The 71,556-nt window shown below is 45.7% G+C and overlaps 1 protein-coding gene across 10 annotated transcripts; it reads left to right on the forward strand.

Annotated features, from left to right (window-relative positions):
* The first annotated feature begins 14,970 nt into the window (after positions 1-14,970).
* Positions 14,971-54,241, forward strand: LONRF3 (LON peptidase N-terminal domain and ring finger 3). Of its 10 annotated transcripts, none has more exons than XM_025986734.2 (12): positions 14,971-16,051; positions 18,928-19,046; positions 22,415-22,537; positions 26,417-26,572; positions 28,669-28,927; positions 29,689-29,782; positions 39,775-39,889; positions 42,088-42,209; positions 44,083-44,241; positions 44,899-45,064; positions 46,286-46,435; positions 49,394-54,241. In XM_025986734.2, exons 1-12 carry the CDS (start codon positions 15,169-15,171, stop codon positions 49,547-49,549), a joined length of 2,502 nt encoding a protein of 833 aa, XP_025842519.1. In that variant the 5' UTR covers positions 14,971-15,168; the 3' UTR covers positions 49,550-54,241. The 10 variants fall into 10 exon arrangements, with proteins under 10 accessions (XP_025842519.1, XP_025842520.1, XP_025842521.1 ...); XM_025986735.2 differs by having other exon boundaries at positions 44,902-45,064; XM_025986736.2 differs by lacking the exon at positions 49,394-54,241 and adding an exon at positions 46,876-47,965.
* Positions 54,242-71,556: the final 17,315 nt, after the last annotated feature.

Raw genomic sequence — 71,556 nt, forward strand, 5'->3', positions numbered from 1 at the left:
AATTGACAAACTTTTAATTTTTAAAAATTTATTTATTTATTAGAGAGAGAGAGAGAAAGAGAAAGAGAGAGAAAGAGAGAAAGAGAAAGAGAGAGAGAGGCAGAGACACAGGAGGAGGGAGAAGCAGAATCCATGCTGGGAGCCCGACATGGGACTCGATCCCGGGACTCCAGGATCATGCCCTGGGCCAAAGGCAGGCGCCAAGCCACTAAGCCACCCAGGGATCCCCCTAATTGACAAACTTTTAGTTAGATTGACCAAGACAAAAAAAGAGAGAAGATTCAAATTTCTAGAATTAGAAATGATCTTACATAAATATAAAGGAATTCTGTGGACAATTATATGCCAACAAATTAGACAGATGAAATAGGCACATTCCTAGAGAAACACAAATTACTGAAACTGATTCCAGAAGAAAAAATAATATGAATAGATCTACTATAAGAGACTGAATTAGAAATTTTTTTTTTTAAAAATCTGCCCACAAAGGAAAAAAGCCAGGTTCAGATGGCTTGTCATTGAATTACAACATTCAAAGGATTAATACTAACTTCACAAACTCAGAACCATTCTCAATTCATTCTGAGGCCTGATATCACCCTGATTACCCTAATACCAAAACCAAAGACATCACAAGAAAACTAGAGATCATTATCTGTTACAAATATGAGTACAAAAACGTACATCAAAATAGTAGCAAACTGAACCTAAAAACATATAAAAAGAATTATGCACCATGAAAAGTGGTATTTATCCTAAGAATAAAAGACTGGTTTGATATCTAAAAATCAATTAATGTAATACATCATAGCAATCAAATACAAAACAGAATCACATGACCATCTCAATAGATGCAAAAAAAGAATTTGACAAAATCCAACACCCTTTCATGACAAAAGCACTCAACAAACTAGGAATAGGAGGGAACTTCCTCAACAAAGAACATATACAAAAGACCCACAGCTAACATCATACTTAATGGTGAAAGAGAAGATGATTTACCCTTAAAATTAGGAACAGAATAAAAATGTCTATGGCTCAACATTTTACTGGAGTTCTAGCCAGGGAACTTAGGCAAGAAAAAGGAAATAGGAGACATCCAGAATGGAGAGGAAAGAAGTAAAATTATCTCTATTTTTGGATAACATGATATTGTATGTAGAAAATTTTAAGGAATACACACACACATAAATCCAACTATTACAGCTAATAAAAAAGTTCAGCAAGGTTGTAGGATACAAGATCAATATACAATAATCAACTGTATGTCTATATATTTACAATGAACAATCCCAAAATGAGATTAAGAAAACGATTCCAGGGGCACCTGGGTGGCTCAACCAATTAAGCATCTGACGTCAGCTCAGGTCATGATCTCAGGGTCCTGGGATGGAGCCCCACATCCATCGGGGCTCCATGCTCAGTGGGGAATCTGTTTATCCCTCTCCCTCTGTCCTCCCCTGCTCGTGCTCTCTCTGTTCCTCTGTCTCATTAAATAAAATCTTTGAAAAAAGAAAACAATTCCATTTACAGTAGCATCAGAAAGAATAAAATACTTAGCAATAAAGTTAAGAAAAGGAGCACAAAGCTTATATACTGTGAAAACTTTAACACACTGTTGAAAGAAATTAATGATCTCAGTAAGTGGAAACACATCTCATGCTCATGGACTGAAAGATTTAATATTGTTAAAGTGGCAATACTTCTCAGATTGATCTATGGATATAATACAGTCCCTATAATAATCTCAGCTGGCTTCTCTTTAGAAATTGGCAAGCAGATTCTAAAATTCATATGGAATTGCATGTGACCTAGAATAGCCAAAACAATCTTGAAAAAGAAGAACAAAGTAGGAGGATTCACACTTCCCAGTTTCAAAATTTACTACAAAGCAATGACAATCAAGACAGTGTGGTACTGGCATGAAGATAGACTTATAAATCAATGGAATAAAATGGAGAATCCAGAAATAAAACCATGTGTCTATAGTCAACTGATTTTTGACAAGAGTGCCAAGATCATTCAATGGTGAAAGAATAGTCTTTTCAAAAATAGTGCTGAGACAGCTGGATAACCACATGTAAAAGAATGAAGTTGGACCATTGCCCCACACCATATGCAAACATCAATTCAAAATGGATTTAAAAACCTAAATATAAGAGCTAAAACTATAAAACTCTTACAAGAAAACATAGGGGTAAATCTTCATGACCTCAGATTTGGCAAAGGATTTATTTAATTTTTAAAAATTTTTTAGAGGAGAGAGAGATAGAAGATGGGGGAGAGAATCCTAAGCAGTCTCCACTCGCAGAGCTGAGCCAGACATGGGCTTGATCTTGTGACCCTGCAACCATAATCTGAGCCAAAACCAAGAGTCAGATGCCCAACTGACTGAGCCACCCAGATGCCTTGGCAAAGGGTTTTTATTTATTACACCAAAAGGGTAAGCAACAAAAGGCAAAAGTAAATTGGACCTCATCAAAATTCAATACTTTTGTGCTTCAAAAAATACTCATGAAAGTAAAAAGATTACCTACAGAATGGAAAAAATATTTGCAAGTCATTAATCTTATAAGGGAGTTGTATCTAAACTATATATAGAATTCTTATAACTCAATAAAAATATAAATCACTCAATTTAAAAATGAACAAAGGATATGAAGAGATATTTCCCCAGGGAAGATATACAAATGATCAATAAGCACATGAATAGTCGCTCCCTAAAAAAAAAAAAAAAAAAAAAAAAAGAGGAAGAAGAAGAAACAAAAGTCGCTCTCTGTCATCAGAGAAATGCAAATCATGCCACTTAATGCCCATTAGAATGGCTGTAATAAAAAAGTCAGCTAATAACAAGTATTGGCAAGAATGGGGAAAAATCGGAACACTTGTACATTGTTGGTGGATATTTAAAACGATGCAGCCACTTTGAAAAACAGTCTGGTAGTTCCTGAAAAGTTTAAACAGAGTTACCATATGAACCAGTGATTCTCTTCCAAGGTATGTACATCAGAGAAAGGAAAATATATGTACACAAAATAGTTTGTACCTAGCAACATTATTCATAATAACCAAAAGGTGAAAACAGCCCTGATGTCCATCAGCTGAAGAACGTATAGATAAAATGTGCTATATCCATGCAATGGAACATGATTTGGTTGTATAAAGGAATGAAATATACACTGATGCATACTACAACATGGAAGAATCTTGAAAACATCATATCAAGTGAAAGAAGCCAGTTACAAAAGACCACATAGTATATGATACCACTTACTTGAAATGTCCAGAATAGGGAAATCTATAGACAGAAGGTAGATAAGGGGTTGCGTAGGGCTGGAGCAGAAGGGAATAGACAGCTAAAGAGTATGGGATTGCTTTCTGAGGTGATGAACTTGTTCTAAAATTGGTGAAGTTTGCCCATATCTGCAAATATGCTAAAAAACCATTGAATTGTCCACTTTGAACAGGTGAATTGCATGGCATATGGATTGCATCTCAACAAAACCATTAAAAAAAATAAACTGAAGCATTCATAGGGCTCATCTTTGTTTTCTCTCTGGGATCACTATCCTTTGTTGCCTAATATCTAGTGTCTTGAAAACTGTTGCTTCATGTTGTCTTTTTTAAAAAAAATTTTTGGCTGTTTCATGCAGGGGGGTAAATACAAATCCTTAGCCAGAAGTAGCAGTCTCCCTATTTTTTAATTGGGGAAACTGAGGCCAAGAGCAGCTGGCTGGCTTACCAAAGTTCATGTTAGTTAGTGACAGAGTCAGGTCCATAATCAAGATTTCCTGATATCTAATCCAAAGTTGAGACAGCATTGCTTCTTGTCTGTCCAGCTCCCAGGGCAACTCGACAGCAGAAGGTTAATTATCCAGTCATAGACAAAGCAAATGTCTGGGACTCGAAGATCCCCCCAAAAGGCCAGATCAATTCTCTGCTTTCCCCCTCGATCAGCAAGCATTTATTGCACACCTATGTGCAACGCATGTTTGGGAGACATTCCTGGGGACAGAGAAGCAGGTGCTATTATCTCTGGCAACAAGGGGCTCACCATCTATTTGGAGAAAAGGCAGTACACAAAACATCTCTGTGACTCAAGTGTGATAACCTGTAATATAATGAATGCCTCACTCAACTGAGCAGCCAAGACAATCAGGACGGGTCATGGTGTGTGGACTCTTCTCAAGAAAGGTCTCCAGAGGGAGGAAGAATTTGGGTTTCAAAGATAGGCAGCATGCCCTGACTGGGTTGGGTGCACTGAAGCTGTTGACAAGGACATTGTCTCCACAAGGTGTTGTGTTAAAATGCACACAAGGCCTCAGAGGTTCCTTGGCTGTAAGAAAAGCCTGAGTCTTGGGGTAGGAAAGCACAAGGATATTGTGCTGGTCTGAGGACAGACCTGGGGGATTTGATGGAAGTCCTGTGATGAGTGGGATGACTAATAAGGCAGCTCCTTTGCCTAACTGCAAAATTAAATGCTCCCAGGGAGATAGTTTTTTTTTACAGGAAAACCAGTGTCTTCCTAGGTCATGAAAAGCTGGGCTGTCCACTTGAAGTTACAGGACAAACATTCCAGATGTTAGTCATTCAATCCTTCACTGGGCATGTGTTGAACACCTACTATATACAGGGAATTGTGCTAGTGGCTGGGGATTCACGGGTGCCTATGACTAGTGTTTGCCCTAGTTCATGGTCTAGGGAGGAAGACACTTGCATGATGACAGAGTTCCTTAGGGAAAGGCGCTCTCTTTCCTCACCTCTCTCCCCTTGTTAGTCAATAGATGTGGTTGAGTCCTTGCCCTTTGCAGTACTGTCACCAGGGTCAGAGTGGGACAGGGGGAAGGACCCAAGGCCACACCAACTTGCAGAGGGCTCCCTTGAATGTCAGGCATGGCCAGGGCCGCTCCCCAAAAACCAATCTAGAGGTCTCTTTCACAGCCCAGCCCGGTCCAAAACTCACCACTCCAGGCAGCCTTCTTTTCTGTGTCTGCTCCCCCCGCCACCTCCACAGCCTGTCCTGAATTACAGTGGCGTGTGTGGACATTGTCTAGCTCCCTGTGAGCACCGGCCACTGGGGGGAAACATCCGGACCTTCAAGGTTGTAACACCCATGGTGTCTTTGCTCGGGTAGGCGTTTGGCAAATGTTTGTTGATGGACTCCCAAGAGCTTTGCAGTCACTGTCACGATCGGCGGCATCTCTCTTCTATCCACCTAGGGCTTGACCGTCTGCAAAGGGCCTTATCCTCCTTCCTCTCTCTCTCTAGATCCTCTCCACAGCCTCCCAGTGAAGGACCGCAGCCCCCAGGTGAGACCCTGCCTTGGCCCCGCACAAAGAGTGACTTGGCCCATCCCTGGTCTCCTAGTCCCAGTGTGTCACAGCCAGACTGCACTGTGGGTGCTCAGCTGAGAGAAGCACCCATACAGGGGTGCCATCCCCTGCAAGAGCCCCAAGCCCTCAGGGGAAAGGTCCTCAAGCCCAGCACCTCCTGCTGTTCGTGGAAGCCATGGGAGGGGCGGGGGACCTACAGGAGTGCTGGTCTCTTGGGCCTAGACCTTGTCCCAGGAGGGTCACAGCACAGGCCCAGGACCTGGAGCCCAGCCCCTGGCAGTGGGATGGATGGTCAGGTCTTTGCAGCCCGGCTGGGCCCTGGTCCTGGGTGAGTTGGCACTGCCAAAGGCTCTTCTTCCCTCACAGGCTCACCGAGCTCATGGGGTTTAAAGCAAGGATAATGCCATAGCACCCTCCACTTGTGCGGGGCCTTGCCACTCACAGAGATACTTCTCCACCATCTCACTGATGCCTTGCTATAGGCATATTAGGTAGTAGGTTTTCCATAAGGTGTAAATTCACCTTCTTCATTCATTTTTTTCTCTCCCTTCTGGTTTTATAATTTAGAGAATTGTTCTCCTCCAACCCTACCAAAAAAAAAATAGCTTTAGCAGTACAAATGCCTGAGAGAAATACAAACAAATCCATGCATCTTGGTTGACAGTTAAGTCTGATAACACTCCACTTGGCAATTACAGAGCAGAGATATATTCCCTGGTGAGCAAACAGTAGAGTTTCAGGGAAAATCCGTAATACCATGAGCATATTATGGAGTCAGAAACCCAACTTACCAAACAGATTCATAAGAGAGTGGTTATTCAGTTTGAAGGTATACTTTTTTTTTTTGAAGGTATACTTTTTTAGAAGAGACTCATACAGTTATTGAATTTGAGCGAGTATGCATTCGTAGGTTCTAGCCCCCAGGGTTTTCAGATGGGAGTTTATAGAAAGTGACTTGCTCTATCCCACAGCTAATTAGTGGCCAAGCCTAGGACTTAGGCTCATTCTTTCTGAGCCCCAGACTCTTCATTTGAGCCTCCCTGGGATAGAAGAGTTTGCTTCCAGACTACTCATTAAACACTAAGTAGAAAGAAAGGAAGAAGAATGTCTTGAAGCTCAGGGGTGTGAAGCCATTGTACGTTGACAACCAATTAAAAACTCAGATAAAGTACCTCTGAAATGATTATATGCTGTAAAGCAGTCGATGGGGAAACAAGACTTGAATTCCTTAAAAGGGATTTACAGGAAAGATCTGGAAACTCATGCAACAGCAAATTCTGGAGGAGTGAACAGGAGGTGTCAGGGTGGAAAGCCAGGGTCCTGATCAGATTCCTTCTGGCTCTGGGACCCCGTACAAATCAGTGATCCTTCCTCAGTCTGTTACTCGTCTGAAGTGAAAAAATAATGCTAATATCTAAATTGTCCCCAAAGAGTCAACTAAGGTCATCTAGTCAGTCCCCATATCTGCTCCATTTTATCCTAAATATCTCTTGAGCCCTCATTTCTCCCTAGCCTTGCTGTCCTTCCTTTAGTTCACCTTTCTACCTGGTCTCCCCCAGGCCTTGTCTTTGTCATTCCACTCTCCACACTGCAGCCAAGGATCTTATAAAGCAGCAAAGCCAGTCACATCATGAATCTGCTTTAAACCCTTCAACAGCATCTTCTCCCTCTTGGGATAAAATCACAAGTCCTCACCCTGGTCCACACAGCCCTTCATGGCCTGGCACCTGCCTAACTCTCTAGACTTGTCTCACCCTGCTCCTCTCTCTTAAATTCTTGGCTCCAGCCATGATACACTAAGTGGCGGTTCCCTAGCAAGCCAGCGTCTCTCACTTCCAGGCTTTGTAGTGGCATTTCCCTCTAGCTTGAATGCTCAGCCCCTTCCAGCATGCTTCGCCTCTCCCTAGCCCCCAAATCCTGCAAAAGTCTGGGTTCACATTGCCCGCTGGAGAAACCCTCCCTTGAACTGATCTCCTCTATGCTTCTTCTTTTTAGCCCTCCTCTCCTGATTAATACTGCCTTTTTCTCTGTCAATCTGTCCCACTCGGTTCTACATGGCTGTCTTACTCATGAGTATGTTTCCAGTGGGGCCTGTTGAATGAATGATGAATGTTTAAATGCTTTGTAAATCGCAACTTGCTGCACAAGTGTTCAGTATTATGTAATATTGTCATGTTTGGGTTGGTTATTCAATATTGTTGGCCTCCTCACCCATTTGATAATAACGAATATCACATTTCAATTACATCATTCTGGTTCCTTCTTAAAGCCAATACTAATAAAGGCTACCACTTACGGAGTATTTAACCTGGGCTAGGTTCTGCGGTAAGATTGGAGACATGTGATCTCATTTATGCATCATCATAGGAATTTTATGAGCTAGGTTCTATGATAAGCATCATCCCCATTTTTTGGGTGGAAGAACTAAGGCAGGCTCAAAGAGCTTAAGTAACTTACACAACCTCAAATAGCTCAATTTTGAATCCAGATACTTCAAGATCCAAACCTGAATTCTGGCATCTCCCAGTTCTCCCAGCGTTTTCAGATAAGGACACTCTTAGCAGTGAAAAGCAACCCATTAAAGAAAAAAAGCAATCCGTAGAACGGGAGACAGGGGAGAAAAAATGGCAAGTCACATGTCTGATAAAGGATTAATACCCAACAACAAAACAACAAACAACCGATCTAAAAAATCAACAAAGTACTTGAATAGGCATTTCTCCAAAGAAGACATACAAATGACCAGTAGGCAAATGAAAAAAAAAAGCTCAAATCACTCATCATCAAGAAAATGCAAATCAAAACCACAATGAGATGCCACCTCACACCCATTATGGTGGCTCTCATTAAAAGAAAGCAAGAGAAAATAACAAGTGTTGACAAGGCTATGGAAAAATTGGAGCCGTATGGATTGCTGGTAGGAATGGAAAATGGGGCAGCTGCTGTGAAGAACAATATGGTGGTTCCTCAGAAAAGCAAAAATTGGAATTGCCAGCCAGTCACCATATAATCCCACAGATCTCCCTTTGGGTATAGATCCCAAAGAAGTGAAAGCAGAATCTGGAAGAGAGATTTGCATACTCATGCTTATAGCAGTATTCTTTACAATAGTCAAAAGGTGGAAGCAACCCAAAAGTCCATTGGCTGACGAATGAATAAGCAAGAAAGTGAGATGTATATACGTACAGTGGAATATTACTCAGCCTTTCAAAGGAAAGAAATTCTGACATATGCCACAACACGAATGAACATTGAAGACATTATACTGCGTGAAGTAAGCCAGCCACAAAAAGACAAATACTATATGATTCCACTTATTCGAAGTACCTAGAGTTGTTAGATTCATGGAGACAGATAGTAGAATAATGGTTGCCAGGAGCTGGAGTGGGGGGGGGATGGAGAGTTGCTCTTCAATGGGTACAGAGGTTTGGTTTTGCAAGATGAAAAAAGTTCTGGAGGTGGATGGCGGTAATGGTTGCATCATGATGCAAAAGTACTTGCTACCACCAAACTGTACAGTTGAAATGGTTAAAATGGTGAGTTTTATGTTTTGTATATTTTGCCACAATATATAAAAGATTTTAACCATTCCCAGGCCTGCCAATTTTCAGGTAATTTCCTTCTGATGAATGTTTGCTGTTTAACCTGCAGATAATCTGCCTTTGATTTGTTTTTCTGGACCAGACTGCCCTCTGCCAGGACCTTCCGGACCTCCACATTGGCCAGTACCCCTGCGGAGGTCAGGGCCTCTCCTCAGGCCTTTAGCTCACTCTCCTGGGAAGAAAAGGCTTCTACTCTGAAGGCAGTCAGTACAGTCTACTTACACTGTTGGCAGATGGCTGTGGATCCCTTCTGTTCCTAGGAATCATACCGGGACTAACTGCCCTGTGCACTTTCCATCACTGGTAGCTAATCCCAACGGTGACATTGGGCATCATTATTAATAGGTGAAGGACACCCAAAGAGAGAGAGGAAGTGGCTTGGGCTGAGTCCCATAGCAAAGTTAGAACTCGGAGCTCCCGGCCTGTAACCTCGCCTGGGCTTTGTCCCACACACCTGGCAGCCCCAGAGACTTGCTCCTTTTTGTACCCTGGGCAACCAACTCGGGCCAACCAAATGGGTCTGATTTGTCTTGCAGAGAAATGAAGCAAAACCTTCCTTGAGATGATATCTTGCAATCTTTCTATTTCTACAGGTTGGCAGGAAACCAGAGACCACACTACTTGTTGAATGACCTTGAACATCTCATTGAAAGTCTGGAGCAAAACAAAGCAAAGCAAAGCAAAGCAAAGCAAAACAAAACAACACCAAACCATCAACAGAGTCTCTGGATCCTCAGTTTTCCCTTCAGTAAAATGTAGACAAGCTTTATTGACACCAGGACGCCTGGGTGGCTCAGTGGTTGAGCATCTGCTGGGGGCATGATCCCAGGGTCCTGGGATCGAGTCCTGTGTTGGGTTCCCCACAGGGACTTCTCCCTCTGCCTATGTCTCTGCCTCTCTGTGTCTGTCATGAATAAATAAATAAAATCTTTTAAAAAAAGAATCATTGATACCTACCCCTCAGAGAAACTGGAGATAGGCTAGGGAGAGAAGGATTGGGATGTACTTATCCAATCCATTCTGCATTATCCTTTACAACCAAACTTGGCTGAGCATCATAATCACACGGGTGGCCTTTATAAATAGAAATTCCTGGGCCTTAACCAACCCTGCTTACTTTAATTTCTCCTCCTTCTTTTGCAGCCAGGTGGCCCCTAATGTGAAGGGAATCCCCCTCGAGTTGAGAAGTGAGGCAGTCTTTAACTTCTCTAGTTAAATCCTCTCTAGCTCAGCTTAAAGGCAATTTCTCTATGAGATGAAGAGTGATGTCGACTATCTCCTTTGAGCTGTCGCTTGGACTCACTGTTCCCCCAATTTTGGCACTTCTCACATACTGCCTGTTATTTTTATTTAACTATTTCAAAGCTTTGCCTCTTGTTTCCTCAGTTAGCCACTGGAGGATAAGAACTATGCCATCTCTTTCTATTATTGCCCACAAATGCCAGCTCCATCAGCACATAGTATATGTTCAATAAATATTTGTTGAATTGCAAACCTCGTAAGAAACCCGAAATAACTTCCAACTTATTTGGGGAGATGTTCTGTGTCCTTTGGAAGCTCTTTGCTCACATGGAAAGAACGTTAATCAAAGAGACAGGAGATCTAGCTTCCCATCCTGGCTGTGTCATGAATTCCCACTATGACCCACAGCAGGTCATCAGCTTTCACTAGCCCTCAATTCCCTCATTTGTGAAGCCAGGGCTAAGCTGTAAAGTTTTTACACTTTTAGTTTTTAGCTCTGTGTTTGGGTTACTCTAGATAGCAAGGGGCAGCCTTTTTCATGGCAGTGTCTTTAACACCCATGGTGCCTTTTTTTCTTCCCCTATAAGGGCTGCACAATTGATGGGTCACCCCCCATTTATAAACTGAGAAACTCAAGTGAAGAGTAAGTGCTTTGGCCAAGCTTCCATGCACAGCATGTGTGCAGGGTTATATGGGACTGTCAGCTCTTTCCAATTTTAGTATATGTGCTGCCCAAGTGAGCACAGAACTGTCAACTCTTTATTATCTGCGTGCCTGCTATCTCCTCTGTGAATGACCCAGGGCAAAGGTATGACCTTCTAGCTGGATGTCCGTTTGTCCCTCTGCACTCTCCCAACCAGAGCCAAAATGTCCACTGCCATTTTCAGTAAGATCTGTTCCAATTCTGTCCTTTGAGGTGCAACTGGGGGGCTCAGTGGATTAAGTGTCCAACTCTTGATTTTGGCTCAGGTCATGATCTCAGGGTGGTGGGATCGAACCTTAGGGCTCTACACTCACTGCTTGAAGACTCTCTACCTTCGTCTCTCTCCCTTCCCTCTCTAAAACAAAACAAAACAAAACAAAACAAAAAACAAATACTGTCCTTTGAGGAGGAGATGCAAGGCACTAGTCTTGCCCTCATAGAACTTCTAGTCTGTCTAGCAAGTTGGGATAAGAATGTGTGGGAAATATGTGCAACCATCTGTAAAGGGAGCATCTGGGAGCCAAGAGCTGCTTTGATATATCTCCAGTACCTACAACAGTGCCTGGTATATAGAAGATGCCCTACAAATAAATGAAAATAGGTGAAAATTACTATGGCTTTCAAACTTCTTATTTTATTTATATTTATTTAAATTCTATTAACATAGCGTATTATTAGTTTCAGAGGTAGAGTTCAGTGATTCATCAGTTGTACCTCACACCCAGTGCTCATTACATCATGTCCCCTCCTTAATGCCCATCACCCAGTTACCTCATCCGCCCCCCCCCACTTTCCTCCCTCCAGCCACCCTCAGTTTGCTTCCTATGATTAAGAGTCTCTTATGGTTTGTCTCCCACTCTGATTCCCTCTTGTCAAACTTTTTGTTTTAAAGAAGGGATGTTGGCTAATTGAATTTAAATTTTAAAAAAAGAAAAAGAAAAAGCCTTTCTTCAATGGCTTCCCAAAGCTCACTACAAAACAGACAGACAGTTGCAGTGCTGCCCTGGGAGAGGGAGCTAGGGTAGAGCCTTGCCAGCTGATTCCTGTGGGCCCAGAAAGGTTCCTCGGTGCCCAGTTGGAAAATTTGCTGTAGTCACTGGGAAATGGGGTGCAGATCAACCCTTGCTTTTTCCCTTCTCGTTAACCTTAGCCACACGGTGGCATCCTTAGCATCCCAGCCACACCTTAGCATCCTAACAAAATAAATGGAGCTTTGAAGAACCAGGCACTCCAAATGGAATATTTGCATCTGAAAAACTGTTGTCAATCTCTCCTCTCCCCTCCTTGTAGGGAGCTCCAATGAGTGAAGAGCAGAGTTGAGGAAGTTTTGAGTAGGACACTTTCGAGTTGGTCCACAAATGTATTTCGAGGTAATGTTTGTTTACTTTAAATAAAGAAGGAAAGAAAGTCATTGCGGTAATGTTTTCCAAAATTCAATAGAAGCCCATTCGGTGTTATCCTACAGGCAGTCCTGATATGCAAATACAATGGAAAGCTCCTGAAGTCTGTCTGCTCTGTCTGCTTTGTCTGCTCTGGACTGAATGTTTGTGTCGCCCACCCCATTCATATGTTGAAACCTAATCCCCAATGTGATGGTATTTGGAATTGGAGCCCTTGGGAGGTGATTAAGTTAAAAGGGCTCTCACTCTCGTGAATGGAATTAGTGCCCTTATAAAAGAGACCCCGGAGAGATCCCCTCACCTTCCACCATTTGGGGACATAGCCAGAAGATGGCTGTCTATGAACCAGGAAGTGGGCGCTCACCAGACACCGAATCTGCTAGAGTCTTGATCTTGATCTTGTTCAGCCTCCAGAAGTGTGATAAATAAATTTCTGTTTCTTATAAGCCACCCAGTTTATGGTATTTTGTTATGGCAACCTGAATGGACTAAGACAGAGCCTATTCAACAGCAGGGGAATTTGAAGGGTGAAAGGAGCTTCCCTTACTTAGTACGTTACTGGGAGCCCCAGCTTCTCCTCCACTGCCTGGCATGGCCATCTCCTCCCCTCTTGGCCAGTCCCCTGACTTCTCTATCTTCAAAAGCTAGCTCAGGCCTGACCCCGATGAAGAGGACAGCAGTCTAGCCACCCTGCCTTCCTACTAATGCTGCTGCTGCTGACTTCACCCCCTTGTCCAAGCCATCCCCTGCCCCCCCCCACCGCACACCTAGCACATAGCATTTGGACTAGTCTTGTACTTAAGTAGTTGAGTTGGTGTCATGAAATTTCAGTCTTAGGATAGAAGCCACTGAAGGTGGGGGCTGGAGGGAACCTTGGAGATCAGGAGAAACTAAGGCCTGAGTGGAGAACTTGCCTGAAGTCTCATAGCGAGCGAGTCATGGCAAAGCCAAGGCTGCAATCTAAGTTTTCCTGGGAGCGCCTTATGCCTTCCTGGCTACATCCTGCATTCCTTGGTTTCTTTTCTTGGTCACTTTCCCCTCTGACCCTTTCCCCAGTCCTGTCTCACCAGAGGGAGGCTCTAGATATCACTGCATGACAGTGTACTTGTTTGGGACCTAATGTTGACTCCACGGGACATTAATGGCCTAAAAGAGCCCTGACGGAGCCGGTGGTCCCCAGCTCTGAAACATGACTTTATCCCGACTAAGATCATCCCTGGCATGTGTTCAGAACCCAAAACGTCCGCTCCTAGAGCTTAGGTCATTGCCCAAGGTCACCCAACTAAGAAATGGCCACAGCAGGAGCCAGCTGCAGGTCCTCAGGCACTGGGATGGCGCGTGGCCCCAGCGCGAGGCTCCCAGCGAGGCTCCGCTCGGAGCCCACAAGCCGAGGAGCCCGCAAGCCGAGGAGGCTAACGGAGCCAGGCAAGCCCAGCCCCCGCCTCTCTGCTCGCGGCAGCGTGGCCTTGGGGGATGTGCAGTATTCCTCTAGGTCTCTAAGCCTTATTTGTTCGTGCTGGTGGCTCCCGTCAGAAGTGTGAGGACCGCGGGGGGGGGGGGGGGTGAAGGGGGAGAGTGCGGGGAGAGATCCCGCGAGCGTTCACACTGGCCCTCTGGAAGTAAGGGGGGCACCCTCGAGGCCGCCTGGCTCCTTGCGCGCCCCAGCACCACGGCCCGGGGCGCACACACAGCAGCCCCCCGCTGTGACACGCCGACGTTCGGGAGCTGCGACCCTGGAGGCGACTGGGCCCCGCTGTTCGGGACTCATGGACTTTCCCCCCGAGGAGCGCCCTCGGGTTCAGTCCCACCTGCGCTTCTCCCACCTCCCCAGGGCACCCACTGAGCCCAGCGGGCCAAGTTCTCAGGGCCGCGCCCCTTGGCCAGGGGCCGGGAGCCCCCAGGACCGCGTGCCCAACCTCCCCCCGCCCTCAGCGCAGGTTCCGGCTCTGGCTGGCGCGAGAGGTGAGGAGCCGGCACGCGAGGCGCCTTCCCAGGGCTCCGGCGGCAAGCGCATCTTCCTGACGCGTCCCTCACCGCTTGGCGAGCGCCACCCAACTTCTGCGCCCGCCGGGCCCGCCCTGCTCCGGGTGGCTCCCAGTACAGAAGAGCAAGCACCCCCGGACGACTACACTCACTACCTTTGGGGGGGGGGCAGCCCTCGGGGAAGGCGATTAGGGACCCCTAATGTGAGCAGCCGGGACGGGGCTCCCAGGGCCGGAACTAGAGTGGGGGGGGCGTTGTGGGCTTCCTGGGGGACCGTCCCAACACGCTTCCCTTCGCAGACGTCAGCCGTAGCCCCTAGGAGGGCAAGCCTTCTGCCTCTCAGAGACCAGGTGGGCTGCGCGCGAGATCGGCGTCTCTGAGGGTGGGTTGGGGGAAGGGCCGCTAGCGAGCGGCTGGCTGAGGGGACCTGTTTGCTGGCGGGTCTGGGGGTGGGATCCGGTACGGTCGGGTGACGGAGAAGCCTGAGAGAAAACTTTGGGTTTTCTTCCCCTGCCTCTCCTCAGAAAAGGAACCACATTGTGAGGGGGGGATAAGGGGGAGAGTAAACACACAAACAACCTCAAAAAGAAGCCAAGAAAAGCGAAGCCAAGAGAAGCAATCGCAACACTGTTACAAAACTGTCTGGTTTTGTAACAATTTCCCTGCCGCCGGCCAATGAGCGGCGTGGCGGCGCGTCACGTGGTACTGTCTTATATAACACTTTGCTGAGACAAGACAGTTATTAGCGGCGGCGCGGGGCGGCCGGCATGGAGCTCCCGGAGGCGCGGCAAGGACCGGCACGCGGCAACGCTGTGGCCGTGGCAGCCTGGATTCCCTTCAGCCGTCGCTCTCTGTTCTAGGTCTCTAGCCCTAGACGCCTCTTCCCTGTGCGCCTGCCTCTCGCCATGGATTCACTTCAGACTGGACAGATGTTGAGCTTGCCCGCCGAGCTCGGCGGCAACAACTTAGAACTGGCGGAGCCGGAGCCGGCGGAGCCCGCGACCTCAGCGGCCCGCGTAGATACCGACCCCCAGCCGGAGGCGGCTACCAAAGGCCCCGCTCCTCTAGCCACTCAGGAGCCGGGGCCGGAGGAGCAGCCTCCCGAGACCTCGACGCCCGAGAGCAAAGTCCTGCTCCAGCAGGCTGACGCCCTGGCGTCTGGGGGGCGCCTCCAGGAAGCCCTTGAGGTGTACAGACAGCTCTCCGAGCGGCAGCAGTTGGTGGCCGAGCAGCTGGAACAGCTGGTGCGCTGCCTGGCCCAGAAAGTCTCAGAAAGCGAGGCGCTGCCGCCGGCGCCCCCGGACGGGAGCGGCGCGGCGAGCTGTGAGGCGGTGGCGGAGGAGGCAGGGGTGACAGCGGCCGCCGCCGAGGCCACCGAAGTGTGGGACGGTTTCAAGTGCCGGAAGTGCAATGGATTTCTGTCAGACCCCGTGTCCTTGTCGTGCGGCCACACCTTCTGTAAACTGTGCCTGGAACGCGGGAGGGCAGCCGACCGGCGCTGCGCTCTGTGCGGGGTTAAGCTCTCGGCATTGATGGTGGCCGCCAGCAGGGCCCGCGGGGTCCGGAGAGCCGGGCAGCAGGCGGAAGCGGCCGAAACGCCGCAGCCGCTGCCGCCGCCGCCGCCGCCACCACCGCCGCTGCGGGTCAACGTGGTGCTCAGCGGCCTCCTGGGCAAGTTGTTCCCCGGCCCCGCACGGGCGTCGCAACTCCGGCACGAGGGCAACCGGCTGTACCGAGAGCGCCAGGTGGAGGCGGCGTTGCTGAAGTACAACGAGGCGGTTCGCCTAGGTGAGCCCACCGGTCGCGGCCGGGAAAGAACGCGACGGGGAGTCGGAGTCGGGACGTGGTGGGCTGGGGCCCACGGGGACACGGGCGACCGTGGACGGAGAGGGGGGACGTTACCGGAGTGGGGGAGGGGTGTCTGGAGTTCCGTCTCTGACTTGGTCTCTGTCGCTACCAATTTATGGCCCTTTCTGTCTCTGTCGCTCTTTGTCTTTTCCTGTGTCTCCTCATAGCCCATAATCCCGAGTCTCCCAGCCGGTTTCTGTCTCGGTCACTGTCTGTCTCTTTTCGCGGGCCTTTGGCATCTTTGTCTCCCCGTTTCGTGCGCGGGGCCGCGGTCCCTGTGTCGGTCGCCTCGGCCTCTTCCTGCCCGCACCCGGCTCCTTGCACCTGCCTGCACCTTCCCCGCCCGCGGAGGAACTTCGCACCCTTCTCACGCTCGCGCCGGGGCCGCGACGTTCGGTCGGCGCGGGCGTCCCCCGCTCCCGCCCGGCCCCGGGGCCGCGGCGGCGGCGAGAGTTGGCCCTTCCGGGGCCGCGGCTCCCGGTGGGGTGGGTCCGGCGTGGAATTAGGTCAGGAGAGCACTGGTTGCATAAGGGCCGCGAGCGGCCCGGGCAGGGCGGCCCCTCCTCCGCGCGGGCGGGATTGTGTAACGGCTGAGGTAACCGAAGTGGGCCACGCTCGCCTCAGAAACCATCCCGCGAGCGTGTGCGGGGGGAGGGGAGCGTTCGCGCCCCGCTGCCCTGTGACTCATTGTCACCGCTTCCTATCACACGGTCCTCGGCTGAAATAGATGCCCCCCGCCCCGCCCCGCCCCGCCCCGCCCCGCCCGCACCCTGCGCCCTCTCCTCGAACCCTTACCCCGCCAGCCCGGCCGGCGCCCGCGGGGCGCAACTGCTCAGGGATCCCCGGGGGCCGTGGGCTGGCAGTGGGGGGAAGGGCCGCCTCGGTCCCCCGCTGCCGCGCTGCGGCCCGGAGGGCGGGTGGGCTTGGCAGCTTCAAGGGCAACGTGGGCAGCCCCGCGGCTCTGGCCGCAGCGGGGCGCCCAAGCTCCCTCGAGGAGAGGCTCCCACCGATCCTCCGTCCCGACCCAGGAAGTGGCTGCCGAGGCGCGGAGCCGGTAATGCCCAGCTCGGTCCAGCTGCCGAGAGCTCTGCCGGCGGGGCGCGGCGTCTGGCGCTGGAAGCGGGCGGGGCCTCCTAGGTGGCGGGGCTGGCAGCTGGGACTCTGGAATCCGTGGGCACCCTGAGCCCGACCGACTCCCGACGGGTGGAGGAGGGAGTGGGCTCGGGGCTCCACGTGTGGAGTCGCTCCCCGAATTTGCAACAAGTAGCGGGGGGGGGGGGGGGAGGGGAGGAGCGTAGGCTGGCTGTGCAAGGCTGGCACTCGAGGAATAGGGAGACCCCTCCCTCCACGCATGTCCTGTGCCCAGGCAAGGCACATAGCCAGGTGCAACTGGGCGGGCGAGTGCTGTAGAACCAAAGGGACCAGGAAAGCCCCTTCCCGCTCTCTTCCTCCTCCTTTGTCGCCGTCACCACTTTTCCCCTGGGGGTTCTCCCTTCACCTTTGTTAATATGAGCGGTCAGGGTGACAAAATCATGACGGCCTTACCGTTTTTTTTTTTTTATTTATGATAGTCACAGAGAGAGAGAGAGAGAGAGAGAGAGAGAGGCAGAGACATAGAGGGAGAAGCAGGCTCCATGCACTGGGAGCCCGACGTGGGATTCGATCCCGTGTCTCCAGGATCGCGCCCTGGGCCAAAGGCAGGCGCCAAACCGCTGCGCCACCCAGGGATCCCGGCCTTACCGTTTTAAGAAGTAAGGGGCCTCTCCAGGAGGCCAGTATCTATGTGCTGGAAGGTGGCCAGTGTCTCATTATTTTAAGTACTGCACACCTTAAAAAAAATGAACATGTCCCCCACCCCAGCTTCAAAAGCTTCAAAGTCTGACCAGCTAGCTGTATGACTTGGAGTGGATGCTTTCTGCCCCCTGGGCTTGATTTTCCTCATCTGAAGAATGGTTTGGTTGAGCCAGGTGATCTCTAAATGCCTGTCCAGCCCTGGCATCTAGTGATTCATAGTGTTAGTGAGAGCCAAGCTCACTTTTTTCCCAGCAGCCTTGTTTAGGTTCACTCACATTTGGCCATCTAATGTGATGACCTTCCAAGTGCATTCAGAGAAACTTCATATGCACTGGGCTCTGTGGACAGAGAGTTGCCAATGTCACTAGCAGGCTAACCTGGACTTGTCTTCCTGGTGGACATGATGGGGGTCACATCTGGCCATCTCCCTTTCTCTTGTCCCTGGCCTGTTTCTTCGTGGGTGATACCTCACTCAGAAGCCAGGCTGCCAGTTAGCCATGCATAGTCACAAAGTAGGGGGCCAGGGTTTCTTCTATGTCAGAGCTGTTAATGCACCCCTGACCCCACAGGGCCTGTAAGGATCTGCTTGAGAAAGGAGCAAAAATTATTTCTTTATGAGGCACCTGGGTGGCTCAGTTGGTTAAGCATCCCAACTCCTGATTTCAGCTCAGGTCATGATCTCAGGGTTGTAAGATGGAGCCCTGGGCATTGAGCCTGCTTGGGATTCTCTCTCTCTCCCTCTGCTCTCTCTCTCTCTCTCTAATAAAATAAATACATAAATAAAAATAAACTTTAAAAAAATTAGTTCTTTATAGTTGGGGAAGCTCAGACCCAGAGTGGCTGGGGGGTGTGGCAGGCAGGGAAATATCAGGGCTGGAAATCGAGGCTAACCCTTTGGATCCCCAGTAGAAAAATCCTAGATAACGTGCCATTTGCTCAAGATCTATCCTCATACAGGACTTATTATGTGTTTGTGCTGGGACCACTAATGAGAGCTGTTTTTTTCCTCCTCATTCTGGCAGCTCCAAATGACCACCTGCTTTATAGCAACCGGTCTCAAATATATTTCACCTTGGAGTCTCATGAGGATGCACTGCATGATGCAGAAATAGCATGTAAGCTCCGCCCAATGGGTTTTAAGGTGAGTGGGATGAGAGGGATGGCAATGGGTTGTACTATAGACGGGAATTGGCAGGAAGCCCTACCTCCCTGGGGGCTTGGGGCACTAGGGCTCCAGCAAAGCAGGGAAAAGGCTTTGCAAAGGAGCTGGGGGTGGCAAAGGGTGACTCAGGGGTCTGCAAAGAACTGGATTCTTCCCCAATTTACTTCTTTACCTGATGACCTGCAGAACAGCTTAGGCTTTATGACTTTTCAGAACATGGACTTAGCAGTCAGACCACCCCAGCTCTGCTACTTCTACCAGCTGTGTGGTCACAGGCAAGTTACTTAACCTCTCTGTGCCTCATGTCTTCATCTATAAAATGGGGGGATATTCAAAGCACGTACTTAACAGGGTTCATTGTGAGGATTACACGAACTAATATATGTAAGATGCCTAGAACAATGCCTGGCTCATAGCATTATATGTTCTATCATTCTCATGGACAGTAGAAAGAAGAATGTGAAAAAAATATTGCTGGCTGGTTGTGTTATTTTGAGTCCTTAATACACTCAGCCTGCTGGTATCCCTAAACATCTAGGTCACATGAAGGGATGGTCAGAGAAAGGCTAAGCACCTCTTGGGATGCTAGGATGCAAAGTGTCACTTGCTGCATCTCTGGCCTCAGGACTGGACCTTAGCCACATGTCAATATTTTGTTTAGGAGATGAAGTTTGAGCCTGGGCTCTACTACTTGCAAGCTAAGTGACCACGGGGAAGTTACTTCACTCTCTGGACCCCAAGTGTCCTCATTTGCAAAGCACAGCTATTGCTCTCCACCCCAGTTGCTTCCTAGGGGTGTGATGTGAGGGTCACATGTGAGCATGACCAAGAGGTCATTCTGGGAGCTCTACCATTTGCTGGGCCTTAGTGCAGTGCTCTCTCTACATAATCCCCAGGATGCCACCTCGGAAATCCACCTTACCCATGTCCAGATCTGTGATCCCTTATCTGCATCTCATGGGGCCAGAAGTGTTCAGAGTCCAGAATGCTTCTGATTTCAGAAAGACCATATACTAGATGATACCCTCAGTGAGCTCTGGACAGCATCCGATAGGCATACGCACTAATATTTCTGCAGTACGTTAAGTGAAGGTTCATACTAAGTGAGATAAAGATTATAACGTACTCCATATCATTGTAGGTTAGGTTTTGCCACCTAATGACTTTTTATGCCAAGCTTATGAAACTTCAGATTATCAGACTGTTTCTGGAACTGGGAACCTCAGATAAAGCATTTGTGTACCTGCATACTGGGCCATTAGTGTCAGACTGAATCCCTTATGTTCTTTGATGAGAAGGTTTTCACAGGCGATGGCAGAGTTGTATGTTCTCCTTCCCAAGGAACAGATTTATAGTTTACTAAAGTCGAAGTCTTGACCCAAAGGAGCTTCAGTGAGAACATTTCATGCTTTATAGCAGTGCAGGTGAGGAAGCTGCCTAGGGGTAGGAGGACTTCTCTTGCACCTTCTTCTGCTCCCACCATAAACTTTGGGCCTAAGGGTAGGAGCCTTCATAGTACAGTGGGAAGAGGGCTGAGAAGTAGTGGACCATTTCAGATGAAATGGGAAAAGTGACTTCCCAGTGAAATCAGAGTTGGTGGAAGTAGTAAACAGGAGTTTCATTTGGCCAAAGTGCTGGGGTAAGTGGGAGAGCAGTGTAGAAAATGAATGGTACTGTCTTGAGGGTTGAGACAGGATGCCCCTTAGGGGAGGAGTGCACCTCCTGCAGCCCTATTCCAGCCACTCCAGCCAGGTGCAGTGGTACTCAACATATCCTGCAGGTGGTACAACTCTTGGTGGGTGGGCTGGCTGCCCTGAGCAGGTGGAGTACATGGGTTGCTATTTGGTATGATTGAGGGGTCCTAGAGTCCTCTCCAGTCTTCCAACACTTATTCCTTCTAGCCCCCTGAAATGTCATGCAAGCTTTTCTCCGGGGGCCCTGGTAAATGCTGCAGAGAGGAACAATGAGGGAAGCCGTCAGCACCCAAGTATCAGCTGAGATTAGGTTCCAGGAGGAGCTTGAGGGGCACAGGGGAGGACCTCAAGAGGTTTGGAGTGGGGGCCACTGCTTGAGAAGGCAGATCCCTGTCAGCGCCTGTAGCTAGGCTGGAGCCAGAGGGCACCACCCCAGGGCCTGTAGAAGCATGTTAGGAGGGGAAGCTGGGAGTGCCCAGCAGCTGCAATCTGGATCATTTCCTTCTCTAAGTTAGACTCAGGGTCAGCCATGGAGGCAAGGGTGTAGGGAGCAGGCCCCCAGGGGCACCCTAGATGACTTCAGGAGCAATACCCTCCCAGCCAAGTTGCAACGACCACCTGTCCTGAAGCACAGAGTGTAGCCCTCTTCCTACCTCTTTTCTTGTTCCCCCCTCTTTCCCAGGATGCTCCTCTGCTACCTCTAGAGTTTCTCTGCCAGGACAGTTGAGCAGGGACCCCAGGGAGGCCTAAAACCTTATACTTTTTAAAAGAAGAGTCATCTATTTATTTGAGGGAGAGGGAGTGGGAGTGGGGGAAGGAGCAGAGGGAGAGAATATCCAAGCAGACTCCCAATGACCGGGGAGCCGGATGCGGGGCTAGATCTCATGAGCCAGGATATCAGGACCTGAACTGAATCCAAAAGTTGGATGCTTAACCAACTGAGTCACTCAGGTGCTCCTAAAACTTCTTTATACTTTTTAGAGATGTGGGAAGGGAACAGAAGTGAGCTGAGCCCACAGGAGGGAAACCATTAACCAGTCCTCAGTCCCTGGCTAACCCTCTAAAGTGAAGTCTGTTTAGTGGGGAAGAGCATTCTGGGGGTCCTAGACTACAGTTCTAGTTCCAGTTTTGCCACTAACTACCTTGAAGTCTTGGAGAGATCATGTCCCTTCCTTTGGGCCTCTTCTGAAAAATGATCAGCTAGTATAGGTGAGCACTCAGCCAGTAATGTGGACTAGGTCTCCACTTGACAGACTAGTTAGTAGGAAGGCCTATCTGGGTGGGTCCTGGAAGCTGGCTAATATGTGCTTAAATGAGGATTCCTGCTACATTTGGCAATGCCTCCAATACGACAGTGGGTTAGTGGGGAGGTCGTATGGCACAGAGGTTAGGAAATTGGACTTTGGTATTGATCAGTCCCAGACTTAAACCCCTGATTCCACAATTTACCAGCTGTGTTACTTTGGGCAAGTCACTTTTCTGGATCTCAGCTTTATCTTCTGTAAAATGGGCTTTGGAACATTTTGCCTACATGATAGGGCTGTAGATAAGGTAGTCCTAAAACCCTTCACACGGTAGTGAACACTCGCTAAGTGTTTGGCTTAAGTCAATAAGTGAATAAGGACAGGATTGAATGCTAATGTTTTCTTCCAGGCACACTTCAGAAAAGCACAAGCCTTAGCCACCTTAGGCAAGGTGGAGGAAGCACTAAGGGAGTTTCTATATTGTGTGTCCCTCGATGGAAAGAACAAAAGAGCAAGATCTGAAGCCCAGAGGGTGAGTTGAGATGACGTCAGGTCCAGCTGCACAGTGGACTCCCACTTCTCTGTCTTCTCCAGGGAGGGGAGTGAGGGAACTGCCCTCCCTGACATTTAAGCCCTGAGTGTGTGGCCCCCTTGGTTAAGGGGCAGGAAGGAGACACAAGGGCCAATTGCCTCTTGGCATACACAATCGGATTGAGCAGTTCCTGCATTGTTGGAGGAGCTTCTGAGGAATATTCTTGCTTCTTAGATTCAGAGTCTGGGTTGTGAGTAGGAAAACCAAACCAAAGCAAACCAAACAAGTTAACATGGGGATGGAGTCTCACTGAAGAGAATCTGGCTGTTGATGAGAGGTCAGGGGTGTGGGACTGCCTGCAGTTGTAGAACTTTGCTTTGGCTGAGTCACAGCTTCACCAGCCACACAGGGCAGGCGGCTTCTCATCAGGAATGTTGGTCACCATCTCCCCCTGCTATATGCAGAACTCCAGCCTTCAGCCTTTGCTAGAAATAGAATACACACTATCTCACAAATGTAAGTCAGGGATCATTATGATATAATCCAAGTAGTCATTGTAACTCTTGAATCCCAGGAGAATGTGATTATTTTGTTTTGCTTTTTAATTCATGAAATGTTAGCATTGGTAAAGGGCTCAAGCGTCCTCAGTTCCTGGTCTGCATTGTTTACTGGTCTGCAGTGTGCTTCCATGGTATGTAGCCAAATGGCGTGGAAGTTGGATGCTGACAATCAGTGGTAGCCTCTGGCCTCCTTGTGCCCCTCCCCCTACTCACCACCTGTCTCAAGTGCCTCTCTCCCAGTGAGGTTTGGCAGAGCCATGGATGAAGAAAGGGAGCTTGGTTTCTGAAAGCCCCAGAAAGGAATCTTTAGCAGAACCAATGAACTAGGGGAAGCTGAGCTCTGGAGGTTGTGCCTCACACATATTTCTTCTCTAGAGAGTTGTTTTGACCTGGTTTGGGAAAGTGGGCAAGGTGTTCTTGAGAGGAGTACTGGTGACAGAGAATCATTCCAGGCTGTGGACCCTTCCCCGAATCTTAAATGTAGTCTATGGTGTGAATAATAATAATAACAGCTAACATTTATCGAGCATTTCCAGTGCACCAGGCACTGTGCTAGGGCTTTCTGTGGAGGATATAATTTAATCCCCACAACATCCCTATGAGGATAGGTGATGTTATTTATCCCCATGTTACAGATGAGACAAATGAGGAAGCCAAGACTTGGTGACTTTCCCAAGGTCATGCAGCTGGTGATTGATGAAAGGGCATACAAACCCAACTCCATCTGCTTCCAGAGTCTGTCTTCTTAGCCATTCCTCCATTCTTCTATCCCAGGAGGACATGCCAGGGAGTTTGGTGTCACTGCTAGGGTGTGGTGTAGAATAGCCATGGGACCATCCAGTTCTGGGGGTGGGAGATGGACAAAGGTTAGTTAGAAGAATCTTGACTTCGGGGAAAGGGTGTGCAAAAGCCAACAGAGGCAAGTGTCAGATCCAGGGGTGAGGGGTTTCTTTACTCCATTCGTCCATTTCCTACTTGGCCTGAGAGGCTGTAGTGTCATCAGCTGGGTTGACCTCTCTCTGGGGCAACATTACAGGGCAAGGTGCTGTGCTAAGCTCTGGAGACGAAAAGAGGCATAAGCCACAGTCTCGGTCCTCAAGGACCTTCCAATGCTGCCTGTGTTATACAAGGCACTATAAATGCCAGACAATACAAAAGGGAGCATTTGCCCATAATGAGTGTCCCAGAGTTCAGAAGCGGAGCCAAGAATTTAGAGGTGAATTTCCACTGACTGTGATGAGGGCCCTCAGCAGTTCTTATTTACTGTACCTTTCCAGTTTCAGGGCAGAAGATTTTACAAAGATGTTCCAGGTTCACTTGGCAGTAATTAGCTACCTTAGACACTCCCAGGCCTGGGTTTCTTTTTAGCATTTGTATTGACCCCAAATTTTGTTTTCCAAAGTCATTGGGAAGGTCTAGAATGAGGTCTTAGGTAGTAAAGGTAAGAAGTGAAGTGCTGTTGCCATTTCTGCCTTGTTTCCTTTGATTTCTCCCCTCTGCCTCCCTTCCCACCCTGTCCTTGCTCTGCCCTTTTAACCCTGTACCTTGGGATGCTGTGTGGCTGCCACTGAAGAGCACCATGCTCTCTTTTCCAAAGTTTTTATTTCGATCCAGTTAGTTAACATACACTGTCATATTAGTTTCAGGTGTACACCATAGTGATTCAACAGTTGCGTACATCACCCGGTGTCCATCCTGACAAGCAAGCACCATGCCCTTTGGGGGAGAGTTCCAGGGAGACTGCTTCAGAAGTGGGTTGGTACTGTTGGGCCACTCAGGAGGGCTTTCCTGAAGGCCAACTTTGGTTCCTGGGGAGGAGGGGCCTCTGAAAGCTGGCATTTATGGCCCTGGGTGGTGCGAGTACCTCCACATCGTGCTCCTTTACCACCTTAGACCTGGAAAGTGGGTTTCCCAGAGCTGGAAGGAGACAGTGATCTGTCTCAGGGCTTTGGGCTTGAATGCTCAGCCTCTGCCTGGGCCCCAGGATGGAGAAGTGTCCTCATTCACTTCCACCCGGGGTGAAAGTATGTATTGGACATCTGTGCATCCAAAAGCTGGCCCTCTGGTTAGAGAGAAAGACTTCCATGTGTGGCACAATTTGAGACCAAGGCAAGACCATGTAATATGAGGCACTCCATTATGGTGCGGGAGAGAGCACGAACAGACAAGTGAGATCAGGGAGGCTGGAGGTATAGCTCTGGAGCTAGCCTTGGAGACTGAGTGGGCTTTGGCTACATGGAAAGTGCTGACATCTGAAGGAATCTTGCAAAGGCACTTCTAGGGGCCAGCAAGGGAACAAATCAAACTGGACAGAGTATGGTCAGGGTTTGTCAGACCCCCTTGATCAGTTAATAATGAGCAAGGGTGTGGAGCATCCTTTAGTGGGTCTCCAGGTACTGCAGTAGCTGCCCAGTGGTAAACACTTCAACATGTGTGAGAAGCGAAGCTAGCTGCTTGTGTGTCATGTTACATGCAGTATGTACACATGTCTGTCTGTAACCCATGCTGGCACAGGGGAGAATTGAAGCAAGCTCGTGGGGAAGCCTGCACTCATCCTTGACTCCCAGGCCTTTCTGGGGCCTCTGGGTCTTTAGCTGTCCCCTCACCCACTCCCCACCTTCTCTGGCCACAAGGGAAACTGGTCCCAGACTGGAACCTGCCTGCCTCCAGTCCTTGAAGTTACCCAACAGTCTTGGCACAGTGAAGGCCAGAATGAGGAAGGAGAGGCTGGGTTCTGCTATTCCCACCACTTCACTGTGGAAGGGATTAAAGGTCCAAGGAGGATAATCCAGGGAGGAATGAGCAAACTGGGCTGGCAGGGGAAAGACATGGAAGAACCTAGAAGACGTGTGAACTTCTACCTGTGGGAGTGTATAGACGTGATTGCAGGTCCCCCGATGGGGTTCGTCTCCTACCTTTATCTCCCTGTCTCTTTTCTCCTAGATAGGTCTTGAATTCCCACTGCAGATATTTCTATGGAATGGTAGTGTGGGAGTGATGGTTCTTAACTTTGGCTAGGGTGACGAAGGCATCTGTGGTGCCTTTTTGAAATCCAGATTCTGGGGCCACGCTTCAGACCTGGGGGAGCCAGGCGTGGGAACTTGGAATCTGGAGTGTTCATAAGCTCCCCAGGTACCTCTGACGTATGCTGAATGGAGCCCCCCCTGCCCTGGTATGTTGGGATCTCTGGTTCCAGGCTGCCTCCCTGGAGTTTCACCCTGCAATTCATGTCCCCTGCCCCTTCCCTCCCCTCCCCCCCCCCCATCACCCAAGCACCTGTAGAAACTTAAGTAGTGAAGTCTTCTGTTTTATGTCACAGCTTCTCCTTAGTTTCTTTTCACCATCAGTCCCGGGGGATTCTCAGGAACATTTTCCCGATATCCTGAAGTTGTTGGCACCTCACCCTAGATTAAAGGAACACGTAGAATCAATGGCTACTGAAGGCACCAGTCATAATCTACCAAAGTTGTCACAGGTAAAACTCAACTCGCCCAGCTCGCTCGCGATGCTTCATTTGGCTGTTGTGTGGGCAAACGTGGGAGTGAGCCCTACCTCTCCTTCGGCTCCTGAGAAGGAAGAAATGGAGCCACTAGTGGTTGTGTTCTTTGCTAGAAGGTTCTTTCTTACAGATAAAACTGGATTTCAGACATGGTCCCGGGGGTTTTTGGATTCATTACCTTCATTTTTCAGTTCTTGGTCAGATCCAGCTGAGAGAGATTTGATAGAAGTAAAAAGGAGTTGGCCTGCTTCCCCTGGAACCATTCAGTCTGGGTGGCTTTATCAGCTTAGGGGCGGAGCCTGGGAAGAGGCCTAACAACCCCTCCTTTCCTGCTTTTTTTGTTTGTTCAAGCTGCTGGTCTTTGAGCACCAGCTGAGTTCTTTGTGCAGAGACAACTCCATTTGATCCCCAAGTGGAAGTAATTTTATATTCCCTCACTGTGTCTTACACATCAGTAGACTTCCAGTACATATTTGTAGTCAGGAAGAGGGAAGCAATTGGGGAAGCGTTAAGTCCTTGGAAGGAAGGACGGGCATTTATGCCCATTTTTGAAGACAGGGGAATAGGGAACCATGGAGAGATTGGCTCCAGGCTCTGGCTTTCCCAGAACAGGGCAAGTGGGCAGAAGCTGGGGCTCAGAAGTCCAGACGTGAAGGCAGGATTTAGCACTGAAAACCGAGGCACCTTGAGGCAACAGTCTACCTTCCATTTGTGCCATGTGTTCTTCCCCTGTATGGAAGCCCTGTGATCTCCATGGCTTCTTGGGTTCTCTAATAGGCAGGAAACTTACATTTTCCCTGCTTCTCTCCCTGCTCCTGAGAAGTGATAAAATGCAGGTGTGCCTGATTTAAAGGAGGGCGTGGGGGTGGGAGTGGAGGCAGATCTTCTGAAGTCAGAGACCCTTAGTGCATTTCAGTAATGTTTGAAATAATTAGTACATGATTGAGAGCATTAATAGTGAACTGAAGAAGTGCCTGGAGTGACTTCTCATTGCAGCTCAATCAGAAATGAGGTAAAATAGCACCCTTGGCTTTCCAGGGTGAGCCAGCTGGGGAGTGAGGGATTGGGCTGCTACACCAACTTTGCTTTGTGAAGCAGTGTACTCTCGTGTGGACAATGCCTGGGGCTCATGGAAAGTTGAAGGTGCAGCCCTGCTGGGGTGCTGCAAAACCCCTGAACTCCCCAGGTTAGATACTGTGAAAAACTACATCCTTCTTCTCCTTACCTCACTGTACTCTCCTGACTATACACTATTTTCTATCTATCTACCATTTGGGGGGGGGGTGGCTAGGGGTTGGAGGGCAAGAAAACAACATGAGCATGTGGATCCGTGGACTATGGATTTAGAGTACAGTTCAGGGTTCTCCAGGTAAATCTGCACACTCTGTCATTGGATTTATTTCCAGATCCATTGTCAAATATCCTCTCCTGGACAAAAAGTCTTGAAAAGGCTAGAGATAATGATTGTTTTCCCAAACGACTTGTATCTTTTTCAGATTTTTCACCCAAAATCTAGTCAAAAGAGTAGCTTGTCCCTAGTGCTTTGACTAGTATAACACGGAGCTCTAGAACCTGAGGTAACTCCACAGGCCTGTGAACAAACCTGTGCCAAAGCCTTAGCAAAAGTCCTTTTGGAGCTGGGGGTGGGGCAGATGGCCTGGAATGGCAGTGAAACCTGCCGGAAGGATTGAGTGATAGGATCTACTCTCACTGCATGCCTTGGTATCCCTCAGGTGGTAACTGGGGCAAGATTTGGCTAGGAGAGGGGTGGGTGCCACACTCTACATCTGTCCCCTTCACCACAGCCCAGGGTGTCTGTCCCCTACATGCCTTTCTTTCCTTGCCTAGGGAAGTTCCTCTGTTTCACCCAAGCCTAGCATGTCTTCGTTGCAGATGCCCTGTGGCCAGAAGTAGGAGATAGTCTTATCACCACACACACACCCCAGTTAAGCTGTGTGTCCACTCAGTGATCAGGGCTGTGGCGGTTTTCTCTCTGTCCCCGGTGGGTAGCAGTGTCAGAGAACAATGCTGGTCCTGAGGTGATACTAATATTTGGCTCTTTCTTCGTCCAGGAAAATCCGGAGCTCCCACACTGTTCTAGTCAGGAAGAAGCAGCGGCAGGGGGAGACTGCAGCAGCCTGGCAAACCCAGTTAAAGTAGAGGGGGAGGGGCAGCAAGGCGACCAGAAAGGCCAGGCAGGAGAGGAGAAGGGGGACGCTGCCTCTGCAGAAGCTATCTCTGCCAAGGCTGGCAAATGCCAAGAAAAGAAAAGGAAGCATTGTCAAACTGGAACCCAAGATCCAGAGGTGCCCACTAAAGCCTCAAAGCCAGGTACTGACTCTACCCAGGGAGAAAGGGGCTTGGATGAGGTGCCGGGGCTCACCAGCGTATGCGGGTTACTGAGCCTCCATTGGAGGGCTCTGGGTGTGCCACCTAGCTCTGGCACTCAGCTATGCCACCTCAGGGCACTATGAAGCCTTTGTGAGAGCATGCACAGTTCCTAGCATACTGCCAGGGCTCACTGATAATTAGGAAAAGTCAAGTCATGAGGTCAGGCCCCGTATCAAGTAATGGCATCTCATGCCCTTAATGGTATTACTTCCTTTCAGGCCCACCTGTCCCTATCCTCATCTCCATCTCAGGAATGGGGGAGCAAGGAGATATGATCAGGCCTCGCCCTCCTCCTTCCCAGCATGGTGCCCAGAGGTAGACATCAGAAGTGGCAGCCATAGCCTCACATCTTTACAGGACAGGTTGGCAGTGCCAGGATTCGGTACCAGCCTTGCAGGGCTGGCTTGGTCCATGGAATGGCAGCTACTCCTGCTGCTGTTGAGTGAGATGCCTGTTGCATTGGAGTCAAGTCCCCAGGGCTCTTAGACATTCCCTGCTCGCATTTCTCTTCCTGTGGGGCTGCTAGAAACCTCCTGAAGCCTTCTTCAGGGGATCCCATTCCCAGTGGCCACTGAATCTACTCTCTGGGAGGCAGGGTGAGAACGGCAAGCTAAAAAACGAATGCGGTTCTTTTGCCTCAGAAGTGTTGTCTGTGAAAGTAAGGTTGGTCCATCTCTGACTTACCACTTTCTCAATCACAGATCCTCCTGCTGACCAGGAGGCCAGAGCTGCTGTCAGTGTTCCACTGCCATTGTTTGTTGACGCGTCTGACCTTGAATGCGCCCTATGCATGAGGTATGTGATGGGTACTATCACTTATGCCTGAGGCGTCTTCTTCTGGGGAGTCTGGGCCTTTCAGCCAGTAACCTCTTGTTCAGTTGGTTAGCACAGAAATGCACAGTTCTAACAGAATGAAAATCACTCTGTTGTTTGTCACACGGGCTAGCTTGTTTCCCTTGTTTACAGATTATATTACCTGCACTCCTGACTTGGAAATACCTAAAAAGTGGGAAGAAAATGGTCTGCTTAGAAGTCATAGACTGATGGCCACATCCTGAATGTCTTTAATTTGGCATTCCTGAGATTTTTTTTTTTTTTTTGGTTGTTGTTAGATGTGAATGTTCGGAGATAAGACATATATTCTCCAGTTGGCCATGGTTCCCCTCTCTCCAGACTGCCTTACACCAGCCTGTATCTCATATTTGCATTACTTTCCTAGTACCTTGTAGGTATTTGAGTTCATGACCCTGGAACTAATCTCAACTACTGGATCAAGATCTCAAACCTCAAGGGCTCTTGTGAATGCCAAAGGCCTATTCTTTGAAAGCCAAGTAGAAGACTGATTTTTCATTTTGAACAATATTAGTAGTAGCCGTGTACTACTTGACCAGGCATCCCTTCTCTACCCAGTGGGGAGGCAAATTATCCACACACCTGCCCATGCCCTCAGAAAAAGAAGCTGGTGGGCTTTTGGGGGGCTGTGTGAAAAAAATTACTTTCATTTGTTTCATCTCACAGCTGTGACTTTGTGGCTAAGAAGAGGAGCTCCAAAGCCAGATGGCCTGGGCTTGAACCCTGGCTCTGCCACTTACTGGCTGTTTGACCTAGAGCAAGTGATTTTCTCTGCCACTGTTTTCTTGTCAGTAAAATGGAGAAGAATAGTACCTATCCTATGAGGTTGTTATGATTAATTGAGAGAATCTATTTAAAACACTTAGAATAGTGCCCGACATATAGTAAATACTCCATAAATATTAACTTTTTCTAGGCCAGAGATTCTTTAACTTTAGGCCCACGGATGCTGAAGGAAGTTCTGTGTATGGATTCTAATAGATCTGTGAATTCCCTAAAGTTTTATGTAAAAATGTGTGTGTGTGTGTGTGTGTGTGTGTGTTTCCAGAACAAGGTCCACAGATTGCAGTAGATTCTCAAAAGTGTCTTTTTTTTTCCAAGATAGCATTAAAAGAAGACTGAGGTATTTGCATAAAAGTTGTTAAGATGGTTGGCCCAAGAGATGTCAAGAAAAATCTTGTGATCTACCACACACTGGGATCCAGCTTCCCAAGAATCCTGAGATGTTTTCTTGCCCTTTGCAAGCATGTATGCCTTCCATATCAATCACATGCATTTGTATTTGGAAGGACTTTTCTTGTCCACATAAAAATGAGTAAGGTAGCCATTACCTGGACATGTACTTTTTCTTTCTCTTAAAAAGAAATTGAGTTGTCAGATTGGCTCCTGAGCCCAGGCAGACCTGAAAATGAACAGTTCGGCAGATGGAATGCAGTAGCACCCAAAGAAAGCCTTCCAGATACAATCGGGAGTTTTAGGTGGAGTGAGTGAGAGTGGGGTGGACTATATAACCAGGTCCCTTGACCCCTCACAACAAAGCAGCAGGTGGGTCATGGTGGAGCCAAGGTAAGAGGCAGAGAAACTCTGCTTCCCAGCAGAGAAATGGGCCTCCACCATCATGCCTCTAAGCCTGCAATGTGAGCCACAGTCTTTCAGGTGTCAGACTTTGCCACACTTGGTTTAGCTTGTTCAGAAAGCCCAAGTCTTTGCTGGATGTATCCTCCTTAACACTACTCCCAACATCCAGCCAACACAAAATCAAACACACAGACTCATCCTGTTTGTGTTTTCACTGAGGGCTCAGAATCCTGGGTTGAAGTTCTTTTGTTCTGTTTCCTCTGATTTCTCCCTTTCATCTTGTTTGTCCCTGATCTCAACAGGGGGCTTCAGAGAAGGGTTAGAAATTTGCTCCAAGAAATAAACACCAAGAGGATAAGACCCCCTTCTGGTTTATTCACCCTGAGTTTAAAAGCCATTATTTCCCTTATCCTGCCCCTCTGTTCTAAGTGAGACTTCAAAACAAAAGCCCATCTTTGGGGTAACTGTTGTATAGGCTGGTAGGTTATAGGGGGACTCTAGCTGCTTTAGGGAGCAAAGGAACCCGCCAAGTCCAGAGAACATTTCTGACCTCAAGGCTTTTAAAACTGTAGACCTTGATCAGAGGAATGTAATTCCCCTTCCAACAGGGTTTGTCTGTAAGGCAGAAATCAGCTGTTGAAAGAGACTATTTCATATACATGCTTCAGTTTGAACACAGTCTTGACAAAGTTCCTGTATCCACCTCTCTAGTACTTCCCCCCCCCCTTTTTATTGTCATTAGGATTATTGTCAGGTTCTATTATGACCCTCATGTGTCTTTTGGGGAGAGGGTGTTTAAGGGTTGAGATATTTTCAAACCATCTGCTGGGTCATGAAACTAGACATTTGTATCTCCTGTACAAATTTCTAGAATGAAATCTGATCCTGTGGTGCTGCATTGGTAGAAGACAAGTTGGAGTATGAAATTCATCTGACTCTAGAGAGAAACTCAGGAGCAACTTGTATGTTTTTCAGGGAAAAGGGTAGGAAAAGTGAATGGGACAAGAACTGGAGCATGCATTAATGAGACACTCCAATCTCCAAGTCCCCCTGGCTGGATTGGGAGAGCTCTGTTGAGGGAAGTTGCTCCATAATTCTAATCCTTTGGAACTCTGCCCCTCAATCTTTTGTGACTGGAAACCTTCCCTTGAGATTTACCAGCTGGATACTCTTGACACTGGGGACCACCTCTGGAGCTGTTGTGGAACACCGCCTTTGGGGTGACAAGGATATTTTGAGATGTGGAACAAGAATGTTTGATATTTGAACCACTTACCTAATGGCCCAGTGACCTCCTTGTCAATTGAAATGAAACTTTGTATTTAACCTAGTTTTAGCTACTCAGATAGCTGGGTATTAAGGAGGATCCCCCCCACACTGTCTCTCTCCTTCCTTCCCTCCCTCTCTCTGTCTTTTTCTTTCTCTTTCTCCACCCCCTCCTTCTTATTCCCTCTTCTCTCATTTGATAGCAGCAAAAGAACACAATACAAGGATGTAACTGGTGGGAAAAGATAGCTATTTCCAGACAAGCCAAGCATTTAATCCGGGCTGACATCTAACTGAAAGCATTTATTATTACTATTGTTTACTCCACCATTTTGACAATGTAAAATGCTTTCTTGTGAGAAAATCTGTGTCTACTCTGATTTATAAATGCCTCCCTGAAGTGTTTCCTGCAATCATTGCCTAAAGTGGTAAATAAAAGGGAGAGAACTTCAAGTATATACCTATTTCTAGCTCTATCTATATATACAGAGTTCTCTCTCTCTCTCTCTCTCTGTCTTTCTGGGGTGGGGAGAAATGGAAGGGAGAGAGAGAACTGTGTTGTCTGTATGTGTGTCTACACATGGATGGATGCTGTCTATTCTAAGAGATGTGCACACTGTTGCAGCTGTGTCATATAGTGGAGAAGGAAGATGAGCTTGGGAATCAGGTGTGACTTCATACCCTAAGCCCTGCTACTTCCTAGCTAGATGTGTGACCTTGGGCAAGTCATTTAACCTGTCTAGGTCTTATTTTCCTATAGTAAAATGGAACTAGTCATCATTATCACCTATTAACATATGAAGTTAATTTATTTGAAAAACAGTATTACACACACCCAGAATAGCAAGAGAAATATATTCCACCTGTTTCTTGTCACTTTACTCCATCAGCCTCTGTAGAGGAGCAAAGTAGCCCTGAATATAGAAGCAAATTGAGACTTGAATGGTGATATATTCTGAGCATCTGAACTTAGAACTATTTCAAAGCAATCATTATACAGCATCTGTAGCAGTCTTCTTGTCTGTGACCACTCAGATCAGGGGCATTTTAATCACAATTCTTGCTAAGAGTTGCTGTTTCCTTTTGTGTCTGTTTCATTCATCTGCTCATTAAATGTCAGCTTTTATTGCCGTTGATTAGCTAGTAATATCACTGCTGTTTTATAAAAGGCCCAATTTTGAAGTTCTCAGGATAAACAATTTAGCAGGTACGGATTCCTCAATCATCATCATCATTAGTGTCATTGACTAATGTGTAACAAGTTTTCAGATTCATAAGACTCAAATTACTGAGGAAGTGAGATTTTCTGATTTGGCTGCTCCGGTAGATCACAGCAATGGTTTCCAAATCAGCCTGCAAGTCACACTTGTGAGACACATTCTAAATTGTGAAATATACACAATGGAGAAGTACGTAAAATTAAAAATGTATTCTCTTAACAAGATATTGTAAAGAGGATACTGCTGCAACCATTCTCAGTTCAAAAAATAAAACATGGCCAGGATCCCAGAAGCCTTCCTTATGCCACTTCTGAATCATGAATCCTTGCCCTTTGCCCTCCAAAACCACTGTCCTGACTTTTTTCTTTTTAAAAATAGTTTTACCACCCATGTATGCATCTCTAAATGGTGTAATTTAGTTTTTACTAAAAACTTTATATAAATAGAACTATCCAGAACACAGTTCTTTTTGTTCTGGCTTCTTTTCCAGAGTATTAAGGTTTATTCATGTTACTGCATATTGGTGAAGTTTGTTTATATTTCATTCACGTAGGGTGGCCCATTGTATGAGTCTACCATAATTTCTTTACCAGTTCTATCATAAATGGATATTTGAGTTGTTTCTAGTTTGGAGCTATTACAGACAACGTTGCTATGAGCAGTTTTTATGTATGCTGGTGCATATAAATCTTTGCCCATCTTCAATTGGGTTATCTCTCTTCTTCTTACTGACTTATAAGGGCTTTATGTATGTTCTAGATATTAGTCCTTTGTTAGTCATGTGTACTGCAAGCACCTTCTCCCACTTGTAGCTTGCCTTTTTGCTCTCTTAATGGCATATTTTAATGAACTTATAAGTTGTTTTAACGTAATGGAAATTATTAATCTTTTAATTTATTTTTTAGTGGGGATTTTTTTGGTGCACGTCTTGCCTAAGAAATCTTTTTTTTTCTTTACCTTGAGATCACCAAGATATTCTATTGTGTCTTTTATAAGCTTGACTGTTTCACATTTACCTTTCCAGCCCACATGGAAGTGATTTTTGTGTATGGTGTGAGAGACAACCCAACTTCACTTCTCCATATGGACAGCCAGCTATCCCAAATAGCATTTATTGAGAATGCTATTCATGTATTGAAAATCCCCCCTCTGCTTTGAAGTGCCACAGTTGTCATAAATCAAGAATCTGGGTCTGGGTCTATTTCTGGGCTTTCTGTTCTATTCATGGATCTATTTGTCCTTGTGCTAGCACTACACTGTTTTAATCACTAGAGCTTTATAATAAGGTCTGGTGTCTGGTAGAGCAAGTCCTCCCACACTGCTGCTCTCAGAAGTGTCTCGGCTCCTCTTGACCCTTTGCCTTGCGTTTATACAGTTTAGAAATCAACTTGTCAAGTTCCATAAAAACAAGTGAAATAAGCCTCTGGGATTTTTATCAGGATTAATTATTAGGTCTTCTTTACTTCCTTTCAATGAGGTGTTTATAGTTTTTTCCAACAGAGGTCTCGTACAACTTTTGTTGGATTTATTCCTGGTGCTTGGTTTCTAAATACAACTGTAAATGTTACCTTTCTTAAAATGTGGGGGTTTTGCTGGTGTATAGAATATAATTGTGTGTGTATGTATATTTATCTAACATTCTGGCTAATACTAGCAATTCTCATGAATTCTAATAATCATTCTGTAGGTTTCTTAATTTAAATTTTTATTTATTTATTTTAGAGAATGGGGGTGCAGGGGAGGGCAGAGGGAGAAGCAGTCTTTAAGCAGTGAGTGCAGAGCCTGACACGAGGCTTAATCTTATGACCCTGAGATTAGGACCTGCGCTGAAATCAAGAGTCACGCTCAACCAACTGAGCCACCCAGTATGCCTTGTAGATTCTTTTAGATTTGACCAGTTTACCATCACACCATGTGTAAATAATGACAGATTTGGTTTTTTTTCATTCTAAACATTTCCTTAGTACACTGGTTAGGACCTCCATCATAGTGTTTTTGAAAATTAATTTTACTTTTGGCCGATTTAATAACTAAAATTTATTAATTCTGTTAAATAAATGAACTAGTTTCTAAAATAGGAATATAACATTCAAAAAGTAGAAAAGGTGAATCTATCAAAAGTCTCTCTCCTGCTCCAGACCTTCATTTGCTTGTTTTGTTTAATTTTATCATTTTAACAATTTTTATTTGTACTGGTATAGACTTATTAAATATCACCTTTTCAATAACCTGTTCAGTGTCTATCCTGTCATCTTCCAGAAGTCAGATGCCTTCTTGTACTTGTCATATTGCCAGCACTTAGCTCTGTCAGCACACAGCATGTTTGCTGAATGAATAAGTAAGAATCTGTTTTGTGGATAGCTTGTCAAATCTAAACTGATTTATTTTAAGAAACTCTTTCTTTCCCACAAGATGCTTTCCCTTAAAATTCCACTAGAATTTTTTTAATCAAGAAGGAGAGGATGGGCGCCTGTGTGGCTCAGTCAGTTAAGCATCTGCTTTTTACTCAGGTCATGATCCTGGAGTTCCAGGATTGAGTCTCACATCAAGGTCCCTGTTCAGTGGGAGTCTGCTTCTCCCTCTGCCCCTCACCCCACTCATGCTCTCTCTCAAATTCTCTCTGTGTCTCTCAAATAAATAAAGAAAATATTTAAATTTAAAAAAAGAAAGAGGGGAATGTGCAAGCAACTGCTAGTCTTTTATTGGCTTGTTAAAAATATCAAATCTCTGTCCCTCCCCTTGACTCACTGAATCACAAACCGTATCCAGTGGGGCTTCACCATGTCTGTGGTTTTAAAGCTCTACAGGTGGCTCTGATAATTAGGTTTGGAGACCAATATAGAAGATTCACCTATGGAGAGATTAGTAGGATTGTTTAATACAGTGATTCTCAATCCTTGCTACACATAAAAACCACCTAGGAGCCTTAAAAAAATTCCTGGTGCCTGGCCCTTACCCTGGACCAACTGATATGAGTCTCTGCAGGTGTGGTCCCTGGCATCTGTGTTTTTTTTTTTATTTTTTTTTATTGGAGTTCAATTTGCCAACATATAGCATAACACCCAGTGCTCATCCCACCAACTGCCCCCCTCAGTGCCCATCACCAGTCACCCCAACCCCCTGCCCACTTCCCCTTCCACTACCCCTTGTTCATTTCCCAGAGTTAGGTGTCTCTCATGTTTGGTCACCCTCACTGATATTTTCACTCCTTTCCCTTTATTCCCTTTCACTAATTTTTATATTCCCCAAATGAATGAGACCATATAATGTTTGTCCTTTTCTGATTGACTTATTTCACTCAGCATAATACCCTCCAGGTCCCTCCACGTCGAAGCAAATAGTGGGTATTTGTTGTCTCTAATGGCTGAGTAATATTCCATTGTGTACATAGACCACATCTTCTTTATTCATCCATCTTTCGATGGACACCGAGGCTCCTTCCACAGTTTGGCGCTTGTGGACATTACTGCTATAAACATTGGGGTGCAAATGTCCTGACGTTTCACTGCATCTGTATCTTTGGGGTAAATCCCCAGCAGTGCAATTGCTGGGTCATAGGGCAGATCTATTTTTAACTCTTTGAAGAACCTCCACACAATTTTTCAGAGTGGCTGTACCACTTCACATTCCCACCAACAGTGCAAGGGGGTTCCCCTTTCTCCACATCCTCTCCAACATTTGTTGTTTCCTGTCTTGTTGATTTTCCCCATTCTCACTGGTGTGAGGTGGTGGTATCTCATTGTGGTTTTGATTTGTATTTCCCTGATGGCCAGTGATGTGGAGCATTTTCTCATGTGCGTGTTGGCCATGTCTATGTCTTCCTCTGTGAAATTTCTGTTTATGTCTTTTGCCCATTTCTTGATTGGATTGTTTGTTTCTTTGGTGTTGAGTTTAATAAGTTCTTTATAGATCTTGGATACTAGCCCTTTATCTGATAGGTCATTTGCAAATATCTTCTCCCATTCTGTAGGTTGTCTTTTGGTTTTGTTGACTGTTTCTTTTGCTGTGCAGAAGCTTCTTATCTTGATGAAGTCCCAATAATTCATTTTTGCTTTTGTTTCTCTTGCCTTCATGGATGTATCTTGCAAGAAGTTGCTGTGGCCAAGTTCAAAAAGGGTGTTGCCTATGTTCTCCTCTAGGATTTTGATGGAATCTTGTCTCACATTTAGATCTTTCATCCATTTTGAGTTTATCTTTGTGTATGGTGTAAGAGAATGGTCTAGTTTCATTCTTCTGTATGTGGATGTCCAATTTTCCCAGCACCATTTATTGAAGAGACTCTCTTTTTTCCAGTGGATAGTCTTTCCTGCTTTGTCGAATATTAGTTGACCATAAAGTTGAGGGTCCACTTCTGGATTCTCTATTCTGTTCCATTGATCTGTGTGTCGTTTTAAAAAATTCCCCAGGTGATGGTGAGGGCCGGTGGGGGAAGGAGCAGGAGGTAGGGTTTACAAAAGGACACAAGGAAATGTTTGGGGGTGACGGGTATGCTCGTGACCTCAATTATGGAGGTGGTTTCATAGGTGTGCACATATGTTGAAACTTACCAAGTTGTACACTTTAAGTATGTGCGGTTTATGCACGTCAATTATACATCAATAAACCTATTTAAAGAAAAAGCTCCCCAGATGATTCTCACACGCAGCAATGGTTGAGAATCATTGTTTTAACAGAAAGAGTATACGACTGGAAGGTGAAAGTTGGATAGACTTTCGTCTGCCAACAGATAAGCGACTTCCTCCCCCTCTGGACCTCAGTTTCATTCTAGTTGGTGGGTTCAAATTTTTCTGGAGTACTTTTCAAGCTCTGACATTTTGGTTCAGCTCAGCCTGGCTGTGTGGGCCAGGCTGTTGATGCACCTCCTGGCCACACGAGGGGGATGTGCAGCTGGCTGCCTCTTCCTCTCAACTGAACACTGTTGTGAGGTCAAAATAGACTGGTCAGGCATCTGTCTTTCCCTTCTGCCTGTCCTTTGGTGAGAGCGAGCCCCACTTCTGAACCACCATCTTCAGCTGCCCTCATCCAGTGGTCCTGCTGCAGGTGAGCCTTTCTTTTTAAGCAAAGTAAATCTGTGAATCTCTGAATGTATAGAACAGCTTTTAAAAAGATTCCCCAGATTGCTTTGAAAATATCCAGCTCCTGCAAAGCAATGAAAGTAGGATCTAATTGAAGTATATGGATGCATACCTACATTTGTGTGTGTGTATATATATATACATGCATACACACATGTATGTGTGTGTGTCAGTAAGCACATTGAGAGTATTACTCTACTGCCTCTAAGAAAATGATCCATTCATATAAAGGGCAGTTATGTGTGTGTTACAGGTACAATATTGAGATCCTTCAGGCAGTAAACATTGCTTAGGTGAAAAATGGAATCAAGGTTAGCAAAGAAGCTAAGTCTTTTTCCATTGTATATGTGATATAAAGTACATAAGTGAGTAAATGTGTGAGACAGAGTGTGTGTGTGTTTGTCTCTGTGTTTACATATCCTTAGGAGAACAGGTTGGCTAAATATTTTAGAACCTAATCTATTCAGACACTCTGGGCATTAATCTCTATTTTTCTGGGACTGGCAGGGAAAAACAATCTGGATGCCAGTCAGAAGAGCCTGACTATAACTGATGTTACAAAATGATCCAGCTATGTCATAAATATTGGTAAATGCATTATTTTAAAATCCAGGTCATAAATAAAAAAGCAAAAGCTTTTCTGAAGTGCAACAATAGCAGGAAATTATTTTAAAAAGAAAAGACCCCTCTCCTTACACATACGGAATTTTCTAAATAATACTATAAAACCTTAACACTAAGCATCTCTGTCTTTTGTCTTATTCATATTTCTTCCATTTTGATTCCTAAATTTCAGATTATTCTATGAGCCAGTCACAACACCTTGTGGGCATACATTTTGCTTAAAATGCCTTGAAAGATGCCTAGATCACAATGCAAAGTGTCCGCTATGCAAAGATGGACTTTCACAGGTAAGACATTCTTTCTTTCTTGATTAGGTTAGCTTATTTGGAATTGGATACTAAAATGGTAGCCTGTTGGATCCCAAGCCAATACACTGTGCTAGGACAGACTACTCCCTCAGACCATCTATCTATTTTTCCTGTTTTAGAGCTACCTCTCCCCTCTTCACCCAGTCCTTCAGGAAAATGAGGCAACATCTAGCTTTTTATGAACTGTCAATAGTGAAATCAATTTGTGGTGGAAACCAAAGTATTCAATTGATGACAAATAGGTATCCTGATGCTAAGTCTGTCATGGTACCTGCTTCACTGCAACCTTAGGTGAATCCTCTGTCCTCTCTGGGCTTGGACTAGATGAGCTCTGAAGTCTCATCATCATCATCATCATCATCATCATCATCAGTGTTTATTCTGTGGTTTGAAGGGATCACTCTCAGGTCCCCAGAAAAACCTCACAGATCTTCAGTGTGGTCCTTCTCCCCCTCCCCCCCCCCCCAGGAGCCACTGTACTTATTAGCAGATACTTGGCTACTTGGAAAGCTCGGTGGCTTCCAGGTCATCTAAAAGGAACCACACAGGCTGCCACTGTTGTTTTTCAGATGGCCTTGATGGAATTCCCAATAAAACAGGAATCCCTGGAAGCTCATCTTGTTTGCCCTCCCTTGGGGGCTTATGCAGGACACATTACAGTCAATCTTAGTGTTCCTTGACCTCTGTTGTCCCCCATAAGAGGTCAGACATGCAAGGCTATCTCTAGGTGAATATAGGTCCAGAGAAGTCCCACGTTGAGCTTTCCCAACACCCAAGCATTTGAACTAAGGAAATAGAGTGAAATAGTCATCCAGGATAACCTTGGAGGTATATGTGGACTTGGAGGGGAGGCTCACCATCACACCTTGCCTGGATCAGGGGGATGGGATCTGCTGGCCTGATTGTAGGTGAGGAGTCCATGGTCCTTAAAAAACACATTGTGTTGTGGTAACACTACAACACTCAAATAAGCAGAAAGAAGAAAAATCTACACAAATGTTCAGCACCTGGAGAAAACCACTGTTAACATTTTAGTATGTGGCTTTCCTGGGTTTTTGTTTTAGCATCAGCAGAGGAGTCACCTCTTTCTTGGATTAGCTACCTCCTGAGTCATTGCTTTTCCCCCAAAGATTGGGGCTGGGCAAAGCAGTTCATGTTCTGTAGTCAGGTGATGGCAGTGACTGAGAAGGTGTCCTAGAAGCAGATGCTGTGGGGTCCCAGACTCAGGGACTAGAAGATCTTATTGTAGGCCTCTGTGTATTGACACAGGGGCGCACTTACACTATTTCCAAGAGAGAGAAATATTTTATTCCAATCCTGTTCACTGTGGAATAGATACATATGGGCCCATACTGGGAAAGGAAAAAGGGTCTCAAACCAGCAATTTTATACTCAGGAGCTCCCCCTGCTGGATCTGTGTGGGTAGTGTCCATAGCAAGCAATTGGCAGATGTTTTTAACTCCCATTGTCTGGTTCATACAGTTGAATTCCCACTGCTTACAAATCCCTGGATACACATGAAGCAGGGGTGTCCAGAAGGATAGTAACAGTGACAAATATACCTGAGTTTGGTTCTGAATTCATGGTTTATAACATAATTTCAGTGATACCTAGATGATACATTTTTAAAACAAATACAAAATCACCAGTATTTAGCTGAAGTGCAAGGGGGGAAAATATTTAGATTGGCAATATCCAGAAGCCGAGCATTGGGGTGGGGTGCAGTGGGGGTGGGATAGGTCAGGAAAAGATCAGTGCTTGAAAATGGCTTTTTTGTTCCCTAAACCTTTTGACCACAGACTTTCAGTATATCTCAGATGGAGACCATTTTTTTTGTGAGCTTGTAGATGCAGTAAGCAGAAAAAGGAAAGGGAAGGGTTTCCTCCCCTTTTTGACAAGAATATAATCTCAATTTGGTGTTTAGGAAAGCTGTGAGATTTTTTAAAACTTCAATGCAGGTCTTTTTCCCTTATTAAAATATTTTTGTCTAATTATAAAAGTAATTAGTTGCATGTAACATCCAGAGAATATACACATTATGATGTTATTAGCTGCTAATGTGTGGGTCCAAGTTACTCCAATATGTGGGTCACTGAACTATTCTACTCATTATATCAGAAGTGCTTTGTGGTTTTCCAATGACTGCATAACATCTCATTGCCCTGTTCCCCCTATAGTGCTTGGCATCCAGAAAATATAGCAAAAATGTCATAATGGAAGAGCTAATAGCTAAATTCCTTCCAGAAGAACTCAAGGAACGAAGGCGGCTTTATGAAGAAGAGATGGAAGAACTTTCTAAGTATGTATATGCATGTTTCTCTTTTTTCAGTTTCACTCATAGCAGGTCACAGAATTGAATGTGCACATTTCGTACTAACTTCTCACTTGGCAATATCATGTTGGTAGCTTGACATTGGCCTTGGTGAGAGTATCTACACTACAGAAATTGGCAAATGCTATAAGCCAGAGCTTTACCCCCCACCATAAGCCAGTTGTTCAGTGCTTACCAGTACACCACTGAAGAAGCGTAAGTCAAACCACAGACCAGGTCACATCTTGGCCCTTGTAACTGGGTGTTGCTGGTAGCAGTAAATTGGAGTAGCTAAATCAGGGGAACTTATGGAGCATACAGAAGACTGCAAATACATTAGAAGGTGCTATGAGGTTAAGAACTTTGGTGCCAGGCATACCTGGGCTTTTGACCCAGTTTTGCCACAAAGTGAGTATACTTCAGGGCCTTAGGCAAGTCAGTTGACCTCTCTGGGCCTCAATTTCCTCATCTGTAGCTTGGGAATAATCAGTTCTTACCTCACGGACTTCTTATGAAGATCAAATGAGCTGGTGCACGTAAGTACTTAATCAATGGTAATAGTGAGACTGCTGTTTGTTCTATGCCTCCTCTGCCAGGCACACGGGAGGTGAAGGGTAAGGATGGGAGATGGAAGTAGGGCTCCAAGCTTTCTGCTTGTCTCGAAGAATAGCTCACTGAGGAAAAGCAGGAGGCAGTCTCTCACTTCTGCCTCTCCTACTGCTGCCCTTCCACCTCCCAATCCCTAGTGGAATCCTCATAGCATTCTGGGGGCAAGGTTCCCGATGGCAAAAACTGCTCTGGTTTTCTGCCCACCCTGTAGAGAACATTTCTAAACTGCCCCTGGTTTATTTGAGTAGGCCTCTTATTTCAAATGATGTTTGCTTGGGAAGCTAAAAATTAAATCCTTTTTTTTCCCATTGACTTATATAGTAGATCTACTCAGGGCATCTTTATTTTTGATTCTTAAATTTGCCTCGCGTCTCTCTGAGCCCTTTTCTCCAATATCATTTAATGCCTTATTAATAAACACTGGGAGATACCAGAGGAATATCTATTTGAAGAAATCCTAAACTTAATCCTTTGGGGATTTGGGCAGATGGTCTTATATCTATTGATAGTTTCCAGTATTGGACTTACCAGACAACAAAGAAAACAGTGATTCAGGAGGAGCTTGCCCATTGGTGGTTTCCCATCAGACTGGGTGTCTACATCTTCATGGGCACTTGCTGAAGGGCAGATTCCTGGGTCCTAACTCCAGAGCTAATATACCAGTATCTCTGGGGGTCCTGTAACCTGGTTGTCTGGATTTAAGGGCCCCTGGTGACTCTGATGCACGGGAGTGTTTGAGCGTCACTGGGCTAGATTACACTTGCCCCTCTGTTGCTCCCGTCTCCTTCTAGCTGAGCCTGCCAAGCAGATCTCCTGGGGGCTTTGCAAATTTGAAATGCTTATGGAGACCTTGCAGAGATTTTTCCACCATCCTCCTGGAGAGCTAGGTCCACTTTTACCACCAGCAGGACACCTGAAGAGATAGTTTTGAGTAGAGAGCAGGAAAGAAAGAAAAAAAAAATATGAGGTATAACTATCACCTACAACATGAAGGTACTATAGGATGTCTTTAGCCAAATTAGAACGTACAGGCTATCAGTTTCAGTCTCTCAGTACTCAGGCTAACCTCTGCATCAGGCAGTGGAACTCAGCCTGTAGTGTCGGTTGCATCACAGTATTTTTTTTTATCAGCCATCAAAACTTGAGGTCTTCTTGCCTTCCTGTGGGGGAACCACAAGGTGACGTTTGACCAACCTTTCTGTGTTCTGCTCCATTGCTTTGAGAAATCCACGTCATTTGCTCTTCCTGACAGCTTAAATAAGAACGTGCCTATTTTCGTGTGTACTATGGCCTATCCCACCGTTCCTTGTCCCCTGCACATCTTTGAGCCTTGTTACCGTCTGATGATTCGTAGATGCATTGAGACAGGCACAAGGCAGTTTGGCATGTGCCTTGGAGATCCTGTCAAAGGGTAAGTGAGGACCTATGTGAGTAAAGGGAGGTTGGGTGCAGAGGGATTTGGGTTTACTTTGGGATGCTCCCAGGAGATGGAGAGGCACAGCTCCTGAGATTTAGCCAGTTCGTGACCATGTGTGTTTGTAGAGACCAGGGTCTCCCTGGCCTCTATTTTACCATGTAATATGCTGCCTACCCACATTAATCTTTTGTTAAATGAGGGGTATATACTATAAAATTTGTTTTACTGTAAGACTGTGGGCACTGGAGTCTTACTGCCTGGGTTAATATCCTGGCTTCAGCCTTTGAGCAAGTTTGACTTTGGGCAAATTACTTAACCTTTTTGTGACTCAATTTCCTTATCTGTAAAGTGGGTACAATAATAGCGCCTACCTCATTGGGTTTGTTGGGAAGATTGGTGAGTTAATACACATAGAGCACTGAGCACAGTACCTAACACATAGTATATGCTCAATAAATGGGAGCAGTTATATTATTACATAAATATTTTTCTTTGCACAGGCACTGCCTGTTGTGTAGTTGCAGCTGTGGACCCCAGGACAGGCAAATAGGCAGAAGTCCCTCGAGGCACAGCCTAGGATTACAGAAATGGCTGGGGGCCAGGCCACAGAAATAAATGAAGAATTTAACTTTTTTACACATGCCTATTAAGCAGGTTCGCGGAGTATGGGTGTATCCTGGAGATCAGAAATGTTCAGTTCTTTGCTGATGGCCGCTCTGTGGTGGACAGTATAGGCAAGAGGCGCTTCAGGGTCCTCCACCAGGGTCAGCGAGATGGTTACAATACAGCCGACATTGAATACATTGAAGACCAAAAGGTAAGGGTGGCCAGTGCCAAGAATCCCAAAGCCAGGCTACCCTATAGCTTGGCACACAAAGATGTTTGCAAAAGAATTTCTCAGCACTGTTGAGGGCCTTGGCATTTCTCACCAAATTGTTACAGCAACATTGAATGCTGCTGGATTGCTGTTCAATTGTAGAATGGCATCAGGAGCACCCTATGTCCAGGCTTTCCCTGCTTCATTGCTGAGTTGTATTCATGCATAAGAAATGCCAAGCCAGACCAACAACGCTGGGGCCCATTCAGCCTAGGAGTTAGGTCTTTGCCAGAGATACCAAGGGATAGATCTGGAGCGATGTCTATACATGTGCACTTTATTTATTGAGTTATTTATATTTTCAAACTTTTTCTTTGGATATAATTGTGGATTCACACATACATGTGTATTTTTAAAAAATATTATATTTATTTATTTATTTGACAGAGCACAAGCAGGGGAAATGGCAGGCAGAGGGAGAGGGAGAAATAGGCTCCCCACTGAGCATGAAGCCCAACGCGGGGCTCAATACCAGGACCCTGAGATCATGACCTGAGCCGAAGGCAGACTCTTAACCGACTGAGCCATCCAGGCACCTCCATACATTTGTACTTTTAGATGTGCAACCTGGTTAAGAGTTCTTCCCTATAACCCATCATCCTGTAAAGCAGAAAGACACCATGTCCAGTTAATTCTTGGTGTTCTGGACTAATGAATAGAAGAGGTAAATAACCCATGTTCATTTATATTTACATTCACTACACAGTATAAGATTAGAAAATGTTTGATCAACGAATGAATACATTTGACTTGCAAAATAGTTACACAGTGAGACACAGATACACTCATGTCTCTCTTCCCGTTGGACAATGGAAAAGCAGATATAAAACATGAAAAGGAGAGAGGCATAAAGCAGCATAAGCTGGTTTAACAGCATGCCTTCACCCAAGCCAGTTGGCATCTCTGGTTTTGTCTATCTTGCTGTTTCAGCTAATTTACCCAAAGGAACCTTTCTCCATCCTCTACCCTTGGCAGATGGGCAGTTACACACAGCCCATCCTCTGGCTGAGGAACCTTTCATACACCACACAGGAGAAGGCTGGGAGGGTGAGCCTTCCTAGAGAGGCAGGCTGGATTGCCCAAAGGGAGTCAGTGTCAGCAGCGGCTTTGGGAGCAGTGGAGAAGGTATAGAGCGCTTCATTTCCACTTTGATACTTTCAGGTTCAAGGAGAAGATTGTGCAGAGCTCATGGGATTACATAATTGTGTCTATGAGCAAGCATCATCGTGGTTTCATTCGCTCAAATCATCTCTGAAGAATCGGATACTCAGTCACTTTGGTCCAATGCCAGAGAAAGATGCTGATCCCCAGGTATATAAAGATGTCTCTTTGTAATGGAATGACCCCACCAGATGAGAGAGCCTAGGGTTTGGGATTAGACGGGTGCATGGTTGCCATTGAGCAGAGCAAGCGCAGAGAGGAAGATGATTCCAATTTGATATTGTTTGGCTGAGCAGTGGGCATCATGGGTAAGACCCAAAGGATCCCAAATCAGAATTGAAGTAATAAAGTAAAGTGGTAGGAACTTAGATCCAAAGACAGGTTTTAAGAAAGAAGCCAAGTGAGAGATTGGGAACACAGACACCAACAACAGAAGAACCTTCTGTGGGAGTCCAGATTCACACCACGGTAATGTGTGGGAGTGACAAGATTCATGCAAAGGCCAGGCTTAAGAGAAGGGTATCCTGGGAGCTAAGACCAAAAACTTCCACTTCTGGGGAGCTTCATAACCCTCTCCCCCATTGCTGCAGGAGCTTGGATATGGGACCAGCTACCTTACAGGATTCCAACTGCAAGACCACAGAATCTTTTCACACCTGGGTCTCTCCCTACGTAGCCCTGTAGGTCTAGACCCTTGTCATTGTCCTCATCAGGGGTGAGCCGGTCGTGAGCAAATAGACACAATCTTTAAATTTACCCTTGGCTGAATTATACTAGAAAGCAGTTCATTAGGTTCTACTGGACCAGTCTGTTTCCTGGGAGGACAGATCCATTTGAGATATCAAGTTGTAGATCAGAAGCTCTTCAGGGAAGTAGAGATAGTTAAGTTTCACAAAACTTTGCTTGCTTGGTATAAATCAGACAATATTCTCTCTAGAACAAGACTGGAGATAACCTAGTCAAATATTTGCCCATGATCACCTTTCCTACATTCTGAGCTGACTCCTCTACATCATCACTCCCTGATTTCCTTGATTCTTTACTTAACACTCATTTCCGACTCTTTTACAATAGTAACATAGAATATGTATGTTCTGATTTCCCTGCCAAGAGACTGATCCTTACCATTCTAGCTTTGTGAACTTGGGCTAATGAGATGTAAAGGGAAGTTCTATGTGCAACTTTTCTCAACCTTTCTCCCAGCTCTAAAATGAGGGAGGTAGATGAAGAAATCTCTAAAGTCCCCTTTTCCTCTTGCATCTGGGGCTATAAGACACCAATCTGTTCCCTAATTAGCTGAAACATCTCACTTTCTCTAGACCACAAAGGTGGCTCTTTTCCCCCATGCAAAGACATCATGAATGTTGAAGGGGGAAAGGCCAGTCAGTACTTCCCAGTGACCTAGCTCCTGGCTCTGGGCCACTGTGACTCAGGACTACATCAGAGCTCTGAGCAAGCTCACGATCAAGTGTAATGTTCCCCTTCACCTTCTGGAAAGCATTCTCCCTCAGTCAGGCAGACGGTAGCAATCAGCAATGATACAGCATCAAGAGAAAACACAGATGCCACAGAGTGATTCCTAAGGGCTCGATGACATAGAAAGCTGAAATCTTGGGTTCATTTCCTTTCTTATTAGAACTGTTATCATGTTGCTTTGGCAGCAGCAGCAAAAAAAAAAAATAATAATAATAATAATAATCCAGTTTGATCCAGTCAGTGCTGCAGCCCCAGTGGTCCCATTAATAAAAATGTTCTGAGCCTCAGGAGATTTCTCAGAAAGAGCCACAAGTATTAACATAAGCTTAAATATCTTTGTTAATAGCCCTGGGAAAGAAAGTTTATAATATGTCAATTTCACATTCAGAACTAATAATAGGAGGGAGAGCCTGTTACAGATCACAGTGAGGGACAAAAAAGAATTCAAATGAAGCTACAGGCACAGAGAAGCCAAGAAAGCAGCAAGGTTTGGGGGAGAATTAGGTGAACCAATTTGGGGGAGAATTAGGTGAACCAATTTGGAGGCAAATAGTCCCACATGTAGGTGGTCTGACCAAAATGAGATTCTCTGTAGTCTAAACTTCTGAGAGTTGTGAGCTGAGAGCCCATTTCAGACTTTGTAGAAAATAAGTCGGTAGTGACTATATCATGTGCCGGTGAAGCTGCTGACAAGCAGAATTGGTGAAGAATTCATGTGGAATGGGAAATCTCTTTATTAAAAAGAAACCTGGGAACAGAATACATTTCTAATGTGAAGGTGTTTTCAAATTGGACTTTTTGCAAAGTGGGATTGTTGTACTTTTGGGCTATGGATCATAAGCTTTGGTTTCAGAGGAGGAGAAGCTAGCTAACTGTGGCCTTCTAGAGTGACACGGTGTGTGTGTACTATATTGCCTTCGGCCAGAAGCAAGAAAATAAAGGGAGTTAAGAGACATACCAAGCACAAGGGATCATGGGAATTGAAGGCTCACATGTGGTGTGTGTCAGTCCAAAGAATCTAAATGGAATCTTCAAAGTAGAACAAATGGAGTAGTGAACATTCTAGCTCACAGAATCACACTGGCTAGGAGGTATAGGGTATCTGTTAGGATATTGATTTGTTTACTTTGACAACTACTAAAAATAACTAGAGGTAGCTTGAGCCAGATAGAGGGCTAGAGTAGCTCTATTCGATGAGATCATTCAGAAATCCAGTCTCGTTCATCACAAAGCTCTACCATCCTTAGAATGTTGCCCCATCTTCCTGATAGAAGAAGGCTGATCATCACCATGTTCATGCTCTAGCTGAGGGGAAGAGAGAAAGAGTAAGGCAGAGGGCACATGCCCTGTTCCCAGAGCATGACCCAGAAGTTGCGCATAGAACTTCCCTTTACATCTCATTAGCCAGAACTTTGTCTCATCGCCTCCCCTAACTGCAATGCAGCCTTTGTTTTCTGCGTGGCTACATGACCAGCTCAGGCAAGGAGGAAGTAGACCTGGGGGGTAAATAGCAGTGTTTACCTTACACAGAAGCAGTTCCACCTGGGATATTTACCTTGTGGCTTGGGAAACCTGCAGACTGATCTCATTTCTGTGGGAATAGGATGAACCCATCGTGTTTTTCTGTTGTAGATTAACCCGAATGGTCCAGCCTGGTGCTGGTGGACCTTAGCAGTTCTTCCATTGGAAAGCCGAGCTCAGCTCCCATTTCTAGCAATGAGGTCCTTAAAGGATAGACTGAACGGTATTCGGCGAGTCCTGGCCTTTATATCCCGAAACCAAAACTAGTGAGAGTGGATTGCTGGAGAGGAGCTCCCATCCTCCCCACCACCCATGGGGGGAGTCATCTTGTAAATATATCTAATTGCAATAACATCTTAACAGAAGGAAGTATCAAATAGGCATTTCCCTGCTGTTGATCACAGAGAGAAATTGTGTCAAAAGACCAAAAGCATGGGACCTGTTTGAAACTTTCTGTCTTAAGATGCTTCTTGACATGCTGCACAACTACATGCTCAGCAGAGGTGTTTAAAAGCCCAGAAAAAAAATTAATTTTATCTCAACATGAACTTCTCTGAAAGTTTAAAGTGGTTTTGCTTTTAATTTTCTTTCTTGCATAGTTAAGTATGTGATTGAAATGTGAAGCACAGATACTAATAATGTTGCTGTGTTATTTCACTGACTTGAGTTCTCATTCCAAATGGTTCAGGTTTTATACAGAATTGTGTAAAATAATGTTCATCCTTCTTTCTGTTTTAATAATTTATTTTTTGCACTACTGTATCCTTTTTTTCTACAAGTATGTAACTATTTAAGTGTTGTTACTGAAAAGCCAGTTGCTTTATTTATTAACATGGTTTACCATTTACCAAGGGGGAAGTAACAGTACTAGAAATGTGCCATTTTTGCTTTTATCACATTTTACTATGTTTGATCCCAGTTCTCGAGCCATTTTTCTATCTACCCCATTGGATGCTTAAAGGAAGTTCAGAGTGACATTGAGATCACCAATCTTCACAGGTTCCATTTGACTTTCAGTTTGAATTCAACAATATAAAATACATAAGCGATTTGGTATACATTATAGAATAAGCCATGGTAAAGTAAAATAATCCATGTTCTATATGTTATACAGAGCAGGGCTGAAGGAATGCTTTTCCTTGAATGAAAAGTTGAATCAGAGGAGCATCTTTTAGTATGATCTATTATAGGCATTTATCTCAACAGTCTAATTCTAAAGGTAAATCATTTCCCCTCAGTGCAGTTAGGAGTGGGATTTTGAGGCAGGATGATATTTAACCCTTCAGAGGGAATGGTTTTCACTTTGTCACATCATAGCCTCCATATCCACCTCTTTTCAGGGCTCTGAGATTCACTACCTGGCTAACATGTGTAGAAACACATGAAAAAGGGCTGTTTGTTATTAAAAGTATAAAGAAGCCAGTAGAAAAAGTAGAACCCTTAAAAAAAAAAGACAAACTGTTGTTTTGGTTTGTAAATCTCTTTAAAGGAAATAGTGAATCCATGGTTTTTATCTAAGCACTGCCTTCCCTCCTAGCTGCTGTGGGCCAAAGATTTCAATATAGGGGAAGAATAGTGGGTAAGAAGGTAAGAAGGAGCTCCTGTTTAGCCTGCTTTGTACTGGTGTGATTCCTTTAGTGCCAGGAGAATCTGAAAAATGCCATGAGAATGGGGTATACAGTGATGGAGTAAAGAGATTAAGGCAGGCAAGAAGTGAATCCTACCATTCGCATCGTCTTGCAAATTATCCCCTTACATGATGCTAAACGGATGCTGTGCAGCCCATCCACCTCATTGAGAAGAGGTGAGTGCCTCATGTAACCAATCTGACTTCTTCTGTCATCACCTCTGGCCAGAAACAGAGAAGGGAGAGTGAGGTGATCCAGGCAACAGAAAAAAGATTCACATAAGCAGAAACCAAATGATCTTTTCTGTACTTCCTAAGTGGATGCTATGTGTCAGAGCATTATGTTACCAGGCTTGATGTTTGTAGCCAGACTTAGCTAGTGAAGAATGGAAGTATAGGCATGGTTATTGCCTAAGCAAACTCTACAAGGCTCAGGGAGTGGGAAATTAAAGGCTCCCCCTCCCACTAGGTGCCCAACCACTAGTCGTAGCACAGTCCTAGTAAAATATTCTCCTGTTATCGAGTGTAAAATGCAGCAAAGAAAATGTCATAAGCATCTCCCCTTGGTAGATGTTTTTGTTTTGTGATTTAACTTGTTTTTGAGCCACAGGTTCCTCATATAGCAAATGGTAGTAATTATCACATAAAGGGTTGTTATGAATGTTATATAAGGTAGTATATGTAAATCACTTAGCAGAGTGCCTAGCACCTATGAAACATTAAAAACATAATAGCCATGATTAGGTTATTCATGGTCATAGAATATCATCATCAGGGGCCCACATTTGCATAAAACACTGGCTTTATACACAGTACCCATATCTACCCCTTTAAATGTGGTTGGAGGGATCCACACCACTGATTCTGAGACCATAACTTGATGCTTTACAGTTAATTCCTTTTAGAGCCAGGTATGCTTGGGAAAATGAAAAGACTAGAAAACAAATGAGGTTAGAGACAAAGGAGACTTCTAGGCCAGTACATCTTCCCTATTTCAGTAGGACTATAAAGTAGTGCTCTTTGGAGGTCTAGAATTTCTGATATAGTGGAAACCTGAAGTTCTAGCTCCATTAGAATAACCAATTCATCGCTTCTTTTTTTAAGATTTTATTTATTTATTCATGAGACAGACACACACACACAGAGAGAGAGAGAGAGAGGGAGAAGCCGGCTCCATGCAGGGAGCCCGACGTGGGACTCTATCCTGGGTCTCCAGGATCACGCCCTGGGCTGAAGGCAGCGCTAAACCACTGAGCCACTCGGGCTGCCCATTTTGCTGCCAAGTTCTGGTATAAAGAGTGTACAGAGAAAAAACATAAGCCTAAGTCTAGGCCAGAAGTACAAGACTTCCCCTTTGGTAGATAGTGCCATTTATTTGGTTAATTTTCTTATCATAACCTAGATTATTTTCTCTGTGTCTGTGTGTGTATGTATTATATATATATATATATATATATATGTGTGTGTGTTGTGTGTGTGTATATACATACGTATATATATATGGTACCAAGCAGATATTGTGCCCTTCTGCTTTGTACTGTACCACTGCTGCTAGCTAATAACCAGCAAAATGTAGAAAATGAACAATGATAAACTAATTCTCTGTAGACATCCTGGAGAAAAGAGTGCCTGCCCCTGACTTAATGGGGCAGAGAACTGACTATTTTGAGAATTTGCCTTTTCTGAAGGCTGACTGCTTCTAGCCCCGTGGCATTTCCAGCTCTGCCTGTGGGGCTGGCCTGGCTCAGATAATCCCCTGTGACTGGCCATTGGAGCAGTGGAGCTCCTGAGGCTGGTTCACAGCACCCAGAGGTCTCTTACTGTCAACAGATTGCATGCTGTTGATAGACCAAAATCCATCGGGGATTGTGTCCCCCTCTGCTAACTCCTTTTCCAAATTGGGAGTTTCATTTAAGGACTCATTCCTTGAGTTCCCAACATAATTGACTTTGCATCCATTTCTGTTTACCAAGGCAAAATCATATCAGAAGTGTATAATATAGATGCAAATGGAAGGCAGCCCAAATAATGGAAAAGGACAGATTTTTCAGCCCATCTGGGGCTTGAGAAATGAGGTTTTGATTTATGATTGAAAGCAGTTCTAAAAAGCAGCCACCTGCATGGGTTTCAGTTTGTGGCCCTTCCTGAGTGCAGAGAGAAAAAAGGAAAAGGAGTCACATAAAGTGTACACATTCAGTTCCTCTTAGAACGATAGCTCCCACTGTTCAACTGTTTAAGATTCTGGATAGTGCACATCCAGAGGTGAAATAAAGACATTTTCACTTATAAATGCGCTAAGCTAACCTTGAGAGAGAAGTGCCTGTAATCTCTGTTTTTGGTGTCACTTGAAAGTTTTTGCTTCATGACTCTATAGCTGTTTAAAAATTTGTTGCAGCAAATGTGATTAACAAGTTTACAAAGCACCACTGTAGCTTATGCGTCATGTTCAAAATTGCCTAACATTTATCTATTGTCAAAGCAACAATAAACAACAAAATAAAAGGAGAGCAAATAGGTCAATGTGGCATCATAGGCTTATCTTAGATAAACTAGTTCCATCATTTCATGTAGCCCTCAGTCATGCCAGGATTAAAATATCAAGCAAACCACTCAAACAGTCACAAATATGTCTGTGTGTTTGTTAGTCTAGTTGTTTGTTCAGCAGCCATTTTATTTTCGCACTGTAATAAACTGAAAGGGGAATTAAGATAATGCTTCCCCCCCCCCCCATTGCTATTCAACTACCTCTATATGCTTGGTTTCTCTTTAGGGATTTCTTTCCTCCGGATCTGTACAAAAATGCAGTTTCAGCTTATCTATGTTGTAACAACAATGTGATTGATACAGACAGTTGCTGTGAAAGCTGTTCATTCATTAGAAATGTTTACTGTTGTTTCACTTTGTATCTAACGAAACTGTACCCGTAACCTTAGGTCAAGAATTACCCAAAATAAGTTATCATTTTGTTGGAAGCAGAATAGAAAGGAAAGCTATCGGACCATCTATTTTGTTCTTGTTCCTGTTTGCTTATAATACATTTGACCAGATCTTTCAAGAAAGTAGACTTGCCCTCAGAGAGTAAGCTCTCATGTATTTGAGAGTGAAGCTGCCGTGAGTTAGTTAATGTGACTGATGTGTTAGAAAATCTGGCCATAAACTGTTTTTTAAAAACGCATCAGAAAATCTTGTTAAAGACTTATGTTGTAAACATTTTTGCCAACAATCCAATCCCGGGTTTGTTTGTAAATCTGTTCGTATGTTGAGTTTGCTTAAAGCAGAATACACTACCTACTCTGTTTTCTCTGCCGTTATAAAATGTTTGTGAAAAACAAGTTACGTGTTTTTATTTCCATTAAACCAAGTCTCCACAGTAGGCTAAAGCTAAGGCCCAAAGCGCAAACCTTTTGACAAGAAAACTGGTCAAATTGCCTGGGATAGTGAGCGATATTGACCGAGCTGAGTCCAGCAAGAGAGATTCAGCAACCTATCCTTTTCGGTACCAGTTTTAGTCTCCTGCCATCAGTGACTTTACACAAGTTCTGTTTTGCCCCTGGGAAACAAAGTACAAGTGGAACCGGGACAATTAGAATGATAGCAAATCCCACTTGGCTTGACCTTTGTGTGACAAGGTCTTTTGGGTAATTGAGAAAAAGGAGAACTCCTGACCATGTAGAATCCAGTAGATCCTGGAGGAAACATTTAGCTCTTTCGGAGTTGTGTGCCCAGTCTGCCACTCTCTGGCGGTCAGGAGATAGAGTGCACCCTGGCCAAAGGCACAGTCTTCCCTCCCAGGCAGTCCTCCCCAGAATGCCTGCATAACCCTCTCTGGAGAACTGCATTGGGTCATCTAAAAAGAAGGTCTCATTTGCAGTTGTCTTCCTGGCCTTGAGCAAAGTCAAAACCAACACTTTCTGCTGCTTTTCTGGGATCCACCCTGGCACAGCTCCTATGAGTTCTCTGGGGCCAAAGATGCCACTCTGGAAGGAGCGCCCAGTCTCAAAATGAGATCAGAGCAAGAAAAGGAAAGAACAAATGCCCTAGACCCACAGGCTACCAGATACTTCCAACTTTTCCTTCCTCTCTCTGATGATTTCATCACTCCCAGGAGGGGCTGAGGTGGGATGGGGAAGGACCGGTGTCAATACTCCCCATGTTGGCTTCTTCCAAGTAATGCAGGAATTTCCCAACTGTATTTGTCCACGTTCAGCCCAATGTAGAGGCATGCCCTGGTCAAGGAAGAAGGGTACAGGCCCCAAGGAGCCCTGTCTCTGGATCTCTGAGCCCCCTTTTCCCCCTACTTTCTGGTTTTCTGTGATTGACTTTCCCATTCCAACCTATACTTGGATTGACCAGCCATCCATGTTTACAGCCCACCTTTATACACATGTATTAGCAAATATAATTATTGCCTTTAAAAGCCCTGAAAAAACCTTCTCTTCCATCTACTGAAGTGCTGGCTCCAAACTCCACTGCAGAGCGCTGCCTAGCTTCCAGCGAGTTCATATTAACCATTTCTGGATGCCACAAAGTGCAACAAATTAAGTCCTGAAATAACCCACTCACGCAAAGTCCAGTTTTGCTCTCAAAATCTTGTTTCTCTTCCATTTTAGAGGTACATTAAAGGAATATTCAGCAGAGTCATGGGGGCAAGGGAGATCACTGCCCCTTTGGCCCATCAGGCTACCTATTGCCACTCCCAGCATACAGCTACATTCTCAGGGCCACGTGCTCCTCCTATAAGCCCTACAAGGACCAGCCATGACGGGGGAACATTGTGCCCACAAGTGGCATCAAGCCCTCTCTTTAGGCCCTCTACAGGGATGAGTTCACTTGGAAGTGGCTAACTGTGACGACTGAAGTTGCTACATTTCACCTCCTGGGCAGAGCTTCATGCGTTCTCTTCTCATAGTCACTGGGTTTGGTCCTCCATCCTGATCAGGGAGGCTGTTTATGCCCAAACCCAAACAGCGGTCATGTATTAAGCAAGCAGGAGTCATGTTCTTACACTCTGGGGCATCCACAGGCCCAGCTAATATCCATTAAATGTTCACTGCATGCCAGGCTCTTTACTAGGGTGTTTTGTTTTGCTTTTTAAGCATTAGGTTCTCATTCGAGCCTCACTATAATCTACAGAGTACATCTCTATTCCCATATTCTGGGTAAATGAACTGCACAGGGTTGGTTATGTGACTTGCCTATGGTCCTCCCAGTGAAAATCCGGGCAGTCTGATTCCAGAGGCCACACCTTTAAATACTACTATGAGTCACCCATCATGCAGTGGCGCGGACCCAGGACAGCGGCTTAGCTCGTGGGTACCCTGCGGGGGAGCTTCCAATAATAATGACAGCAAAACAGCAGCACTAGCAGCCCCCATTTATTGAGGGTGCACTACAGGCAGGGCACTGTGCTCAGCACAGTCTGGGTTAGTCCTGAGGCAGGTGCTATTGCTACCCGCTGTTGACTGAGGACACTGTGGGGTCAGACAGCCTGGATTCCAGGCCTGGCCTCCCTCCTTCCTTGCTTTGTGGCCTTCCATGAGTTGCTTTCTCTTTGTGAGCTCCAGGGAGGAGAGTGGCAGGCCTTAATTCCTGTGTTCTAGTGTATTCTTTCTAATTCTAAACCCCCAGAGACTTAGCCCTCTTCCATCTTTGGAGCCCTCTTCCTAAGTGACTACAAACTCAGGGGCGCCTGGCTGTCAACACGGCTTGCCCAGCTAGCTCCTCTCCCCTACCCACTTCCGTGGCTACCTGACTCTTCTCCCATCAGCGAAATACAATTGTAGATTTGGAAATCCAAAAGGTAAAACAAGGGAGAAAATCCAGATGCTGCAACCACATGGTTCTAGAGTCATATATCACAGAGCCAGAAGAGGCCTGAAGAAATCATCTAGCCCAGTTTCCTGCTTTTGGCTGGTATTGTTCTCCATGAGGTCATGGCCAACTTAGAACCTCATATTTGATGCACACTCTACACACCAGGGGGGCTCCCAGCTGCCCCTCGTCACCTCGTGAATGTTCTGATGGGGGCGGGTATCTTGGAGATGGAGCTTTCATTGGGAAGAACAAAGAATTTTTTTAAAGCAGCTACAGCCTAGTTGGTAAGGCCCCTTTGGGGATGATTCTTTCTCCGTGTTTCCCCCTGCCCCCATCCACCCACTGCCTCGCCTTTTCTCTTCAGATGGCTTTTCCGTTCAAGGAGCTTGTCTTTCCCCCAACCTGCTGCTTGGGAGCAACAAACTCTAGAGTCAGGCTATTTAGGTTAGACTCTTGCCCCCTGCCACTTACTACATATGTGATCTTAGCGGGTGATGAATGGGTTCCTCTCCTCATTTACATTTTTGTCCAAACATGGCCTTCTGGGGCAGGCCATTAACACATACTCAGCTGATTCCCGAAGGTGAGGGTTTTGTTGACCATCAACAATACAGGGTTGTAAGTCCACAGACAAGGAACTTTTACAGTTGGTAAAAGGTGCTTTGAATTTTCCTGGGAGCAGGTTGTAACATCTTACTGGTTCCCTCATTAATTAATGAGTTAAATAAAAATCTTGAACATGTTTAACATTAAAAAATAAATGAAGTGAGAAAGGAACCTTCTGGCACTCACATCTACCTCAAAGTTCAGATGTGGGGATGTTCACCAGAGGCATTTCCACCTATAGGAACTGCCAGTAAAATAGAGGCTCAGATACAGTGGCAATTTCTAGTTCAGGCTCTACACAGACATTAAAACCTCTAGCTCATTCACTTCTTTTTTTTTTTTTAAGATTTTATTTATTTATTCATGAGAGACACATAGAGAGAGGCAGAGACATAGGCAGAGGGAGAAGCAGGCTCCCTGCAGGAAGCCTGATGCAGGACTCGATCCCAGGATCCCGGGATCACGACTTGAGCCAGAGGCAGACACTAGCGCCGAGCCACCCAGATGCCCCCAGCTCATTCACTTCTTAATGGAACAAATGTTTGCAGGACACATATGCTAGGCATTGGAGTACAGAGAGGACCACAACACTCTCCGTGCCCTTGAGCGGCTCGCAACCTAGGGAGGAAAACACAGAGCGTCACACAGAGCATAGTGGTGCCTCAGAGGAAAGGCACCTCATCTTGCTTGGGGAGGGCTTCAGGGAAGGCTTCCTGGAGGAGGTGATGCAGGAGCTGAATCATGAAGTATAAGTTTTCCAGATGAAAGAACGGAAAAGGGTTGAGGAACATTCCAGGCAGAAGATACATGTGAAAGGATCTGGCGGTCTATAGAACGAGGACTGGCCAGCCGTCCAGAATATGGTGAGCAATTCAGCCTCTCAGAGCACAGGGCGTACAGCAGGGCGGGAAAGCAGGGCCCGATCTCGGACACTTTCATTTTGCCCTGACTTGAAACCACCAGCTGGCCTCGGGAGACCTGGGTGGCACACTCTGGGCACGGCGGAGGGGCCTCGTGAATGAGAGCCCTGCTTGCTGACCAGGTCAGGGTTTGTTGTGTAACCGCCACGGGTGACCTCTTGGCACCGTCTGACTTCTGGCGCTGAGCCCAGCAGCCCCCTCAGGGTTGGGAGGGGAGGAAGACAAAGAGGGTTTGTGGGAATGAGAGCCAATTGTTAAGATTTCAGAAATCTTACAAGCCAGTTGTTATATTCGGCCTTTACTTTAAAGATAAATTGCATACACTTACAATTAAATAGATTACATTAGAAACAAAGTATATACTCAAAGCTCATCACATCCTAATGATTGTACTACTTTTTATTCTTATACTAAGCTCTAGTACATTTAGGTCCTACTGTGTCCTTAGGGTGGAAATGCTACATAATAGCATGCCACTGAGCATCTCTTTCCAAGTCCCTGTTCAGTAACAAGTCAGGTCCCTGGCTGAAGTTAGCCAGGGTGGGAGTATTTACACCACACTAGAAACTAGGCTCCCCTCCCTGAGAGCAATTTGCTACATTTTTACCAGCACACCCCTGGCTCTGGGTCCTTTTCTTTCTCCCTCTCTGTACTTATCTCCAAGGCCAATCGCTGTTTTCAGGAAAAAGAGCAATCCTGAAAACTAATTTATGTGGATATGCGAAGTGCCAGGAGTCTAGATTTCTGGTTTGGGCTCTTAGGTAATTTGTTCTTCAGCAGAGATCTTCTGGAGTGGCCATGATGGTATGATCAAGAGATATTTTTAGACCTGCCTTTCCAGAGGCGGTTGAAATGTAGACGATAGGAGTACCTGGGGGGCTCAGTTGATGAAGCGTCTGCCTTCCGCTCAGGTCATGATCTCAGGGTCCTGAGATCTGAGCCCTGCATGGTGGTCCCTGCTCAGCGGGGAGTCTGGTTCTCCCTCTCCCTCTGCCCCTCCCTGCTGCTCGTGCTCTCTTTCTCTCAAAAAAATAAATAAAATCTTTTTTTTTTTTTAAAGAAAGAAACGTACATGATAGACTACAATCTCCTATGCTTCTGCTTAAGATCTTCGGTCAGCACCCACCCCTTTGAACCACAGGCTGCAATCATTCCCCCTGCTTAGGATTTCAGTGGAATTAAGCCACTGAATCCCATTCATTCCCACTGAGGTCGTGACAAAAATGGATGTACATTTTGTTCCCAGCCCAGGTACTCCCAATTTAGGGAGCTTTCCTTCCACCACCACTACACAAGGATTAAAAATAATAATCATAATCATAGCTGGCAGCAGCTAATAGATAATGAGTGCTTACTATGTGCCTTAACACCCAACAACAGTTCTATAAGGCAAATACTATTAATTACCATCCTCATCTTATAGACGAGCAAACCGAGGCTCAGAGAGATTGAGGAACTTCCAGGGAGGCACACAGCAATCAAGAGGTGGAGGGAGATGTAAACGAGGCAGTCAGCCTGTTTCCAAAGCTCTCGCATCTCACCACGGCAGGGAGCTTTCTCCCATCAGGGCTGCCCTGGTGGCCCTCCCCATGGCTCGGCCTGGGCTCAGCCCTTGCTCTCTCTGACCAGCCTTTTCCTCCTGCCTGGTCGTTGCAGGTTGGCACACACAGGGGCGCTAGCCGAATGGCTGAACTTGAGTGTTAACGTGAGAAAATCACAGAAGCTGAGAAAGTCCCCGATCCTTGCCAGATCCTTGCCATCGTATGATCCTTCCAAAGAATAAAAAAACAAACAAGCAAGCAGATCCAAACTCGGGTTTATATAAAAATTAATTTGTACTAAGCTATATGCAGTATGCTCTGGAAATGGAACATGAGTTTTAAGTCAAATGATGAATGTTGGCTTTGTCCAGTCCTGTGGGTGAAGCTTGGTGAATGTATGAAAAAACAGTGTCCGTGAATGCAAGGCCTCGATCAAATGCTGCCCATCCATGTTGTGTTCTGACATGTGGCTTTTGGTAGCAGACGGTCCCTCACATTTACCATCAGGGCTACTGGGTTTCATGGCCCTGGCTCTCCCCGTAGCTTCCGGAGAAGCAGCAAAAGCTTGAAAGACCTTCCAGGCCAAGACCATCTTGTCCTGACGCTTTGGTCGTCTGAGCAGATGGTTGAGCTTTATTCCATTTTTATATTGCTGTACCTCAGTGCTTGTCATCATGACTGTGTCACACACAAATGCAGAACATTACATATCTGCTCTTTAGAAAAAGACACGCCCACATGAACACATGCACACAGACGCACTATTTTAAATATACCCTGTGTAGAGTTTACAGACCTCTGAATCCATGAAGTCCATTCATGTATTTTCTGTAAATGAACTTGCTACACACTTAAGTCCACAATCTTGAACAGGAAGCTCTAAGCCAGAAGTGTTTTGAAGCCACCAAGGTTAACATGAGAGCCCATCACAGTCCAGGGACTTGGTAGTGGTTCAGCACATCAGGATGATATGCTGAATTTGGACTTGACCCAAACTCCCAACTTTTCCAGTTTGAGAAGTTCAAGGACTGCCCCCCACACCTCCCTCTGACTCAGTCTCCCTGACATGCTGGCTGCTGGGCTACAGCCTAGAATTGTTTAGCTGTAGACCAGCAAATACAAATACTCACCAAGTCTCTCTGGGGCCATTCTGTGTAAAGAGAAAATGTATATAAGTTTTTCTGCCTTTGAGAATCAGCTAAAAGCCATATACATGGGTACGTATATCTGGGGGCTCTCAGCCCCCTGACATGTATCCATTGCCCATCGTTCCCTATTTGCTTTCTGGCTTCTGATGTGGAACCTTCTTGGAAATAGTCCTCTGACTCTAGGGTCTAGACTACAGCCACGTGGACACTGACTTCCTGTCTTACTCATCTGGTTGTCTCTGTCCTTGTCTCGCCACACTTGAGCCCTGCTGACCTGGATCCATTGTCATATTTCCTGTTTCCCTCCCCTGATCCTTTAAGCGCTTATGTTCTTGAGGCCGGCATGACACTGTTCTGTCCTCTCTTCCCCCAGTAGCCTCTGAACACTGCATGGCTGATCATTCTCTCCAGGCCCAGGGTCTCCCACAAATGGACTGCACCTTATTCTTCTGAAGAGGTCCATTATGGCTTTCTAACACAGATTTGCATTGAGATGATGATTCCCATGGATTTCAGCTTTGCCAAAACAAAACAAAATCCACGATGGAGATTACACTTAACGTGATGAGCATTGCAAGATGCGTGGAATTATTAAATCACTATATTGTACACCAAAAATTAATATAACATTGTTTGCCAACTATAATACTGCAAGAATAAAAAAAAATTTTTAACCCCACAACTCAGGAAGCCACAGTGACACATTTTTTTAAGTCTAATCTGACTATCCTCTCTTCCTTTGGCTTCTACCATTCAAATCCCCTCCATTGCCAGGAGTAGCAATGCACCTCTCCCGACCTCTCCCACCCCTGAGCTGGGCAGCTAAAGACTAGAACATTGTTTCTACTTGGCTAAAGGAAAGACATCATCAGATTGAACCCATAGGCATATATGTGGGGGCTCATAAACAAAATGACCTCATTTCATTCTTTTCAAACAGTATTTTAGCTAGATCAATTCTACTAACAGCCATGAACGGGGGGGGGGGGCTGGAGGGGGGAGAAGGACTATCAGTTTACAAAACAGGATTATGGAAATCTGCAAAATGGGAGCTAGATAACTGTTGGGTGAACATTCCTCATTGACCTAAAAGTACATTACGGGAAGAAAATAGTGCATTTCTGATAATGAAAAAATGGCATCTGTCCCTAGCCTTTTTAAATTAACAGTGATGCATATACACTGTGAATTTTTTTAAAAGATTTTGTTTATTCATGAGAGATGTACAGAGAGAGGCAGAGACACAGGCAGAGAGAGAAGCAGGTTCCCCTCGGGGATCCCGATGTGGGACTCGATCCCAGGACCCCGGGGTCACGCCCTGAGCCGAAGGCAGATGCTCAAATGCTGAGCCACCCAGGCGTCCCGTACTGTGATCTTTTCAAGGGCAGTGGAACTGCATTCTGAATCATTGTCTCCAGAACTTACCTTGAGGAACATGATAGTCAAATGTTCCTAAATATCTCCACTCATCTGGTCCTTGGGACATGAGTTGATACTTGTACAGGAACAATGTGCCACTAACTGTGCCAGTTTGGAGTTTCAATAGTTCATCTAGAAAACATCGGAGCAGGTTTAAGAACTCCAGGTGTTTTAATTTGGGAAAGTGCGGCCACAAAGCAGGCTGGGACTTCGATAGAGACCTGGTAGAGAAGAGAAAGCAGCATTAGGTAAGATGGAGGGTGGAGAGATTGCCTGGTTTGCCCTTGGAAGGGGGAGAGGGAGTGGAGTAGCGAGCTGTCCCAAACCAGTGGTGGCCACGACAGAGTGGCAAACTTGGGGAAATAGACATTTGTCCCTGTTGTGGGCTGAATTTTGTGCCCCCCCCCACACACACACAAAATTCACATGCACAAACCCTAAGTCCCCAGAACCTCAGAATGTGACGTATTTGGAGATACGGCATTTAGAGAGGTAATCAAGGTAAAATGAGGCCATCAGAGTGAGCACTGATCCCATCTGACTGGTGTCCTTATAAGAGGAAGGGCCACATGAGGACACAGAGAGAGGATGGCCATCTGCAAGCCAAGGAGAGAGGCAGGAAGCACCAGGCCTGCTGGCCCCACGATCCTGGACTTCCAGCCTTTACAGCTGTGGGAAAGTAAATTCCTGTCACGTAAGCCCTCCAGCCTCTTATTTGTCATGGCAGCTCTAGCGAACACACCCGGTCTCTCTTTTTTACTTCCTAGGCTCTAAACCTCCTGCTTGGGGGGCTGGGGGAAGCCTCCACTGATGAGCACTGGGGGGCGGGGGGCGAGGCCTCTCTAGCAGCAGCGAAAGGTGCATCAGGATGGAGTTCTTCATCATTCTTGCTTGCACTGACCTGATCTTGGCTCCCTAGCCCCCCGCCCCCCCGGGACTCTAGGAGCTACTAAACACCTGGAAATAATTACATTTTCTCCCTAAATCCATTAGAGATGGTTTCTGCGGCTTCTCATCAAGACCACCAACTTCTATGATTCAGGTCTATGAAGTCTCCTGAGGGTCACTCAGTTACAGATGCTGCTAAGAGTCAGGCAGGTTCAAATTGGCTGGGGGGTGGCGTCAGGCATCTTGGGCATCAGGCAATTTGGGCAGTGCTCCAGCCATCTGAGGTGCCGGCAAGGGGAACACCCGGCTGAGGGATTTTTAATGTGACCTGAGGCTCTGACTCGGACTTCTGATACCTCAGACCTTCCTCAGCTGTGTCTTAGCAATCCCTTGGTCTTCCTTGCTCCGTTCCAGTCTGTGGAGTCCGAGCATGACTCGGAAGTTAGTCCTTGGGCAGCAGCACGTACAGCTAAGGGGGTGATTCTGGATTTCTTCCTCCTCTGGAGGAGCTCAATAGGATTACTCAACTGAAAAGGTGAAAATGCAAAATAAAACAAAAAAAACCAGGGGGGCACCTGGGTGGCTCAGTGGTTGAGCATCTGCCTTTGGCTCAGGGCATGGTCCCAGGGTCCTGGGATCGAGTCCTGCACCAGGCTCCCCGCAAGAGGCCTGCTTCTCCCTCTGCCTATGTCTCCGCCTCTCTCTGTGTGTCTCTCATGAATTCAAAAACAAAACAAAACAAATAAATAAGTAATAAAACAAAACAAAACAAAACCAAAAACCCAGGAGACAAATTGAATTTGTCTGAGGTAGAAGGCCTTCGGGCATTCCCCTGAATGAAAGAGCGTATTATACTTAAAGTTTACCCAATCCCTCCTTGAATAGTTAACTTTTAAAAACAAACAAACAAACAAATAACTTTTTCCTGGGGGGAAAAAAAGGTCAGTAGAGCAAAGGTTTCTATAGCAACCTGGCAGCTGTACCTCTTGTAACCTATGAAATCATTACATTATGAGGTGCAAGTAGGTCAGAGAAGAGCCTTCTGGGAATGGGCTGACCAGTAGTTAGTTACGTAACTGGAGTGAGCGAAGGTTTCGCCCGGTCACTCCCCCACTCCCCGAGGAGGAGGCAGCAGGTGTTTCCAAACCCGAGGCCGCTCAGGCAGCCCTGGTGTGGGAAGGCTGTGGGGACCGGGAGTATGGTGGCGGCGGCTAGGTCTTCAGGAGGGGGGTGCGGAAGGACAGAAGAGCATGACACAGCAGAAAGCCTAAGACCGGGCTCTGCAAAGACCCCCCAATGGTCTGCGCTGGCAAGAGCGGGCAGGCCTCTGTCTGGGAGGCCAGGGCGCAGGCGATCCAGGCCACCGGCCGTGAGAGCAGGAAACCCAGAAAGCCCAGGGTGTGCCTGCTCGTGGGTATAGGCGCGCAAAACCCCCAACCAAGACCAAACCCAGGCTTGGGGGGCCAGCGGGGTTTAATTCCAAGATTAAATGGGCTAATCTGCCCGGGTCGCCACATCCCCTGCCCTCATTCTCATGCCACGACCTCTGACAACGACCATGGCCGTTCCGTTGTGCCTCCAAGCGTCAGGTGGAAAGCCGAGGATTAACACGGAGACTGCGGGAAAGGAGGACCCACCATTCGTTTCTTTCATCTCAGCGACACCTCTGCAAGCCCGACGGAAATAAATTAATCAACCCGTTTTCGTTGGGTGTGGGGGCCTGCGGGGCATTATGTAAGGCGGTTCTTCTATTCTGCACCTGCTGCTAAGAACGGGGTTCGATTTAGGGAAATTTGTTTCCAGTCTGGGTCATACACCAAAGGAGAGAGAGACACCCACCCACACCCTCCTCCGCCTGGGGGCGGCGCGGAGGAAGTCTGTCACCTGATCAACATCAGCCCCCTGCAGAGGGGCCAGAGTCCCTAACCTCGCCAGACACGCCAGTGCGAAACCACTTCCCGGACCCTAGAAATGGCTCCTCGGTCAACCTCCTTTGGGTCTCGGAACCCACCTCTCCCCTCTCCATCCCCCCACCAGGCAGCCAACTCGGGCACCTTATTTGTGGTCCCATTTGATCCCATTTGTCCGAAAGCAGGAAGGAGTAAAGATGGGAAGAAGGCGAGTGCAGAGTGGTGGGAAGAGGTGGCAGCTGGGGTTAACAAGCAGCCCTAGCACACTCAAGCGGTGGCTCTCATGTTAAACTCCAGGGTCATTTCCAACTTGCTCAGTGACCTTCAATCTTCCCTGAGTCACCGGGAAGACTCAGCTGCGGCTGAGTCATAGGCAGGAGGCTAGAGGCTGTTTGCCTCTCGCATGCCTTCTTCTTTCTCTCCTCCCCTAGTCTCCCTAGCTGCTTGAGGAGGGGGCTGTGTCCTCTCTTCCTTTACGAATGTCCTAACGGATTGGGAGTCACACAGAGCTGCCGTTTATCGTCTATAGATGACTTCCTCCACCCGAGGCTTAATTTCCTTACCGACCATGTGGGGATGAAACAGTACCTCCATATTACAGCGCAGGATTATTGTGAAGTTTAAATGAAATAAGTCACGTAAATGATTTTTTTTTCAGAGTTCCTGTCACAGGGTGAGTACCTGAAGGTTGTGAATCATTAGGAAATCATGCCCCCCCCCCCCAATTATTTTGGAAAGCTTTTGGCAAATCAGTCTGTGATGAGCTTGGTTAGTGAGAATGTTTTCCTTGGAACCTCATCACCCCAGAGGAGGAGGCAGTGACCCCATCAAATTTCTGCATCTTAAAAGCTAAGGACCAGCCCCAAGCATGTGTTTGGTCACATCAAAGGGCACATACCCCACAGAGCTGTGCGTGAAACCTGGGCTTCTCTCTGTGCCCCCCACCCCTTACCCCCGTGCATGTAAAGTAACAGATCGTGCTCTAACTATCTTCTGTTTGTCAGACTTCTGCCAAGGGCAGAGTTGTCCCAGGCTTCTCCACAATTATACTAATGGGATGGTTTGTCCAACCCATTTAGAAAAGTGCTATTGTTCCTTACTGTCAGTACAAAGTATCCCTTGGCCATCTGGGTGCCCCCTGAGCTCCCTGCACCTCTGATGTCCCTTATAGGTGTCTTGGTCACTCTGACATACTCAGACAGTGGAACTGACCAGTCCTCAAATTGAAGGCTATTTTGCTAGTTTCTTTCTCTGGAAATAGTGCATTAATCAAGATGTTTTCACTGCATGTCTTTCTTCCTTCCTTCCTTCCTTCCTTCCTTCCTTCCTCCCCCTTCCTCCCCTCTTTCCTCCCTCTTTTCTTTCTTTCTTTCTTTCTTTCTTTCTTTCTTTCTTTCTTTCTTTCTCTTTTTTCTTTCTTTCTTTTTTCCTTCCTTCCTTCCTTCCTTCCTTCCTTCCTTCCTTCCTTCCCTCTTTTATCCTCCAGAGAAAGAAAAGTCTGCAAGTGAGTTTCCATTAAATGTTACCAAGTCTTTCCCACAACAGGCTCAGAAAGCCAATTTCAGAGCTGGTTGTGCTTTGACTACCCACCCCCCACCCCCGAAACAAAATGACTGATTCGCCACATAGCCTTTCTTTTTCTTTTTTTAATTCTTTAAATTTAAACTCAATTTGCCAACATATAGTATAACACCCAGTGCTCATCCCGTCAAGTCTCACCACATAGCCTTTCAATCCCAGATCGTAGTCAGAAGAAATCGCCAGGCTTCCAGGCTCCAAAGGCAGTTTTTTTTTTTTAAACCCAGGAAGGAAGCTTCAGTATTGGTTCACAGACACAAAGCCAAAGGCAAGATCAACGTGGATGTTTTAATTGTCTCTGAATCAGTCATCAAAGAACTATTATGTGGGTGCCTCTGAAGCACCCCCTTGGGTTCCAAATGCAAAGAGGAGAGGCACATGAATGTCGATGATAAGGCGTGGGCTCAATGGCCTCATGTGGCCCCCTAATGACAATGACGCACTGGTGAGCAGTGCCAACCCTTCCCCCCGCCCCGGGTTACTGCGGGGCTCCTGCTGTCCCCTACCTGTCACAGTGGACTGGGGGCATGGGCAGAACAGGGCTGCAGTCCTGGCCAGAAGCCTGTACAGGCTTCCTCCGATAACCCCATGGATATGTTTTTAAATCGAAGCATATATAATTAATATGCAAAGTTGTATTAGTTTCAGGTGTGTGACATCATGATTCAATAATTCTACACATTACTCAGTGCTCACCGTCGTAAGGGGAGGCATGATCTGTCACCATACAAAATTATGACGGGATTATTGACTATGTTCCCTGTGCTATACTTTTCATCCCCATGACTGATTTATAACTGGAAGTTTGCTCCTTTCCTCTGTAACGGCATTTGTTTTACCTTAAATGATAATAGCTAATTTACCGACCCCTCTCCCTGTGCACCAGAAATTGTGCTAAACATTTAATTGCATGATCATATTGCATCCACAGAACAACACTAGGAGGAGGAGACTTATATTTTCCCTGCTTTATAGGCGGAGAGATAGAAGCTTAGGGGGGTCAAGTGAGCCAAGGTTATACATCACACCATACCACTCTCTTAATATTTAATTTACTAAGCTAATCGAGCCAATCCAAGAGGAAGACTACCCAGACCAAAGGGAATGTTCGCACTGGCTGGCGTCTCTAAGGCAGCATGATAGAATTACATGTGCATTATTTATTTTAGTCCTGAGAAGATAATTTCCTGCATGAAAACTTGTAAGTCTATTTCTGGGAGCTTCTAGCCCCCTTCTGAATGCTCTCAAAGACACTCACCACTATATCACATTTAGGAATGGTAACATGATGAGACAGAGCAAAGCAGATCACCCTCCCTAATGGTGGGCCTCATCCAATCGGTTGAAGGCCTGCACAGACCACAAAGGCTGGCCTTCCCCTAAGTAAACGAGAATTCCTCCTGTCTGACTGTGAGCTAGGTCATCAGTTTTCTCCTGCCTTTGGACTCCACTGAGACATCAGCTCTTCCTGGATCTCAAGGCTGCTGGCTTTCAGAAGGGGAGTATAACATTGGCGCTCCTGGGGCTTCACCTTGCCCACTCACTCTGCAGATCTGGGAACCTGTCAATCTCCATAATCATGTGAGCCAGTTCATTATAATAGATCTATCATCTCTCTCTTTCTTTCTCTCTCTTTCTCTCTCATTCTCTTTCGCTGTAGATATAGAAGATATATACATAGCTCATTGGTCCTGTCTCCCTGGAGAACCCAGACTAATACATCGTGATACTTTGGTTGAGGTCCAAATCAATCAATACTCAGCCCTCCACCCTGCTACCAGCAATATCCACACCTGTGAATACTCCTAAATCTCTCTCAGTCTCTCTCTCACTCACTCCTTAGCTCCCACCTCTTGCTTTTGTTCCAAATTTAGAGTTAACTTGCTCAATATTTATTGAATGCATGTCCTAGGTGCTGTAGATGAAGTGCTGAATAAGAAAAAATCAGGTCCCTGCTCTCAGAGACCTTCTTTAGAATTAAAGGAGAGGAAGAATATAAACAAAGTAAACACGCGAGAAAATATCAAGTAGTGATAAGCTCTATGATGAAAATGTAACCGAGCAAAAAAAAAGAAAAAAAAAAAAGGAAAAGAAAATGTAACTGAGTGATGTGATAGTGATGGAATCAAGTCAAGGAGCTAATTTGGTTTGGGAGGTCAGGCCTTCCTGAGGACGTGACTTTTAAGGCACTGAGTGAATGGCAATAATGAGCCAGCCTTTGGTAGTTGTGGAGGGAAAAAGCTTGTTAGGCAGAGAAAAGGGCTAAAGCAAGACTCCACGACTGTAATGTGCATGGTGTATTTGAGACACCGAAATCCAGGTAGAGTAATTGGAACATAGTAAGAAACGGGATGGTACAACATCAGGGCATAAGGATAGGAAGAGTCCATATTGTATAAAGCATGTAGGATATGATTTAGATCTTCTCCTATGTGCCAGAGGAAGCCATTGCCAAGTTTTTTTAAATGAGCTTTACACTCAGTGTGGGACTTGAGCAGGGGACCCTGAGAGTTTCATGCTCAACGAACTGAGCCAACCATGTGCCCCAGTCATTAGCAAGTTTTAAGTAAAGGAATACCATGATCTATGTTTTTACAAGACTGCTCTGGCCACCATATGGAGAATGGAGTATGTGTGTGTGATGAATTAAAGCAGAGAATCCAGCTAGGAGGCCATTATAGTCACCTGGGAAAGAAAGGATAGTGGCTCGGCCTAATGTGGTGGTGGTAGAGATGGAGATAAGTGGATAGATTTGGGATATGTTTTGAAGGTAGAGGAAATAGGACTTGCTAAGAGATTGCAGGTGGAGGTAAAATAATGGAAGGAAACAAAGGTGACCATTAGGTTTTTGGCCTGAGTCAAAACATAGTTGGGACTAAAATAGGAAACACTGATTGGACGTACAAGAGAATCAAAAGTACTGTTTGGGGCATACTAAGTTTGAAATGCTGTACAAGTGGATAGCTAGGTATACAAACCTGGAGTTCATGGAAAAAAGTGAACTCTGGCAATAAAGTTTTGAGAGTCATCAGCATCAATAGTATTTAAAGCCATGGGACTGGGTGAGATTGCTAAAGAGAATTTGTGGAGAACAAGACTCCCAGGACAGGGCAGTCCAACACTTAGAGGTTGAAACAGAGCCGTAGGATCCTGCAAAAGAAACTTAGAAGAAGGGGTTGGTGAATTATGATGAAAATCAGGAGAGTACTCTCTAAGAGTAAATTAAGAGAGTGTTTCATGAAGGAAAGTGTGGTCAAGCATGTAGAATGTTGCAAAATGTCGAGAAAAAGGATAGAAAAATGATCACTAGATTTGGCGATACATCAGATTTAATCTAAAAGGTCTCTGTAGTGTCGGCATGGGTAAGGGGTTGAGTGGGCAGGAGAGGATGGTAGGATTGGAAACAGGAGTATATACGTTAGAAAATCATTCTTATTGCAAGCACAAGGGAAAGATCATAAGCACTGAGACAGAGGTAGTGGTACTGAGGGTGGACAGGAGGAGATAAACACAGAAAATCTCTTCCACAATAAAACCAAAGTTATCTTACAAATGCTTCTTCCGCTTCACTTCAACTGTTCCTATTTCAAGACCTCATTATCTGTAGAAGCACAGGGCTTGGAAAAAACCTAGAGATAATCCAGACTGAGCTCTGATACAATGCTTCCTGAATTAAATAGTAAGAAGTCATGCCCCTCGTCAAAAGCTTTCCATAGCAGGAAAAAGATTAACATACAAAAATCAGTTGTATTTCTCTATACTAGCAATGAACATTCCAAAAATTTAACTAAGAAAACAACTGTATTTATAATTGTACCAAAAATAATATCGGGGCACCTGGGTGGCACCTGGTTAAGCATCCAACTCTTGATTTTGGCTCAGGTCATGATGTCTGGGTCTGAGCATGGAGCCCTGCTTTGGGCTCCTTGCTTAGTGAGGAGCCTGCTTGAGATTCTCTCCCTCTCCCTCTGCCCCTCCCCCACCCATACGCAGACAAGCGCGCGCTCTCTCTCTCAAATAAAAAAATCTTTAAAAAATATAATATTTAGGAGTAAATTAAACCAAGGAGGTATAAGATTTGTACACTGAAAACTACAAAACTTTGTTGAAAGAAATTAAAGAAAACCTAAATAAATGGAAAGCCACCCTATATTCATGGATTAGAAAACTTAATATTGTTCAATGGCATACTTCCCAAACTGATCTACAGATTCAAGACAATCTCTGTTGAAAGCCTGGCTGAATTTTTTTTTCAGAAATAGACAATTTGATTCTAAAATTCATATGGAAATGCAAGGGACTCTAAACAGCCAAGACAATCTTAAAAAAAAGAAGAAGAAGAAGAACAAATTTGGAAGATGCTCACTTCCCAGTTTCAAAGCTTACTACCAAAGCTACAGTAATCTAGACAACATGATACTAGCATAAATATAGACATATAGGCCAATGGCATAGAATTGAGTCCAGAAATGAGTTCATGCATCTATGGCCAATTGATTGTTGATAAGGGTACAAAGATAATTCAAGAATATGCTCTTCAACAAATGATGCTGGGACAACTGGATATCCACATGTAAAAGAATGAAATTGTGTTCTTACCTCATATTATATATAAAAATTAGCTCAAAATGGATCCAGGATCTAAATGTAATAGGTAAGACTATAAAGCTCTTAGAAGAAAATAGAGGCATAAATCTTTGTTATCTTGGTTAGGCAATGGTTGATTAGGTATGACACCAAATGCACAAGCAACCAAAGAAAAAATGATCAATTGGATGTCATCATAATTGAAATATTTCATGCTTCAAAGGATATCTTCAAGG

The sequence above is a fragment of the Vulpes vulpes genome, chromosome X (genome assembly GCF_048418805.1).
Source record: "Vulpes vulpes isolate BD-2025 chromosome X, VulVul3, whole genome shotgun sequence".
NCBI classification, from domain to species: Eukaryota; Metazoa; Chordata; class Mammalia; order Carnivora; family Canidae; genus Vulpes; species Vulpes vulpes.

Excerpts from the sequence above, each read along its gene's own strand:
- LONRF3 (XM_025986734.2), top strand. The coding sequence starts at position 15,169 with ATGGATTCACTTCAGACTGGACAGATGTTGAGCTTGCCCGCCGAGCTC. Across the intron at positions 22,538-26,416 it reads CAAGATCTGAAGCCCAGAGG|CTTCTCCTTAGTTTCTTTTC; the intron begins GTGAGTTGAGAT and ends TTTATGTCACAG. Across the intron at positions 46,436-49,393 it reads AGAAAGATGCTGATCCCCAG|ATTAACCCGAATGGTCCAGC; the intron begins GTATATAAAGAT and ends TTTCTGTTGTAG.